Source organism: Zingiber officinale, chromosome 2B, assembly GCF_018446385.1.
Source record: "Zingiber officinale cultivar Zhangliang chromosome 2B, Zo_v1.1, whole genome shotgun sequence".
Lineage (NCBI taxonomy): Eukaryota > Viridiplantae > Streptophyta > Magnoliopsida > Zingiberales > Zingiberaceae > Zingiber > Zingiber officinale.
In genome coordinates, this window is record NC_055989.1 from 15956742 (window position 1) to 16028830 (window position 72089).

The 72089-nt window shown below is 38.5% G+C and overlaps 4 protein-coding genes across 9 annotated transcripts; 2 read left to right on the forward strand and 2 right to left on the reverse strand.

Annotated features, from left to right (window-relative positions):
• Positions 1 to 13948: 13948 nt before the first annotated feature.
• On the reverse strand, positions 13949 to 15483 carry LOC122049007 (NAC domain-containing protein 2-like). The gene is made up of 3 exons (XM_042610509.1): positions 15004 to 15483; positions 14620 to 14930; positions 13949 to 14524 (listed from the first exon to the last, which is right to left on the reverse strand). Exons 1-3 carry the CDS (start codon positions 15182 to 15184, stop codon positions 14093 to 14095), a joined length of 924 nt encoding a protein of 307 aa, XP_042466443.1. The 5' UTR covers positions 15185 to 15483; the 3' UTR covers positions 13949 to 14092.
• A 1933-nt stretch (positions 15484 to 17416) lies between these two features.
• LOC122045402 (INO80 complex subunit C-like) lies at positions 17417 to 22094 on the forward strand. Of its 4 annotated transcripts, none has more exons than XM_042605614.1 (4): positions 17417 to 17652; positions 17754 to 17955; positions 19099 to 19166; positions 21726 to 22094. In XM_042605614.1, the coding sequence occupies exons 2-4, from the start codon at positions 17781 to 17783 to the stop codon at positions 21855 to 21857; spliced, it is 375 nt and encodes a 124-aa protein (XP_042461548.1). In that variant the 5' UTR covers positions 17417 to 17652; positions 17754 to 17780; the 3' UTR covers positions 21858 to 22094. The 4 variants fall into 4 exon arrangements, with proteins under 4 accessions (XP_042461548.1, XP_042461547.1, XP_042461549.1 ...); XM_042605613.1 differs by having other exon boundaries at positions 17418 to 17652; positions 17749 to 17955; XM_042605615.1 differs by having other exon boundaries at positions 17418 to 17576; positions 17749 to 17955.
• Positions 22095 to 23397: 1303 nt separating this feature from the next.
• Positions 23398 to 35668, forward strand: LOC122045403. 3 transcript variants are annotated; one of them, XM_042605619.1, is made up of 4 exons: positions 23398 to 24019; positions 24092 to 24167; positions 33188 to 33544; positions 33627 to 35668. In XM_042605619.1, exons 3-4 carry the CDS (start codon positions 33228 to 33230, stop codon positions 35455 to 35457), a joined length of 2148 nt encoding a protein of 715 aa, XP_042461553.1. In that variant the 5' UTR covers positions 23398 to 24019; positions 24092 to 24167; positions 33188 to 33227; the 3' UTR covers positions 35458 to 35668. The 3 variants fall into 3 exon arrangements, with proteins under 3 accessions (XP_042461553.1, XP_042461551.1, XP_042461554.1); XM_042605617.1 differs by lacking the exons at positions 23398 to 24019; positions 24092 to 24167 and adding an exon at positions 30678 to 30805 and having other exon boundaries at positions 33185 to 33544; XM_042605620.1 differs by lacking the exons at positions 23398 to 24019; positions 24092 to 24167 and adding an exon at positions 30678 to 30805.
• Positions 35669 to 55257: 19589 nt separating this feature from the next.
• Positions 55258 to 56273, reverse strand: LOC122049008 (protein LURP-one-related 8-like). The gene is made up of 2 exons (XM_042610511.1): positions 55951 to 56273; positions 55258 to 55817 (listed from the first exon to the last, which is right to left on the reverse strand). The coding sequence occupies exons 1-2, from the start codon at positions 56224 to 56226 to the stop codon at positions 55440 to 55442; spliced, it is 654 nt and encodes a 217-aa protein (XP_042466445.1). The 5' UTR covers positions 56227 to 56273; the 3' UTR covers positions 55258 to 55439.
• Positions 56274 to 72089: the final 15816 nt, after the last annotated feature.

The following is a 72089-nucleotide window of genomic DNA, read 5'->3' on the forward strand; positions in this document are numbered from 1 at the left end:
GACACTTGGTGGGAAGTCCTAGTAAGTCAAAGGAGTGACCAGATGCTAGGCATGATGTACCAACAGGTCAAGGTTGATCGGATGTTGGATTGAGAGGCTTGGGACTTGGTTTTGGGCAAAAACCAAGTGCTGGATCGATCAGTGGATCGATCCAGGAGATGGATCGATCCAGGCCTTTCCTAAGCGAACAGAGAGCCTCTGGATCGATCCGTGGATCGATCCAGATGTCCCAATCGATCAGTGGATCGATTGGGACGCGGCTGCTTCGCGCGATAAGCGCTGGATCGATCCAGGCGTTTTTCCAGAGCACTGAGGCACTCTGGATCGATCCGTGGATCGATCCAAAGCCTCCCCGATCGATTGGGAACATTCAAATCGATCGGGATCTGACCGTTGCGTCGGGTTTATAGCCGCAAGCGAACGTTGTCTTCGGTATCTCTTCGCAGATTCACTTCAAATCTCTCGCCATCTCCTCCACAGCGCTCTCAAAGATCAGATCGCCAGTTCTTGAAGGATCTTGGAAGCTTTCCAAGTCAAGAGGCGGATCAAAGGCAAGAAGAGAAGCTAGGGTTAGGGTTTTCTGTACTCATTGTAAGCTTTGCGCTTGTATTTTGTTACCCTTTCCTTTCTTCTTGTACTGAGAGTCTTGTAGGGCTTCTCCGCCCTCGGTAGTTACCGAAAAGGAGTGTTTTCATAGTGGAGGGTGCGTGCGTGGTGTGGATCCTTGGACTAGTCACCTCTTGTGAGGTGGATACCAAGTAAACCAACCGTGTTAGCGTTGTGTGATTGTTTCTTTGTATTTCCGCTGCACATCTTTGAAGAAACAAGCACCGCCGAGCACCGAGTGAACGCGACGAGCTATTCACCCCCCCCCCCTCTAGCTACTTTTTGTCCTAACAAGTGGTATCAGAGCAAGACCGCTCTTCACCGGAATCATCGCCGGAAGGGTCAAGCATAACAAGAAAAGCTAGAGGGTGAAGAAGTTGGAGCAAATTCTTCAAGTTCAAGACTTTATCAAGCTCAACTTCAAGATGCAATTCCAAGATGGACTTGGATTTGACACAAGGGTGGCTCCACTTTACACATCCACAAGCTTCGATTCTTGGAAATCAAGAATCGAAAATTTTCTTATGATGGAGATAGAGCAATGGTTTGCTCTAATGGAAGGCTTCAAGGCTCCAAGAAATTCAAAGGGCAAAGTTCTCAAGAGGAGCAAGTGGAGCCAAGAGCAAGTCCAAAGGTGCGAGGCCAATGACAAAGTGACCAAGCTTTTGGTCAATTTATTGCCAAGCACCATCCTTTGCAAAATTGGAGAATTTGAAGATGCAAAGGAATTATGGAGCAAATTGGACAAGCTTCATGAAGAGATCCCCTCCACTGTACAAGATCATGAAGAATCCGAGAGGGTGACTCTTTGGAGCAAGACCAAGAGGAGGACTCCGAGGTTGAGAGATGCTCAACCTTCGAAGAAGAGGAAATCCTAGAAGCTTCATCCTCAAGGGAATGCAACGAAGGGAACAAGGAGGGAGCATACTCCTTGTTTCATATTCAAGATGATGAAGCCTCCACCTCTAGGATTGAGGGGGAGCAATCCTTGGTGACGCCGGATCAAGAAGAAGGAGAAGCTTCTACATCCGGGTCAAGAGACGAAGAGGAGGAAGAAGATTCTACCTCCACAAGTCAAGAAAAATCAAATGGAGGAGAATCAAGGTCCGATCAAGAGGAAGCTTCTACCTCCGGATCCAAAGGAAAAGATGCCACCCCTACAAGCAAAGGTATAAATATTTCAATTAATAATAAAAATCATATTATATGCTTTGAGTGTAGGGAACATGGGCACTACAAGAGCAAGTGCCCTAAATTGGCCAAGAAGAAGGGCCAAGTGGCACAAAAAGGTAAGGTGAAGCCCAAGGAGACCATCCCCGGAACAAAGAAGAGCAAGGAGCACATTGTGTGTTTCTCTTGCAATCAAAAGGGGCATTATCGGAGTCAATGCCCTAAGGGGAAGAAGATGGTCAAGGCTCAAGGAGGAAGCTCAAGTCAAGGGGGAGCCTCTAAGGTAAAAAGGAAGGTAACTTTTATTGAGCCTACCCCGTTAAATTATGGTAAAAAGCATGATAGTTCTAACTTATATCATTTTAATGCTATTTACCATGAAAATAGAAAGCATGATAGTGTTAAGGAAAAACATATATCTTTTCATGCTAAAACCACCACACATAGGGCTAGGAATGTAGGTAAAAGTCTAGGCAAAAACTCTAAGGATTTTATCTACGAGCCTAAAAATAAAAATGCTCATAAATTTAATGGAAAACACATAACTATGGACTTAATGATAGAAAATCAAGTCTTGAGGTCAAGGCTTGATAAAATGGAAAAGACCCTAAAAAGAATGAAAAATATCCTATTAGGGCAAAATGAGCATAACTTAGGGTTAGGAAAATCAAAGTCATCCAATAGCAATAGAGGTTTGGGATACAAACCAAAGGCTAAGAAGGATGTGCCTAGTTATCATAGGGTTCCATATAGTTATGGAACAAACCCTAGGTCTAGTGGGCAAGTCAAAAATACTAAGGAGGTCATCCCTAAGAGTGTTTTTGCAATAAATGTGACTAAGGCTTCTAAGAAGTCTAAGAAAGTCACAAACAAGGTCACAAGGGAGGCTATCCCTAGAGTTGACCTAGAAAATGTGACCAAGGCTTCTAAGAAGCCCAACAAGGTCACTAGGAAGGTATCTAGGGAAGTTATCCCTAGTGAGTACCTAGAGCATCCAAGGAGCACCAATAGGTGTTGGGTTCCTAGGAGCATTTTCTCTACCCCATAAATGGGTTAGAGAGTGTCAACTCCAATTAGAAGGGTAGTTAACCCAACTTTGAGGAAATTGACACTCAAGGAGCATTTTCAAGGTTTTGTTAATCTTTGAAAATGAAATGGAATTATTATTTACTCCTTGAAAGAGTAAAATGTGCCTAATGGTGGAAGAATTGATTTTAATCTTAAATGGCACATATTGGGAAATTCATAAGAACTACCAAGTTGGGATTTTGGTATGTTTTTAGGAAATTTAAGGCAATCCGGGCCTTAATTTAAAAGTGCTACTCTTGTGGAAAAATGAAATATGCCAACATTTGAGGATATGCTTACTTTCAATTGGCATACATTAATCAAGGGAATTAGAAATGCCAATTTAGGCTTTAGCATTTTCTTGAAGCACTTTAGGGCAATCTAGGTTTAAGTTGTAAGTTTAGCTAAGATTTTAAGGATACTTAGATAGTTAATCTAGGTATACTTTATTTATGCTAAATCTTGCCATGATTGTTTGCCCATCATATGCCATGACATCATGTTTATTTTTGCATTCAGGTTTTATTATGCAAAATCCAAAAATATCATGTCATGACATTCATACATCATGTAGTTATATGAATCTTTCTTTTGAAAGTTATTTTATTTTGATGTATGCCATAACATTATCATGCATTAGTTTATTTCCTTGTAATTAAGGACAAATGACATTTAACAACACTTATTAACAAGTGACATCCTAGGTGGATGTCTAATATCTTTAAAATGCCTAGATAGACATGCATGATCCCCAGATTAGGGCAAAACCAAAATCTACATCTCACAAAGACTATAAGGTGACTTGTATGTGCTTTAGTGCACATTAGATACAAGTGAGATGTTAGGAAGATGAACAAAACTCAAGATGTTGATTTAGTGCATTCTTTTGAGTTTTAGGTTCATCAAAACACATAGTTATGTGTTTTCCCATCATTGGGAAAGCTAATGTACAAGTCATGTGCATTATGCCCAAGGAATATGATGGGATATTGGTTTTAAAAATGTTTTTAAAATGCTTTTGGAAAACCATGGTGAAGGCTATCTTTTGATAGTAATCACCATTGAATAGTTAGACACAAACTTGAAGAAAACGCTAAAGTTTTAGCAAGTTTTCAAGTTTGTGTCAATTTTTGAAAATATGATGTATTTTCATAGAAAACTATTTTTCCATGATTAAGTATGCCCTAAATAATGTCTACACGAAATTTTATGATTTTTGGATTGTTGTAGAATTTTCTAGGGGTTTCTGAAGTTGATTGAAATGGAATTTCAGCAACTATCAGAACTTCGATCGATCCATGGATCGATTGGAGTGCCCGAATCGATCCGTGGATCGATTCAGAAGGCAATTCTCCCGCGAGCAGAAGCTCGCTGGATCGATCAGCCGATCGATCCAGGTAGTCTGAATCGATCAGTGGATCGATTCAGAAAGGTTCAATCGATTGGAACCCAACTCCAATCGATCCAAGTTGCTGATTTGGCTGGGAAGGCCTGATTTCAGCATCTTTGAACCTCTGTGAGTCTAGGTAACCATTCCAAACCCCTAAAATATATTTGTATACATACAAAGGGTGTTTTCATGTGAAAACAAGAATGGATTGGTTAAGGAAGGCTTCATTGAAGTTTAGGTTGAGGTTTGCTTCAAATTTTGAGTATTTGAACCTCAAAACTTCTAAATTTGAGTTTCCTAAAGGTTTAGGGATTCCAAGTCATTGTTGGTGCAATAACAGAAGTTACCACCATGTCTTTAGGGGGAGGGACTCTTTAAAGACATGAAAAATTATTTTTCATGAACCTTGGAAGGTGGTTAATCTTCTTTAAAGAAAATGCTCATGTATGAGCTTTTGAACTTGAAATGGGGAGTGGATATCCTCATTATTTCAAGTGGGAACTCACGTGGTTAGAAAATGCTCAAGGTTGAGTATTTGTCTACAATGAGGGAGAAGTTAAGGATAAATGAAGGGTATGGGACCTTCTTTATCGTGTTGATCACAACGAGTGATGTTGTGAACAACGATGAGCAACTCTTCAGGGGGAGAGTCGTCAACAAATGGATTTGTTGATGTGTATCCAAAATTGGGGTATGAGTTAATGTATGCCCAAAGATGGGTTGATGTGTGCCAATAGGGGGAGAATGTAAGGACCTGTGAATGGGTGTAAGTTAGGCTTTCATTACCTAGAGGGAGTGTGCCCTCTTAGGGGGAGAATGAAGAGCTTAATTTATGTGTTCATTACCTAGTGGCATGAAGATTGAGGCTATAGGATTAGCCTAACTTACATGTGGTATTGTAAGTGTTATTGTGGTATTGTCAAACATCAAAAAGGGGGAGATTGTTGGTGCAACATCCCTCAGGTTAAGGTTGACCTGGTTGACCAAGCTGAGTCTTGGTTTGAGTTTAGATGTTTGACAATAAGAAATTGATTGAAGATGAGTCAAGTAGGTCAAGGTTGACCGGATACTTGACTGGGAAGTCCTAACTGAGATGTTAGGTAGAATGGAAGTCCTGGTGAGTGAAGCCAGGCAGAAGGAAAGCCCTAGTGAGTGAAGCTAGGCAGATGGAAAACCCTAGTGAGTGAAGCTAGGTGAAAGTCCTGGTGAGTGAAGCCAGGTGAAAGCCCTAGTGAGTGAAGCTAGGCAGATGGAAAACCCTAGTGAGTGAAGCTAGGTGAAAGTCCTGGTGAGTGAAGCCAGGCAAGGGAAAATCCAGATGGATCAAGGATGATCGGACATCTGGTGTTGGGAAGTCCAAGTAGGTCAAAGGATTGACTGGATACTTGGCACGAGGAAATACAGATAGGTCAAAGGGATTGACCAGACATCTGATGGAAGTCCAAGTAGGTCAAGGGAGTGACCAGATACTTGGCATGAATAGAAAAGTCCAAGTAGGTCAAGGGAGTGACCAGATACTTGGCATGAATAGAAAAGTCCAAGTGGGTCAAAGGGATTGACCAGACACTTGGTGGGAACTCCTAGTAAGTCAAAGGAGTGACCAGATGCTAGGCATGATGTACCAACAGGTCAAGGTTGACCGGATGTTGGTTTGAGAGGCTTGGGACTTGGTTTTGGGCAAAAACCAAGTGCTGGATCGATCAGTGGATCGATCCAGGAGATGGATCGATCAGTGGATCGATCCAGGCCTTTCCTAAGCGAACAGAGAGCCTCTGGATCGATCCGTGGATCGATCCAGATGTCCCAATCGATCAGTGGATCGATTGGGACGCGGCTGCTTCGCGCGATAAGCGCTGGATCGATCCATGGATCGATCCAGGCGTTTTTCCATAGCACAGAGGCGCTCTGGATCGATCCGTGGATCGATCCAAAGCCTCCCCGATCGATTGGGAACATTCGAATCAATCGGGATCCCACCGTTGCGTCGGGTTTATAGCCGCAGGCGAACGTTGTCTTCGGTATCTCTTCACAGATTCACTTCAGATCTCTCGCCAACTCCTCCACAACGCTCTCAAAGATCAGATCGCCAGTTCTTGAAGGATCTTGGAAGCTTTCCAAGTCAAGAGGCGGATCAAAGGCAAGAAGAGAAGCTAGGGTTAGGGTTTTCTGTACTCATTGTAAGCTTTGCGCTTGTATTTTGTTACCCTTTCCTTTCTTCTTGTACTGAGAGTCTTGTAGGACTTCTCCGCCCTCGGTAGTTACCGAAAAGGAGTGTTTTCATAGTGGAGGGTGCGTGCGTGGTGTGGATCCTTAGACTAGTCACCTCTTGTGAGGTGGATACCAAGTAAACCAACCGTATTAGCGTTGTGTGATTATTTCTTTGTATTTCCGCTGCACATCTTTGAAGAAACAAGCACCGCCGAGCACCGAGCGAACGCGACGAGCTATTCACCCCCCCCCCCTAGCTACTTTTGGTCCTAACAGTATCGAATACCATTTATAATACAAGCATCACACAGTTGAACTTCAACATTATATCCCATTGTTAAATAGTACAACTCTTGTGTGATCTATGAATTGGATAAATTCTTTAATTTTATCATTCTAACCCTGAACCCAGTGGAAAATCTTTCTCATGATATTACAAAAGTTGATTTGCATCAACTTTATGTGACATAATTTGTAGATGTTCAATACATAAATAAATATTTAATTTACTATTTTATATTGAAACATAAATAATAAAATTAATTAATGTAAAAACTTACTTTCAATATTGGTCAACTTCTTTACAATTGTTGAGAATATACCAATGTGCTTTCATAGGCAAAGTAGGAGAAAATTTCAGATTATGTTGATTGTCAAACACTCTTGTTTATTGTGAGAAAACACTTAAATTTAATGTTATTGGTTGAACATCTTTATTTCATTGTGGTCTACATAATCTTATCTCAATTTGACTCATATATAAAGAATTAAATGTCAATGCCTCATTTACAATATACCCCTCTGCAATAGATCCTTTAGGTATTGCTTTATTACGAACATATTTTTTTAGTTTGCCAAATATCATTCAAAGGGATACATCCATCATGACGAAACATGTCCAACTAATATGGCTTGAGGGGGTAAATGAACTGTCAAATGAATCATACTGTCAAAAAATGCCAAAGGAAATATGTGTTCCATCTTATACAATATCAAGACTATTTCCTTCTCCATTATACATAAGTCCGCTATATGTAAAGATCTTGTAATTATCTTTTAAAAAATTACATAACTCAATCAGTGCACTGCACATGTCATTTGGGAAAAATTTACGTACAACCACTGGAAATCATCTTTGCAATAAAGACATGACAGTCATGTGATTTTAGTCCATATAACTTTCCATCCTTTACATTCACATTTCTAAATATATTAAAAGTATATCCATAAAGAAACTTAACAGATTTTAATAATTGACAAAATTCACGTCTTTCTTCCAATGTCAACGTGTAACTTGCATATAGTTTAATAAATTTGTCTCCAACTTTCTTTAAATGCAATTCCCTTCTGATCCCTATAACCTTCAAGCCTAATCTTGCTTTAAATGTATCTTTTGACTTTCCATCTATATTAAATAATGTGCCAGCCAAAGCGTCATAAATTTTTTTTTTCAATGTGCATTACATCTAAATTGTGTCTCAACTTTAAATCTGGTCAATACTTTAACTCAAAAAATATAGACTTCTTTACCTAATTTGTATCATCCAAAGATCGTTGACACTTTTTACTTAATGTAGGATGCTTACTGAATATCACTTGGGATAATGCATCAACTGTACTAAAATCTCATAACCACTAAATCTTCATGGAGATCCCTCTTGTTCAACCTTTCCATTGAAATTGTTATTTCTATGCCATGGGTGCTGCACATTCAAGAATCGACGATGGCATGTATAGCATATTTTACTCCATAATATTTGAGATTTAGTTTCATCTACACATACTGAACATGCTTTATAATCCTTTGTGCTCCATCTAGATACTGTACCATATGCTGAAAAATCATAAATGATCCATATCACAACAACATGTAATTACATACTTGTTCAATTGATGCATCATATGCTTCCGCCCCATCATCCCATAGCTCCTTCAGTTCTTTGATTAAAGGTCATAAATATACATCTATCTCTTTCCCAGATGATTTAGGCCTAAGAATTAAAAGAGACATAGTCAAGTATAATGGCTTCATCATTTTCCATGGTGGTAAATTATAATTCACAAGTATAACAGGTCACATACTATAAGTATTTGATATGTTTCTAAACGGATTAAAACTGTTAGAAGTCAACCCTAAGCGAATATTTCATGGATCACCAGCAAATATTTCATGTGACATGTCAAATTCTTTCCATGATTCACTATCTACTGGGTGTCTTAATACACTATCTGTTTCAACCCATTTTTTCTTGTGTCATCTCGTATCTTTTGTTGTATGTTTCACTATAAATAACCATTTAAGTCTGAACTTCAAAAGAAAGTATCAAAGAATTTTTTGAGCATTTTTTTTCTTTTTCATCCTATCATACTTGTATCTGGACTCCTTGCACACTTGGCATTCATCTTTATTCTCGTGCTCGTCCCAAAATAATACACAAGCATTTTTACATACATGTATCTTCTCATATTTTAATCCTAACTCTTTTAACAATTTGTTTGCTTCACAATGAGAGTTTGGAATCACATTCGGTTTGGGAAATGCCTCTTGCAATAATTGGAGTAACATATCAAAAGATTTATTACTCCAACCATTCAATACCTTCACATACATTAACTTGACCAAAAAACTAAATGTAGAAAAAATACTACAATTGTGATACAACTCTTTTTGAGCTTCTTCAAACATTAAGGTATAACTTCCTCTGATATCATCTTATGTTTGCATTAATATCATCTAATTGAGGTCCACTGGTGTTGATATTTTCTGCATTTCTTAAATCAGTAAACATGTCTTAAAAATTATCTTCTTAAAAATCACAATCATTTTCCTCTTCGTTAACAATATTTATATTAATAGATGATGTAGAAGCTTCTTCATAGAAGTTTCAGGTTTTGTATAATTTGTCAAATCCCTATCCATAAAGATGTCCTCGAACATAATCCAACTCATATTTAAAAAAATTGCCGCACCTTCGATAAGAACAACGAATTTTGGTTAAATTAAAACTTATCATATAATTCTTTGCTACCTCTAAAAACTGATTCAACCCATTAATATATTCAGGACTAATCTTATTCTCAATCATTATTCAACTTTTATCCATATCTACAAAACCTGGTTAAACATTAATAATGGAGAAAATTTTATTTACAATGTAGAAGGAAGATTCTAAACACTTTAATTTTAAATAATTAATAATTGAGATATGGAGATAAAAACAAAAAACAAGATAAACAACATGATCAATCAAACACTTCTCTAGTTCAAGAATCACAAGATCGTAATGAGTTTATAAAATGTTTAACCATACGAACACCTAATGGAAAGTTATTATCAAGAGACTCATGCAATGCTATCAAGAAGTTACCCTATATATAAACCAAAAATGTTTTCAATGAATTTAAACTTAGGTAGCAATGTTGCTACTACTATAGAAAAAAAAAAATCAGTTCATTTGTGTTACTTGCATTGGCAAACCATCTAAAGTATGGAGTAGAATTGCAAAATAAACAACACTTATTAAGTAATCATCTAACTTACTAGCGTCGGGTCAGAGAAGTAGTCACCGGAGTCAGAGCAGGAGGGAAGAAGAGCACGGTCGTTGGCTCAGAGCGGGAGTCACAAGAGCTAGAGCAGGAGGAACCGGAGCCGGAGAAGAAGGGAAGAAAAGCACGGAAGCTACTGTTGTCAGGTCAGTGCTAGAGTCACTGGAGTGAATCAAGGCATAACGGAGGAGAAGAGTCACCGAAGTGAAGGTGTGACAGAGCAAGAGTCATCGGAGTGGAGGCACGGCAGAGCAAATTTCACTGAAGCGGAGGTGCGGCTGAGTGAAGAAGCAAAGAAGAAAGCAGAGAGGGTTGCGGGATGGGGAAAGGGATAAAATTGCGCATATTAGCAGCGAATTTCAAATATTCGCCACTAATGTTAATGTTTTACGATGAATAAGTGATATTCACCGCTAATACCTTAAGTGGCCCTAGCCCTTAAAATGACATTAGCACCGAAATTTGATTTTTAGGTGCTAACGCCTTTGTTTTTTGAGGCGACATTTTGTATCACTGTCAATCAAGAAACTTAACTAAAAAAATTAATTTCATCACTAATATTTCGTCGCTATTTTACTTATTTCTTGTAATAATGCATCGGTATCAGGTGATCGAGATTCATGTTGATGAGTCAAGGGATTCCCCACATGGACTCTATATTGACCGAGTCAAGGGTCTGTCACGTGAACCCTTACTTACATTTGCATCACAAGTATCCCTTTCAAGTCTAGTCGAAGGAGAAAAAAATAGAGAACAATATTAAAAATAATAATTTTATAGTCAAATTGAACATACTAGTCCCTCACCTCCCCTCTTGTCTATATCGCCACCTTATATAGAGAAGAAGAAAAAGAAGAAGCATTTTCATTGTATCGATGGAGTCCCTTTCTTCTTGCGGCGTCTTTATTCCAAGTGGCTATGTAATTCTAGCGTTTGTAACTATTGTAACCGATGTCTCCTTTTCATCATTTGTAATCGACATCTCCTTTCGTTCATATGTAATTATCATCCACTGATGTCGCCAACTATTGATGTTTGCTTCGTAACTAACGTCCTCATGCTGATTCACCGATAAAATAGTGTAGTTACAGTGTTCGAGACATTATAGTGTTTGAAACCATAACCCACTTGGGCTTGGGAATGCTTGGGCCCTATACTTCTTGGGTGTTATGATGCTCGAGATCATCTTCACTCTAGCTCGATCACTCTGGAACACCAAATGCTCGAGCTCGAGCGTCACCCACTCGAGCTCAGGAATGTTACAATACTCGAGGTGCTACATTAGCTTCACCCACACGGGCTTAATTCCATTGGTATTAGGTGATCTGGATTTAAGTTGACTGAGTGAAGAGATTTTCTACATACATTCTATATTGACCGAGTCAAAGACCCGTCACGTGGACCCTTACTTATATCCATATCAATTAGTAATATATATCTATCATTCCGCGTGTTATGGTTTGACTTAGACACAGATTGAGCACAAAGTCTGATTAAAGTTTGAATGGATAAAGTCAATATTTAAGTTTTTGGTCAAACTAGATGTCTTTTGTCCGTATGGTAATATTGAGACTAAACATTGACAATTATGAATATAATCGAAATACAAGATGAGTGTCCTATTCCATCTCTAAGCTCGATGAGTACTAAGAATTATTGAAGGTACAAACTCTTAATTTAAAGAGTGATGTTGCGGTCCATAGAGGGTGCCACGTGGTGTAAAGAAGGCAGTATAATGGGTGAAATGGAAGCCACCATCGGTCATATAGAGTACTGGTCAGGCGTTGGGTCCTCACTCGGGAATACGAGGTATCAGTCAGGGTAGCGACAACACCGGGCAAGATATCTGAGACACCGCTCGGGCATATAAAAAATCCAAAACCTTACCTAGCCAAGGAAAATAGACCGCTGCCGCCTACATTAAATACCTAGCACCGCCTACATTAAAAGCTCATCGTTGGCCTTAAATGCGTGAGAAGAGGAATAGCTGAAAGAAGCAAAATGATAGTCTTTCTCATTTATCATTGTTTTATTAATAGCTTCATTAAAAGCTCAGAAGAAGACAAAACGAAGATCCCTTGTGATAAACGTAGTATTATTAAATGAAAAGAAGATGAAAGGTCTGAGAGGAAATGTATAAAAGGATGGTAATAGAAAAAAGAAAGGGGCTCTTTGAATTCAAGACATTTATTCTATTTTCTTCTTTCAAAACTCTACCATCTACGCATCTCTAAGTGTAGTCGCTATAGTAGTAGTCTATTCCCTTGCTAGCGTACCGACGAGTCAACCTCAAGGATCTTAGAGCCTTATGAGAGAGTATTGCTAACCACAAAAAGGAGATGATTAAACCTAATTGCAAGGGAAAAACTAATATTCTGACAACTCAAGCAAAGCTCGATTGAACAATTAGTCATAGATCATAGTTGTAACTTAATCATGAGCAAATTTATTGATGTTGCATTCGCAAAGTATGAAAAGTGTAATATGTTGGTGACTATATAAGGAGGATTTAGGAGCAAGAATAGGGAGACACGAGAAGCACTTAAATGAGAAAGTTGCAACATATGTTGAGGAAGTTTTTGTTGATTTTGTATTGATACGGCGAGTAAGGTGCGGAGATGGGTTCGATCTCAAGAAAGTCAGTTGATATGGCGGTTAAAGTCAAGAAGGGGTCAACTCTCGGGTCGTATCGATATCATGCCAAAATAAGTCCAATGTCTCCACCAAGTGCTCTAGCCGATCACACCAAAAGGTTGATCGGACATGCTTGGCTGAACCGAACTCTATATTCAAATATAGCGGCTGAATGCAAAATGAACCCCTCGACATAAAGTTTGACCATACATATTGTCCGAGCAGATTCCAAATCCCCAATATAAACTTGGTCGGCTCAAAGGCCAGTCGGACCTTAGGGGCTCAACTCTCCACTTCTTCAAATGCAAGACTCTCAATTTACATCCGTTCGACCCTAACGGCAATCGAACTTATGAGGATCAGCTACCCACTCATGGGCATAACCCTCAGCTTACATCCGCTTGACCCCAGCGTTGGTCGAACATCCGGGGCCCAGTTCCCCACATGAGCATGACTCCGAGTCTACAGCTGGTCGGCCCAGAGCCGATCGGACTCTCTCTAGGAGACAACATTGTCAGAGCATCGTGAAAAACCTGTTAGAGAATGAATATGCCATTACTATGACATATGCATGCAATGGAGTCTTCCTCGGCCTATAGGAAGACTGTCATACATAATCCACCACCTGACATACTCTGACACCAGACATTCTCTACCGCTTTATTAATGTAGAGGTTATATGAGACATTATAAAAAGGGGTCCTCTTCATTGGCCAGGTATGCACATGAATGCATACGCATCTGCACACTCGCGCATTTACACTGTTGTTTTACTATTCATCGTCTTCTCCATTTCGCTCGGCTATTGTTCTGACTTGAACATGAAAGTGTCTGTGCCAGGGGCCTCCTTCTTGACTCTTACTCTAATGTTTCTATTGACTCTGTCTATAATGTGCATAGGTCCGTATCTCTTAGCTCCAGAATCGTTTAGCATCATTTTCTTTCCGTTCAAAGTCTTCTTTCAATTAACATATAAATTATCTCGTTGTCACCCCTAGCCATGCATCATCTCCTTTATTTTCAGTCAAGATCATGTATGATTGAACAAAATCCTTAGCCAGTGTAAATCGACTCTTTTGGAAATTAGTAACATGGGAAATTGAGTTTCCTCTTTTGTTGCTGATGGTTTAATGAATAAGTTGGTGATTAATTTCTTCCAAAATAAAATCAAGTAATCTCCAATAATTCTTTTATTTTATTTTATTTTATTTTATCTCCACACATTTGAATATGGCAACTCCTCGATCTCTTGTTGAGTTGTTTCTGTTTTTATTTTAATAATTTTTTTTTTTTTTGTGAAACATCTACGCATAAGACAAGGAGATGCATACAGAACCACCCAAAATATTGTAACAACAGCTTTATATCCCATAAATTATCTATTATTTATTTCAGTTTTTAATTTGATTCAAATTAAATCGCTATTAATTCCTCTGCTCTAGCGGAGCAGCCGCAAAACTTCTCTACTGCTTAGTGGAAGCCCAAATGCGATCGGTCGATAAACGGCTGCTCCAAGAAGCTCGAGCTGTTGCATTCCAATAACCGTTCCACGAAGTTAGCGCCGTACGCAGATTCACAGTTTTGTGATCTCTCCGACGGCTGAAAGATCCTTCCGCCGCCGTCCCAATAACCTCCTATCGTCGTCCTCTGCCGCTTCGTCGAGCTCTCGGTGTAATCGCCGGCGACCAGCACAGATGGATTCGTCGGCGGCGCTTGCCTCGGAGCAGCAAAGTCGGCGATCCCATTGATTTTCTCGGGCGAGTAGTCTTTGAAGCTCCACGAGCTGACGAATTCGTCCAAATAGGTGTTCAGTGCGTCTTCCTGGCCCGTCGTCGCCGGCGTAGCCGCCGCCTGGAGGCGATCGGTCTTCTTGTAAATCCGGCACAGCACCCAATCGTCCAGCTGCATGCGTTTCCAATTCAATTATGCGATATAATCGAGGAAATTAATGGAAATTTATTACGAAGATGTGTAGATTGTATTAATTAATCGTGTACCCTCATGGAGGAGTCTCTGAGTGGTCTCGTGGGCTTGTAGCTGTTGCGGCCGTGTGCGTCGGCGAGGCGGTACTCGTGCATGATCCAATCGGTCTTGACTCCCTTGGGCGGCCTCCCCATGTAGAACACCAGCGCCTTCTTCACCGCGAGAGGCTTCTCATTCCCTTTGCCCGATCTACAGATCGGCTTGTCGGTCCCGGTCGCCTTCCAGTACCCGGACACCGCCGCTCTGTTCGGCCGGAACCCGTTCGGGTATTTGCGTTCGCGCGGGCTGAAGAAGTACCACTCCCGCTCGCCGTACGTCGCCTTGGCTGCAAAGGAAGGAGAGTTCAACGTGAGGCCTACCGGAATATCGTCGAACACGCTGCGCGCCGAATTACTAACCGGGAAGCTCCCAGGGGTCGTACTTGTAGATGTCGACCTCGGCGATGATGGAGAGGGGAGACGGGGTAGCCGCGGCGGAGGCGACCCGGGCGCGGAGGTAGTGGAGGACCAGCTCCTCGTCGGTGGGGTGGAAGCGGAACCCCGGCGGCAGCACTACCGAGTTCGACGGCGGCGGCGGCATAGCAATTGCTGCGCTCAGAGAGGAAGGAGGAGGGGTGGGTTTGAAATTTCTCAAGAATCGAGGGGGAGGAAGCTTTTATCGCTGCTTGTTTTTGTCGTTTAGTGGAGAATAATCCTATAACACTTGTCGACCGACGGAGCTACTTACGATCGACCCGACTCCGGTTCGGTTCAACACTGGAATAATAAGTCGATTAGTCATCAAAGCATTCCTCCTTTTGTATACAAAATCCATCATCCATGTACGTAGAATGTTAGCTCTCAAGTCTCATTGGCTGCACGTGTAGGCCAGATGCATGCATGCATGTATCAAATATAGTGATCTCATGCCACCTTTTGCTTGATTATAGATTGATCAGTGTGTTCTTATCCGAATCTTTGGAGGAAAAAAAAGGAATGTGGACTGTTGTGATAAGGTTATTTAGTGCATGTCATTGGCTATAGTTTGGATGGTTTGACAAGTTAGTGACCAGATGATTTGCTATGGATGGTTTAAAGAATGGAGTGGTGCTCGTGTAAGTGTAAGTGAATAATGGATTGGTGAGAGGTGTCGTTCCGGAGCTCCACAAATCTTCTAACTACTTCGAAACAAAGTTTGTCACGCATGCATGTGTGGTGGATGGACTGTCTATGATCCATTTAGCAGTCGTCTCCGTAGGAGTTGGATAAGGATGTCGGTCACACGCGTGTATATGGTAAAAGATGATTTATTCATCCCAAATACTTTTCATCGTCGGCCCACAGCGATATAAAGGACAGGCAGTCAAACACGTACATGATGCTTGTAATGTTGTGATTGCTAAGTAAAGTTCTGATCAGAATTAGTTAACCAAATTGGATGGATAGCTTTTTTGTTGATCGTTTGAAAATAAGATAAATAAAATATAATGAGAGAAATAAACAAATAATATATATATATATTTTTTGATGTGGTTCGAAAATTTCGATTCCTACTCCACAACTCAGGACGTTTCAAACTTTCAATGGGTTAATCCTGATAGCATTATTATCATTCTCCTTTTCAGATTCTTTTTAAAAGTGAGAAAACCTTTAATTTATTTATACTTCTTCCTATAGCAACACCACAATCCAAAAATACAAATAAATACCCCAAAATAATAACTCAAACCAAACTTGAATTTGATTTATTTCAAATTATAATTTGATTTTACTCAAATCAAGGTCCGATCGACGGGAATAAGCTCGAATTTCATTTCAAATCGTACTTTGAATTGAATTTGAATATATATGGCACCAATTTTTAAGTATGATGTCAAATATTAATATTTTTATATTATTTGATTCGATTAGGTTTGTTTACCCTCTAGACTCATGTCACACTTCACTTGCCCAAATATCAATTGCTTAGAATCAACCTTTATTTTTGTTAGGAATTCCAAACTTACATAATATTCCGTCACTCTTAACTTATTAGGATTTTTTCTCATATCAAACATCTAGTTCTTCATTTTCCATGACCACTACAAACAATTTGCGTGGACTATCCATCGACTACATGACTTCTAATTTTTCATGACATGTTACTATTACTTCCTTGCTAACAACTAATAGTTGCATTCAATTTGTTAGCCTTGAAATGGATTAATAGGGGTGTTGGGGACAAGCATAGTTGTCTTTTATTATCACAATATTGACACTCAATTGCTAAATGTCCAACTAACCTTCTTGCCTCATTTGATTTTTTTCTCATACCAACTCCCTATTAAATTTTCAATGGCCAAGTATATAATAAACTTTGACTTGACAAGTCACTCAACCAATAACTATATTAATTAAACATCAAAATGAACTTGATCAACCTTTCATTAAGGATGATTGATTGCACCAGCATTATTAACTTACACATCTCTTAATGATAAAGAATTATGAAATAAACCCCAACCCTTTTATTTGGTATTCACCTAATGAGATATTTGATATTCCTCACCTTAAGTGAAGGTTTTGTATTCGTCAGCCACATGATAAAATACTATTCTCACCGTAAATGAACTATAATGTGATCATTAAAAAAAATTCATTACCTTAGTGATAGTTCTTAAAAATTAATTCCTGATCATTACATCAAAAATACTATGTATTCATTGTTTGCGCTATGGCTTGTGGACTATAATGTCATCATCAAAACTAATTATATAATTATTGATATATTTATGAAATTACTGAAATATCGGGGTGTGGTCCGAGAAAAAAATATATTCTGGAATGCCCAGTTTGGCGAGGCAAGTTTCAGGCGCATCATTTCTTGTGGTGCGGTTAGAGAAATTTGGCTAGAGGAGACAACTTCGGAAGTACGCTCTTGCCCCTTCGTCTTCAATCCCTAATCTGTTTTTTTCGTCGCCTGAAGCAGCCGACGCCGGCGAAACTTCGCCAAGGTCACTTCCGCTTCCATATCTTTGTCCAGTGGAAAGCCACCGTGCTCTTTGCGGTTTCTACCTTCAAAGATACGCGGTCCTCAATTTCTTCTTTCTTCGCTTTGTGTTTGATCCTCTATCTTTGTCGAGTCGGTTGGTGATTTTGTGTTTTAATCCTTTTTTTGTTTCTTAGATTAGGACCTGCATTGTAAGGAGGAGGAGAAGATGGAGCCAGAGGTTGCGAGCTCAGAGATGGTGCTGCCAGTGGTTCTGCCCTTCAAGCGGGTGCAGATGTCTGACAAATATCCAAAAGGGCAGTCGAGAGGCCGCCAATGGAAGCATCTCAAGCAGATCCTCCAAGCAGAGAACTATGCATCCCTCCCTGCCGACGAACCCAACTGTCCGACCTTCGTCCTACAACCTTGCTTTCTTCACCTATTTTTTTTTTTTTAATAATATTTCGTTTCCCTTGTTTGAAAGCATCTATATTGATTTTTTTTAACATCTAATTCACCAATCTGAAGACACAAAACAAGGCTGGGGTTAGAAGATTCTTAATGTTGTTTAGTCAAAATTTTAGTTTATGTTGTGCTTGTCAGAGCTGTTTTCTCTCACCAACGCCCTAAATTTGGAGTATAGATTCTTTATATTGGGTAGGAAAATGAGTATTGATGTGCAAGACATAGGGAAAATGGATAGGAGTGCTTGTAGAAGGGGGAAGGAAGTTGATATACATCTGTGAGACTTTTTTAGTAATTTCTTTTGGGAATTTCATGTCATCTTTGCTAGATTGACATGTTACAAGAGATGATACCTTTGAGAAAGTAAGGCTAGGGAGCTACGAGAACATCAAAGGACACGTGCAATGACTCTAGTTAGATCATTTGAAGAGAACTGGAAGTTATATTGTTGCTTTGATTGTTTTGATTGGAATAATGTGTAAAATAGTTAGGATATAGATTCCTTGTGAATAGAAATGGTGTTGACTTGGAGTATTGCAGTTTTAGCTTAAAATTGTCTAGCTACTTCAATAAAGGGGAAAGCTTACATTGTCTGCATCAGATGGAATAAAAACTCTGCCTAGAAGGTTATTGATTGAATGCTGATCAATGCTTGTCAAACACAGCATGAAAGATGATGGTGGTGTTTACAATAATAAAATTATTGGCACAATATTTTACACCAATTAATGCTATTTTCATGAATCATGTTGAGGAATCAGATATAATGGTTGTAGTAGATTCAATTAGAGTGAATATTAGATTCTTGTAAATAGGATCTCAGTTACTATGGCAAGATAAAATTATAAATTTATCTAGCCCTTGATAGAAAATATGGATGATCTAGATTGGTTAAGTTGACCACAAATATGCAAGCCTACCCCACCTAGTGGGATAAGGCTTGGTTGTTGTTGTATTTATTGTTGTATTATTTTATTTCAGCAGTCAAAATTCATTGTATGAAACCAAAACTTAAGCATATTAAAATCATTTATCTTTCTATTCAGTTGTTTTTTATGACATTTATATTTTTTTTTTTTCAGATTTAAGCATTGAGTCACCTCCTTCTATGTACCCATCAAAGAAATATTGTGATATAACAGGATTCGAGGTAAATACTCTTATCTAGTTGCTGATCTAGGCACTTTCTATGCAGTTAATTATTCCAAGCATTTATTAATAAACCTCACAATGTGTTAATTAGGATATTGCAAAATTTATCATCCGCAAAAAACTTGTTCTTTAACTGACTTGCTATGTCACTCATTGAAACTCTAAAAAAATGTTACCAACACAAATGGGGTTAGCCCCACAATTGAGTAAGGTTTCCCTGAGTCAAGATCAAAGCATGGTTATTGTATAAATGTCATGTAAAATTGAAGCTATTAATAATAAGCATGAAGGATAAAGAGTAAAGCAATAGTGGTGCAGTAGATACAACAACAACCAAGCCTTATTTCAGTAGGTGGGGAATAGTGGTGCAGTAGATACAACACAAGTGACTCATTAAGAATGACCTACACTCCTTACCTCCCAAAGGGGGGTGCCATGAATTCACCATTGTCCTTGTTGGACAGTGAGCAGTGTGCCACGAATTCACTATTGTCCTCGTTGGATGGTGAGTTTTGTTGTTGTCTTGTTGGACAACTCAGATTCCACTAAAGAATTACCACACAACACATGCTACCAGTTTTGTCTCTCACATCTTGAGAGCTAAACAAGTTTTCAGCTATTCCAGAATAAGAGTACAATAATGATCTTCAAGAACAAGATGATATAACAAATAAAGGAGATAATTTCATTTTTTTTATGCTAATTAAATTGCTAAAGTTATGGGACAATGGATGGATGGTCAATTTTCCAACCTATTTTTGGGTTCGATTGTCTCTAATGTTATTTCTGTTTATATATAGTTATATACACAATACTTGACAATAGCATAGGTGATTAAATTATTTGTTCAGGTAATTAACCATAATTAATTGACAGTCTTATAATTATCAGAACCATTTTACTAATCAACTAATTAGTTAATGAGGGTTAACACATTAACTAGTTCAATTTAATTCAGAAGACTAATTTTACAATCTAATTGAATAAATTTTCATCAGTTCAACTTAATCCATCGAGTTAATTTTACAAGCAAATGTAATAAATTAATAAATTTGCTAGTCAATTCTAATTCTGTTAATAAACAACAGATTTATCCAATAAATAACTTACAATAATTCATGGAGGACATTAGTCAAAATAAACTGATCAAGCATATTAGTTAATGAAATACAAGTATTTTGTTTAATTAAATCCAAAGCTAAGTATTTTAGATTAATTAGTCAGAATTTATGTTCTTAACCACAAACCTTATGTGCATTTAAAAAGAAATATATATTTTTTAATGTTTTTAGTTGGCCAAAAAAAAAATCTTATAGTTAATTAATTGAGACCTTAACAGTTTAGATAATTGGTCAGAGACTTTATACAAACTCAGTCTATCAGATATTTATCAGAAATCTTATGTTTTATGAAACAATTTTTTTTAATCAATTCAAAACTAGCGTTGTCCAAATTAGTTGATTAAGCTAATTGAATAAGTTAGTTAACAATGACCAAGGAAAATATTAGAATTGATTTGACGAGACACCTGTGACCAAAGTTCTAACTAACCAATCAAAATATGAAAATTGATTTGATGAGACACCTGTACAATCTACTTGCGTAAAGGGAATAACATTTGAGTGGATTCAACCCATGACATATAATTGGAAATCTAACAAACAAACCACTGTACCATAATTAAATATTTTACTTAGCATAACTAAAACTGAATATCTCTCTTTATTTTATTTTTATATCCTATTCTTGAGGATTCTTGTTGTTCCAAACTCCTTTTGCTTCATGATATAGGAGACTAGTACAGGTAGTATGTGTTATGTGGTCAATTTTTAGAATGTGAATTGCAGACATCTAGTGAGGAATGGTGAATTTGTAGCACATTGTGGCATATGTGCATAGCGCTCTGTGGAAGTGCAGGAGTTTCATCATGAGCCACTTGCTTCTTGGAGTAAATATTTTGCTCTGAAGACTTATTTTTAGACTCTGTTAAGATTTTCTAAGTTTTGCATTTTAAATAATTCTCTTCTCATTGATTATGCTCTCTAAGTATGCATATTTTATGTGGATGATAATTATTGTAATATTCTAATGATACACATTCTGAGGAGTATTGGGTTGTGAGAATATATTCACAAAATTGATTATTGATCTCATCTAATTAACTAGGGATTAATTGTTCTTATTATTCGTGAATGATGTAATTTTCTTTGGCACCTCTGCAAAATTTCATGTGTCAATGGTATGTGAGATGAGGGGATTTTGGTGTACACACAATCAATGGTTCAGTCTTGATGCCTAATTTTTATCCAGCAATTCTGCTGAAGTCGGTGTTAATTTAATAAGGTTATGAAGGTTATATTACTTTTCCTTGGTCAAAAGGTGATGATCAATACAATAGATGCTCGATATTCTTGCTACAGCACTGTTTCGAGCATAGCCTCTTCATGTAAAACTTTCTTTGCTCTTTTTTTTTGGCTTGAGCTTCTATTACCTTCCAATGCCGTAGAATTTATCTTACGAATTTAGTTTTAACTAGACGGTGAGACTGTCCATGCAGGCACACTACGTTGACCCAAGGACGACCCTACGCTATGCAAATCCTGGTGTCTTCAAGCGCATTCGAGGGCTCACTGATGACCAGATACAAAGATACCTGGCTTTGAGGAATGCAGTCATCGTTTTGAGATAACTATCAAGAGGCATATCCCGATCTTACACTGGTATTCAAAAGCCTTAGTTGTCTATTATGTCCACCGCTGCTTTGCTTTCTTGTAGTTGCACAACTAATGCAGATCAATGCTTGGGAACCCAAATTATCATAAGATTTTGAAGCTTTCTCAGTTGACCTTGCTGGAATTTGCTGTATCGGATGCTGTTGTAACCTTTTAATTTAATTAGTGGATATGGGGAAACGCCTCCAAGTAAACAGCATCCTTAAATATGCTTAATATTCGTCTTTCAACAATTATCTTAACAACTGTTGATTAAGATTTAAGTTTATATATATATATATATATATATATATATATATATATAGAAATCTTCTGTTGCGGTGCCTTATGTGCGATTTTGCTGCGGTACTTGCCACGTCAACGAGAAAACACAAAAAAAAATCAGCATCTGATTTATATCTGCACCTGCGAAGAAGAAGACAAAGAACAATACAGACCGATCAGGCTCCAACCTGATCGGTCTGGGAGTCTCCTGATCGGTCTGTGGACCAATCAGGCCCTAGGCTGATCGGTCCACAGACCGATCAACCAACTCTATGTGAGAGTTGGCTTCGAAGCCTGATCGGTCTGTGGACCGATCAGACTATAGGTGGATCGGTCCACATCCCCCTACTTTTTTTTTTTGCCTCCTGATCGTTTCCTGATCGGTCTGGTGACCGATCAGATACCTTTTTTTTTGTGTTTTCTCGCTGACGTGGCAAGTACCGCCGTAAAATCGCACATAAGGTACCGCAGCAGAAGATTTCTGTGTATATATATATATATATACACCGTCATCTGGGTGTTCAATTTGGACACCCCGGAAAGGCATTTACGGTGATTTTATTTATTTAAAGTATTTTTTATTATGTCAATAAGTTTTTATTTTTAGTGCTTAGGGTTTGATTTTATGAAAATATTTTATTCATGTCAGAGTAAATCCGGAAGTGTTTAGAAATGAACGATTTATTAGTTTAGTATTTTTAGATATTCATCTATTATAAAAAATTATGAAAAATTTATGACTTTTCTTATATCAACATTGAGACTTAATTTTTATATGTTTAGAAAATTTGTTTAGAAAATTGAGAAGAGTTGTTGTGCACTCGGAGACACACCTTTTTATTGGACTTTACTAGATTAAAGTGTCTTAGAAACTATTCAAAACTTAATTCAATTAATTTAACATATTATAAATATATTTGAATGCAAATTTGAAGAAACACTGTTATTGACCACATGTACATGTCTGTAATTTATGTGACAATCATATTATATTTTTCTAGTACAAATAAGTCCTGAGCAAAAGAATTCATGGATAAATTTTTTTCTGATTCATTCCCAATTAAAATTTGATCGAGAACAAATCTCAAAAAAAAAAAACAAAAAACATTTGATCGAGAACAAGATTTGAGGTTCAATCTAAGGCGCGCGAAATGGAAACCTGTCGGATGAACCGCTCTGAACCATGAGCTCAACTGAACCAGGCCCGGTTTATTTGAAATTCTAGGGCTAGGGTTGCTGGTTATGCTTGGCTGTGGATTCCAGGAAACGGCAGCCACCCGTGCGCTGCTCTGCCTCTCGTCCTTGCGAGTTGCTCGCCGGCGGGTGACAACTCCGGCCTTCAATCGGCGATAGAAAACAAAGGAGAGTTTTACGACGGCCTTGATTAAGCTGCAGGGTGACATCTGAACCCCACGCTTAATTTTCTCATGACTCTGCGCAGTTACTTCCGATCCCCTCCTCCCTTCCTCCCGTCGAGTTCGGTTGTTGGTAGCCTCCTTCAACTATAACTTCGATATCTTGCGTGGGGACGAAGAGACTTGCGAGCATTTTAGGTCGAAGTTCCATCCCCTGGGCTTGGGCATCAGCGGCCGCAACTTCTCCCTTTTCCTGACGACTCGTAACAGCGGTGACGGAATCATTTTTATCTGTATATAGAAAAGAAAGCTTTGATTCTCCTCTGTCTGTGAGCTTCAGCGAGGGATTATGGGCGAGGATCTGTGATATTCAGCAATAGCGTAACCTCCTCGTCGTCAATCCGCAGCGAGTGTCCCCTTCGGCGATCTGAGTAGTGCTCGACTTCCCTGGTCGGTTTTAGGGACTGCAGCAACTGTAGAGCCAAAATCTTATACCTGAGGTAGGATCGCTTCTATCTTGTTGTGCGTGGATTATGTGGCTGTTGTTAGTTCTTATTGGAGTTTTGTGTTAGGACTGTTTGGAGCCAATAGAGTTCCAACAACAGTGAAGCTTCATATTTGATAGCCCTACATCGTACTTCAACGCAGGCATTGATCCTTTCCTCCTTTGATTGAATTGTGCTTTGTTCATTACTAAATAATATGATCAATTTGATTTTCCAGTGATATGTTGATGAATATAGTTAATTCTTTAGTGATCTTCAACTTTTACTAGAGATTGTTATTGGTAGTTCTCCTTGTACTCTTTTTAGAGTATATTATTGGTGTTTCTTACAAATGACCAAATTCTAACTATGAGAAAGTTAATGGATGGTTGTCCTTTCATTCATTCCAAATTAAGGGGGTACGCCATTAATACTTGAATGAACCATATGAGTGAATTTCATTCTGAAGATAAAAGGGCAGTGGCTTCTAGCCTAGTAGTCATGTATTGGTATCTGGTTCATCTTAAGAGTTGCTGGACCTTATGTTTGGCTCGAGTAATACGATGAGGTTTACTAGTTGGCGAGTGAAGTTGGTGTTGAGGATAACTGGTGTGTACTTTACCCTTTGTGTATATGGATTTGAGTGGTAGTATGTTTAGAGAAGTGTCTATTGGCCTGATTGTTGCTTAAAAACTCTAATCTGATAAATAAACTCTCTTTATTTTTTTTTGTGGTATGTGTGTGCATTTTCAAATTTGTTGGTTTCAATGTTTATATTCCTTTGTGACTAGTTTTATAGGGCTAATGATATTGACATATAGTTTAAATCATGAGATTATGCCTTTTGAGTTGATAGATGCTTGTTATTCTAGATAACACATACCATTAGTTTGCTTATGCTAAACTTTTATATGCTCATTAAGCTAGTCGATCCACATCATACTATATGGCATTTGTCATGTTTGTCATACATTGGTTAAGTTGTTCATTCATCTTGTTTTTTTTAATCATATTATGCCATCATTGGAGTAACTTACAAAATATCATGATAGTCAAAATTGTGATTTGAACCTTAGGATCCTCCAATCCAAACGAAATCAAAAGATTAAGATTCCAAGTATGATGTCAATTGGTCTAGGATTTTAGGATCCTACGATTTGATCCTATATCTTCGTATCATTCCTAGATTGGATCTTGGGACCAACAACTTGACTAAAATATATTTATAATATTTTATTATTTGACATTTACTAATATCTTCGCAAATAACTTTTTTTGTGTCATATCATTTGTGAAAAAATTCAATAATATAAGATTCTTGTTGAGTCTTAAGTGGATGAACTCTTTTTAATCATTATTATCTTCCATCATATAATTATGATCTGCCTTAGAGAAGTTGCATATTTCAATATAAGATGAAATATTAATAATTATATTGTATTTTTCATATATTTACTATATGAAAATTGTATTGAAATATTTAAAATATTCGTATTAATACTATATATTGTAAACCAATAGATATAATACATTATAAACATCAAATATATTTTTGAATATTCTTACTAAATTATAGCATTTTATGGTCTTACGCTTTAGATCTATGAACCTCTTCCCATTCCTAAGTAGGATCTTAATGTTAGACAACCTTGCAAATATTGTATAATGAAAAGTTTTAAAAAATATTTGAAATTAATAAAAATAAAATATTAGAATGAAGGGTAACCTGGTGCACGAAGCTTTCACCAATGCGGGTCCTAGGGAAGGGTCGGATCATAGTGGGTCAATTGTACACCTGTCTTACCCTACATTTTTGTAAGAGGTTGTTTCTGATGTTGACAACCTTGCATTCTTGAGTAGGATCTTGATGTTGACAACCTTGCAAAATATTATATAATGAAAAGTTTTCAAAAATATTTGAAATTAAAAAAAATAAAATGTTTATTGACTTTAGTAAAATGTTGTAAATGAATAGAAGTTAGTATAATATAAAATATTTATTATAATAAAATATTTGAGAAAATTAATAATCATTGTAAATTAATAAAAAAATAAAAAATTACGAGATGGACCATTTATATTTTCTTTTCTCTATTAAATTCTTTCCTTGTATTTTCAATAAAAGTACTCCCACCATATCAAAGACGTTAAATTAATCTTGTATTCACTAAAATATTATGCAATCTATATAGAAATCACAACAAGTTGACTCATTGAATCACACTGAGGAAATGATTGGGCTGATTTTCAATCTTTCACCTATTCAGTGTAAAAAAAAAATCATACCATTGGCTATCCTAAGCATTACATATGAAAAAATTACCTCTATTAGAGGTATATGAAGTAGATGACCATAACATACCAATGAGGCTTACCTACATGAGTTATGGCCTCTATGATGAAGGCTAAGTGGGAGACTAGATTTTAAGGTTTGAGAGGAAGAAGTTGTGGAGGAGAAAGTTGCAATCTCAGTATATTGGAGTCAGTGATCTTCTACCTATGGGCAGACAGAATTTTTTGTCTCTGCTCTTGACTTGTCAATTGTAGAGTTTGTGTGTAGGCGAGTTTTGTGGTATTGCTTCGTAAGAAATGAAAATTTAGTCACATGATTTCATGATGGAGATAATTTCACATTTTAGGCATACTGATTTCCATCTTTATAGAGCGGTTTGTAATGGTGTATTGCAACATCTATTTTAGTAGGATTGATTGTACTGGTGATGTCTTAGTTAATGTTGTTTTCAATAAATATTACTAGAGCTGTCTAGACCTTGACAATTTTACCACCTAAAATTAGGGTCTAAAGTTCATAAATAATGCGTTGCATTCAATTATTCCTATATCAGGTTGGAAGCACAATTAGGTTTGTTTGAGAATATGTAGAACATAATATGAATAAGAAAGAGAGATTGATGAAAAAAAATCGAAGTCGTCAATTTCATATTCAAGCTTCATTAGATGAGTCATGTCAAGGTTCATATCATGGATCACTTTGGTGATTTTGCGAATCATGAACATAAATAATTAAATGTTATTATTTTACAAAATTTTTTGTAAAAATGTCTTATTTAACACCATAGTATGATTGCCACAAACATATGAATTCTTAAAGAATTAAAGACTTTTTTAGATTAATGTCACCAAAATCCACTTTTGAAATATAAAAAAGTAACTAATATAAGAAATACATGAATCACAATTGCCCTATTTCCTCTCCAATTGATATTTCATTATCCTCCTCATCATCTATCAAAATCATTTCTTCTTATTGTGTTTTCCTCTTTGGTTTCTTAATTGTTTCTTTCTCAACAACTTTAACCTTTTCCTTTGTTATCATTGTTTACATTTAAATTTTAAAGATGATTATAAAAATAAACATTTTTATAAGTTCTAAATACTTAAAATATGTTCAGCATTATCTATACACCTCTCATTCTAAACTTTGAATCTATTGAAGCATCTTTTGGAAGACAAGATTCTTCAACTTTATTATTCTCCTCATCATCTGTTTCTATACTTGACAAACTAATTAGATCATATGGATCTCCTTTCTCTTTCTCTTGAACTATTTTTGTCTCAAGTTCAATTGAAGATTATATTTCATGAACACAAATGCATTAAATGCTCAATTAATTTCTTTCTAGAATGGGTATGCTCAAAAAGTACTCTGTTTTTTTTCCACCTGGTAGCACTACATGATAGAGTACCACTGAAAGTAGTTGAAGTATATGATATTCTTCACCATAACTCTTATATGACGTTTTCACCATCACTCTTGTATGACATTCTTCACCATAACTCTTATATGTCATTTTACCATCACTCTTGTATGAGATTCTTCACCATAACTCTTATATGACATTTTTCACCATAACTTTTCCACCAAAAAATTGTAGAAAAGCTAAATCATAAAAAATTATTCTAAACGATGAAAAATAATTTTACATACCTGATTGTTTTCTATCATTTGTTGGTATTTCCATGCTCATGCCAACTATCCCTTCTCCTCTTATTCCGGTCTCTACATCTAGGTATGTTCTCTCTATCTTGTACAAATCAATATTAATATTTGTAAGGATTAATGTTTGGCTTATAATGAAACCTATAAGTTAAAATTTTAGAGTATGTTTGATATTATGAATAAAATATCATAGTAGATGGAAAAAAAGAAAGTAGCATTGAATTAAAAATGGATACTGAGGATTATGTAGTAGGCTACTGCATGTTCAAAAATTGATATACAAATTCAATGTCATCAAAGTTCTTTACAATTTGTTTGTATGCTCTACCCAAACTAAATGCATCTCATAGTCATTCTGGCCTCACCATTCACAAGTTGAAACACTTTCACAAGTGGAGTCACACATTCCAAACAAAACTTCATTGCTTTTCTAGAATCTTTAATCCCATGGTATTACATCTTACTTTTTCACTTTATATTGGCTTGCAAAGGAAGTTTAACTCATAATTCAGAAGCAAACATAGATCTAATTACAATTTTCTTTTCCATCTTTGTTTTTATATACTGCAGTATGCCATGGTAATTCTGGTTTCTACATGTCTTGCCATATCACCTCCCTTATCAAATTCTTATGCTAATTGAGAACCAAGGTGTGACATAAATAAACATTGTGATTTGCTTTGCTTTTGTAATAGTATAAAATGTTGGAATTTTACTAACTTCAGCACAATCAAATTTAAATAGTGCAGCACAAGGAGACAAAAACAATTTTGTTTTTTTCCTTCTAACGATCTTCCAAGTGCTATTCCAATTAGATGCATTGTCTGTTACAACTTGAGCAACATTTTTTTTACTTATATCTTCCAGTATGTATGGAGTAACTGAATATCTTGTTTGCACCTTTAACTGCATTTGATGTATCAATGGATCTAAAAAAAAACCTACACTTGGATTACTATGTAGAAAATTTGTTAAGCGACTTACAAGTCCATTTGTGAGACTGACATATAGTGCACCTTGTCTTCTACTGGATCCAAGTTTAGGATTTTCAAGATTTTCATTGATCAAATATTCTTTCTTTAGATTATGCTAATAGTAATGTTTATAGGTGCTGAAGAAAAATTATATGATGATGATGACAAGAGTTACATGTTAAAGGATTGTGATAACAATCATTTACTGAAAATGAGTCTATCCAACTGCCACTTTCATCACTTCTATCATGTTGTCCGATAGAATGAACAACATTTAAATAAAGAAAAGGTGCCTGCAGATGCATAAGCTAGGGAAGCACACACTATACATATGCCAAAACCTTGGAGAGGGATGGTAGTTGTATCCAAAGTTGCTATGATTGGATGACATTACAGGAATCTTCAAGAATAGATTAAAAAAAAAACTGGCTTTCTAAAACTTTTTGCTTTGATTCTTTGGAATTTTGAGATTAGTTAAGGGTATAATGCTCATCCCGCTTACTTTAGAGAGTGAAAAAGTATTATCTAAACAAATGACCATCCTATTTTAAATAAAAATATAGGCTTGATAATTGCAAATGAAATTTTTCTTATGAGGACGTATATAATAGAAAATCTAGTATCTTGATATGATGGAGGAAAATCATGGAAGTGACTATGGTCAATTCTCATGGCTGAGAAACCGTTTAGACACAATGATATTTGCATTATGCCTTGTTGAATAAGTTGTATCATTCTCATTTGGATGTGGAGATGTGAGTTGACTATCCTCCCTGTGAGAGAGAAGAATCTTGAATGCCAAGGATATAATGAGAATCATTGTGTTGGACAATGGTTCCACTAACACTGTTGGTTGAACACATTTATGGAGGACTATGCAGTGAGTGATGAAAATGTGACGAGAACAAATAAACAAGAGGAGGCAGGGGCATGACAATACTGGGCTATGACTTGTGTATCTGATGTCTCTAACCAAGAGAGCTTAGCTCAAGACCCAAGTCAATTCTCATAGTGATCATTGTATATTTGTAATTGTGATTATGCCCAAGCATGCAATCTAAGAGATAAATGTGGCACTAAGCCCTATTACGTCTATGCACTGTGGCACCCTAAACATAGTATGTCGACTCTATTTTTTCATTGAACACCATCTATTCACTTTTTTTTTGTGTCTACGATTTCAATTGATCCCTTTCTTGGACATGAAGTCTTATTTATATCACTTGATGAATTTTTTTTACTACTAATAAATGAATTTCTAAGAAATAAATTGTGTATCGTTATTATCACCATCACCAATCTTTGTTGCTGCTAACTATTTAGGATTGAGTATACATGGACTTTCCCTATTGATTGCATGGTTTTCAATATAGCTACTGATGTTGACTGTTATGAAATTTTAGGTATTGACCATATTGAACTAGTGGGATCAGAATGGGCAGAAAAATTAAACATTTTTTCAAAATAATGAAAAAATAATAAAACAACAAAGAATATGTATCTTATATTTGATGAATGAATATCCAAATACATTGTCAAAAAAACCAGAGAATAATGTATCTTATTTTTCATTAAATACCAGTATTGTAGATGTAAAATTTCTTAAATTTTCATTCTTTATAAATCAATACAATCATTTCTTTACATCAAGCTAAATGCTCCTTCTGTATGATACTCCAGAATGATACTTTGGTATGCAGTTTTTGCATCATTTGCATTTAATTGTTTTATGTATTAGATTTCCACTCCGCCGGTCCTAAGCTCACAACAGTCACCTTGCGTAATTTTGTTGGTGGAAGTAGAGGCTCAATTCTCTTGGAATCAGGTGTCTTTCAACAGAAAATATTCCCAGGTTGGATCGTTCAGGTAGGCGACAAATAAATCGATTTTGAAAAATCATTGACTCCTTGCTACCTTGATATGATGCCATAGATTTTCTGTCACAAATCTAAGCAATTTTTGCTATTCCCACAATTGAAAGGTCCCTCTCAGGTGGCTGAAAATCAACCTTGATTGAACTGGCTACTATCGATCTTGATCCAACTCTGCTGATCCCAATTCAATCTCCGCTATTTGTGTTTTTCCTTATAATTTGATGATCCTTCAAGACATGGCTGATGAATTAACCTTGATATAATAGGCTATAACCAAGCTTGATCTAACTTGGTCAATCTCTTTTGGGATTGAGTTTGAAACCATGCTCCATTGAACTTGTAAAATTGTATTACTGATAATATTCAAGATCAATGAAATGTTTTTTATTATATTAATTAGAATTTTCCTTAGTCTCACACAACAAATTACTCCTTTGACATTGATTTAATTACTTTAGCTATAAAACTTATTAGTTATCTTTGAACATGTTTATACTACCGCAATCTCTTTCCTAATTTTATCATATATACGAGCGACACCCAATTGCTCTTGGATAATTTTTGACTTTATCCTTTCTACCAACTCTTTCCATTTCTATTGCATTAATTATTTGTGTTATGCACTAATGGATCAATGCTCTTAATTCATGAAGTCACTTGCTTAGGTTTCGAGGTGTTAGGCATCAACTCGCTGTATAGTGCATAGGAAGGTATCAACTACAACAGTGCGTAGGAGGTAGAGGGATATGTAGTCAATACTTTAAAAATGAAAAAAAATCTAAGAATATTAATATTAGTAAAAAAAACTGATGTATGTCCAACAAAGCATACTAGTCGATTCATCTGATTCATAATTCTATTAGGAAAAAAAATACTACAACCATCATCTAATGCGCAACACATAATATAATAATGTAGGATATTTATATTTATTAGTAATGCATATAATTAACCTCTATAGTGTTTATCACTTGCAAAACAAATGCTTAAGTTAACATTGACAAGCTAAGTACTAGCACATTAACAAATTGGTTTAGTATTTCATAATCATAAAAATTGATCCTTCTTTTTTTTTTTTTTTTTGAGAAAATTGTCAAAAATTTCTTCATTAGTTTCTGGATCATCAATTGAACTAAATCATTTTCTTCTCCTTTAAGTTGGATTAATAGCTCGCCCATCTTGCATATGCATCCAACTGGCCTATATAAGGCTCGAACCGCCTAAACAGATTGCATATCACATATTTCATGCAGTTTTTTGGCTTTGAAATTCCTCGGCAACCACATATGAGTTCACTTGGACCATTTTTACCTATATTCTGTCCTATTAATGTCATTCATCAATATCGCCTTTAAATCGACATTAGATTAAGAGATCTATCCTTCTCATTGATAGAAATTTCTTATTCATCTATCTTAATTGTTTCTTTAATTCTTTCTTATCATTGAAACGATATTTTATTTATTTAGTTACTGATCTAATTTTTAAGTTTGTAATGTTTTTCATTTTTCGAATTTAATTTATTTTCACTCATATATTATTATAATATTGTCTGTAAATAATATATATAAAGGGCAAATAATATGCAACATGGAGCTTGATCTTGAATTCAATCGTGTAGCTTGTCTAGTATTATCACAATAACATATGCAAATCATCCTGCCCCTTTTTTGTTAATTGTTTATTATCTATGGTTGATCTTTCAGATGCAAAACCAAATTGATTCAAATTGATTTACAAAATAGTTGTTGTCTCTTAATATCCTCCCATTAAGCTTTTCTGCAAATTTCATGGTATGACTTATCAACTTTACTCCAATGTAATTATGACATTGTGTACAACTTAATTCTTATAAATAAATGCAAAAATATTTCCTGTTATTTTTCATATATCTTCATAATTTCTAATTTTTTTAGAACATTATTAAAAAATTTTTATCTTGGCACCATTGGATCTTCTGAAATTCAACAGTAATGTTATCACCTACACTTTTATTCCATTTTCCTTGAAAACATCTTTATCCTCATTCAATTTAAGAATACTTGCAAATATATGATTTCTAAACTATTATATTTGGCGTCCTTAAAACCAAGTTTTATGTAGACGGTTTATTATATTGTTTATAAAAGAATGTTACCTTTCCTTCACCAACAAGAACTTTTTGTGTTTCCTCTTTTATGGATCTAAAAAATTACCTAAATCTCTACAATTTCTCGATCTTTTGCAAAATAATAAATGACGGCCTCTCATTTTTTTTTTTGGATTGTCATTGAATTTTTAATAATATTCTTTTTATATGGATACTGATTTTTTCTCTTTATGCTAATTAAATTCAACCATGGTCTGATTCACTTTATGCTACTTTTTCCAGCAGTTACTCAGATTTCTGAAGTAACAGTAGAATTATCCACATAATGGCAAGCGAGAAAATTTTAACTGTTTGCCAATCTGGAGGTGAATTTGTAAGAAATACTGATGGATCCATGTCTTATTCCGGTGGTGAAGCACATGCAATTGATATTGACAGTGAAATGTCTCTGGAAGATTTGAAGTCAGAAATAGCGTCTATGTTTAACTTCAATGATGAACCTTTCTCAATTAAGTACTTCCTGCCAAGAAACAAACGGACTCCCATAACAATATCCAATGATAAAGACTTGAAGCGCATGATTGCTTATCATGCAAATTCAGATACAACTGACATTTATGTCACAAAGATCAGCGAAAGCAGGTATTTTATTTTATTTTTCAATGTGTACTGGGTTTTATTGCAAACGTTTTAACCATGTCATGTGATTCAAAACTCTTTGTAGGATAATTAGGAGCGATGTAGCTGATTCAGGTACCTTGATTAATGCTGACATTACACCACTAGCCAACTTTAATGAAGCGAAGCGGATAAAGGTATGCAGCGATTGGGACAATTTAATCACTGGTGTGGGGCAGGTATTCTCTACTTCAAAGGATTTCCGTGACGCATTGCACAAGTATGCCATTGCTCATAGTTTCATGTATAAACTTGTTAAAAATGACCAATCTCGTGTGACTGCTGAGTGCACTGTTGAGGATTGCCCATGGAGAATACATGCATCTAGGTCATCAGCCAAACAAAAATTCATGATTAAGAAAATAAATCCTACTCACACATGTGGAAAGGAACTTACTAAAGAAAGTCATAAGCTTGCATCTCAAAGATGGGTGGCTAGTGTTATAAAAGACAAGCTGCGAGAGATACCTAACTATAAGCCGAAGGACATAGCAAATGATCTTGAACGAGAATATGGACTCAGTTTGAATTACTCACAAGCTTGGCGTGGGAAATCTATTGCCAAGAAAGAGCTTTACAACCCATTTGAGGAGGCTTGCAATCAACTTTCGTGGTTCTGCGAGAGAATAATAGAGACCAACCCAGGTAGTGTTGCAACACTGCACAAATCAGATGATTTAAGATTTCGTTTTTTTGTTGCCTTTCATGCCTCACTATATGGTTTTGAGCATGGTTGCCGCCCTCTTCTTTTTCTTGACACTTTCTCACTGAAAGCAAATAGACATTTGAAGTTTTTAGCTGCAACTGCTGTTGATGGCGAGAACGATATATATCCAGTTGCTTTCTCAGTTGTAGATATTGAGAATAATGAGACGTGGCATTGGTTTTTGGAACAGCTCAAGTCTTCTTTTACTCTATCCCGCGCTATAACCTTCATATCAAATGATCAAAATGGCATGGAAGAGGAGTTGTCCAAGGTGTTTGAGGACAGCTTTCATTGTTACAGTGAGCAATACCTCATTGAAAATTTTCAGAAAGCGATGGAGAGCTCCTGGTCACAAGAAGTGAAGGATAAAATGATTGATCATCTTAAAAGTTCTATTTATGCTTATACAGCGGACGAGTTCAATGATTGCATAGAAAACATCAGGAGTGAGTCAAAAGAACTTGCTGAATGGGTACTGGGCACCAAACCTGAGACGTGGTCTGATGCTTTCTTCAAGGGATTGAGATATGGGCAATACTCATCTGTTGCTGTGGAGAAATACAATGACTGGTTGTCAGTAAGATCTGAACCATCAGTGCTCCAGATAGTTGATACTCTGAGGTGTAGCTTGATGGAGATGATGTATAGTCGCCGTGTCTCCTGTAATACTTGGACTGAGGCTCTTGTACCCTCTGCCAATCAGAAGGTGCAGGAGGACATGATCAGAGCCCATTCTTTTGCATTAGTGCGTCCAACTGGGACTGTATTTGAGGTAAGTGACGAATCAACTAATGTCGTCAACACTGAAACCAAGGAATGCACATGCAGAAGGTGGCAGGTGAGCGGCTTGCCTTGTATCCATGCTCTTGCTGTAATGGAGCACACTAATGGATGCATAGATGAGTACTGTTCCAAATACTTTTCAAGTGAGTGCTATCGCATAGCTTACTCATTGTCCATCAACCCCATACCTGATGTTGGTATGCCGGTTTGCTCTGACCCTTTTCATATTCCGGGTGCATGTTCCCTCCGTGCCCGCCGGCTTGCTGGCCGACCAAAAGAAAAGCCAGAAGAACCAAGGATTGCAATTAAAAGACCTCTTCGTTGCAGCAAGTGCCAAGCCATTGGCCACAACAAGAGGACATGTGAAACAGAAACACAGTCTGTGTAACCATGTAGCTTTGCAGTTGATGTACATTTTCTATGTTTCATTTGGAAAAATGGAGTTCACTTATTGTAAATGTACTAATGGAATTTGTGATGCTTAGACACGGTAGGAATTGATATTTTGGTCTCTTCCGGTTCTTTCTTTACCAGCCCGAAGGCTTGTAGCTTCCAAAAATATTTAGCTTTTGCTAATATCAAGTGTAGTTGATTGACAAGTGACGACGTGTTTCTCATTTGAAGGATGCATATTGTTGTTATGTAGAACTTGGATTACTTTTAATAGTAGTCTATTGTCGTTATCTTCTGGAAATAGATGCATCATGCTTATAAGATCAATTACTTAGCATAAGGAATTTAACTTCTTAGTTGTGAAGGTCCTTTTCTTCCTAGTATTGTCTTATTTGAATGTCTAGTCGTCTGATAACTATCAATGCTAAAAATATTCTCTTCATGATGAGGTGAAATCTTACGGCTGTGTCCTCTGTGGTCAAAAGTCGTGTTGAGTTATTAGTCAAAGTTACAGTTGATTAAACTTGACCTAAAGGGAATTATACTGTCTAGATGAGATAAAGGGTTTGATCGAATTGATCAAACCTACTCAACCCATTCCTGATCGGAGATAAGATAAGTACTTAGATTTGGCTTCAGTCGTCCACCTCATTCCTGACTAGGCTTTGAACATGACAATATCCTCTCGGACATCATCCATATCTCAACCTCCAAATCCTGACATCCCCCATATCTCGGCTTTAATCGTTGACATCATCTATGTCTCAGCCTCAGATCCCGACATCATCTAGGGCTCGGACTCAGTCGTTGACATTGCCACTATCTTGCCCTCGGATCCTAACATCATGTATGTCTCAATCTCATATTCCAAACACCATCTGTGTCTTAGTCTCAAATCTTGACATCCTCCCACCACTTTAGTCGCCCACGCCCCCCATGCTTCGGCCTTAGATTCCAATATCATGTCTCGGCGACGACATCATACCTAGCTTGACCTCAATGGTCGACATCATCCCGGTTTCAACCTCATCTACTGACGCCATCTCGAACTCGATCTCAGATGCCAATGCCATCTTGAACTCAGCCTCAGAGATGTCGACACCGTCCCGACCTTGGTCCTAGCCACCGACTCTGTCTAGGACTTGGTCTCAGATCCCAACGTTCCCTTGTCTCAGCCTAAATTGTTGATTTCGTCTATTCTCAAGGCCACTCAATATTGATCTCAGGGAGATAATAGCTGTGGAGAATACTAATAGAGAAATTACCACAAAGCCCGAGGAGATGGTACAAGAATTCACGAGACATTTTCAGTCTCATTTTGGGGTGCAGGTGGACCATGCTCTATTCCAAGCAGACTGTATCCAATTTGGGAGGGTACTTTTAGAAGATTAGCAAGTACAGCTTACGAGAATTCCTATTAAAGAAGAAAATAAGGAGCTCTTTTTGACATTGGAGACTTTAAGACACTTGGGCCAAACAGATACGATTCCAAATTCTATAAACAAACCTGGAATATAGTCAAGCAGATTTCATCACAATCGTACTGGAATTCTTCTCAAATGGTCAGTTACTCAAATCATGGAACCATACATGATTTCTCTAGTACCCAAAACAACACATGCAAGCAAAGTACAAGACTATAGACCTATCTCCTATTACACAGTATTTTATAAGGTCATATCCAAGCTTTTTACTAATAGATTAGTTGATGTTATAGAGCACTTTCTATACCCTGCTCAGATAACTTTTGTCAAAGGACACATCATTTCAGATAATATCCACTTGGTAGAAGTAGATCTATAGAAGGTCTTTGACTTAATACACTGTGATTTTCTTCAGGAGCACTACAGTTCCTTGTCATATTCATCATATGGATCAGATAATGCATCACCACCACCTCCTTCTCTATAATGATAAATAACATTATGCATGATTTCTTCAGAGGTGGTAGAGAACTTAGGTATGGAAATCCGCTCTTCCATACTTATTTGGCCTATGCATGGAAGATCTCTCTTGATTCTTGCAAAGCAGTTTTCACTTCAAACCTAAATGTGAGAATTTTAGGATAATACATTTGGTGTATGCATATGACGTTTTACTCTTGTCATGTGGAGATGTGTCTTTAGTTGACTACCTATCACAATTTACTCAAATGATTGGCTTTATAGCCAACCTAGATAAATCCAATATTTAAATGGAAGGGATAGATATTCCAACTCAAGAATAGCTGCTTACTATCACGAGGTTCCAAGTAGGGGATATGCCTTTCAAATATCTAGAGATCCCTATAGATTCTTAGAAGTTGAAGATCTTAGACTATAAACACCGATGAACTCTCACCCAGTGGATCAATTCATGGCCAAAGAACACCCTATCTTTTGGGAAGACCTAGTTCATATTGTCAATCCTTCAGGGTGCAGAATGCTATTAGATGTCTATATTGCCCCTACAATGTGGAGTTATAGAGCGTATATACAGTATATGTATATCCTTCACGTGGACTACCAAAACCCCTCCTATAGCGTGGATAAAATTATGTTGGTCTAAGAAAGAAGGTGGTCTTGGCTTGAAGGACTTAAAAGACTGGAACATAGCTCTTTTTGGCTAAAGTTCTCTGATGTACACAAGACAAGTAAGACATACTATAGATACAATGGGTACACATACCATTCATACTTACAACATGTGGGGGGGTATGAGAGTGACAAGTCAGAGGACTCTCTACTCATCAAGAAGGTATTGCACATTAGAGATAGTATCTTGCCCACTGTAGATAACCTAGAAGCTACAAGGCATACCCTAGCTGTATGGTTCAGTTAAAGGAAAGGGGGTGTCTAGAGAGCTTATGATCATTTCAGAGGCATTAGGTCCAAGAAGCCATGAGTGAAGACGGTTTTGTAGAAGTATCTTCAACCAAGCTATGCATTTACTTTATGGATGTTAGCACATGAGATACTTCCTACACGAGCTAGATGGGAATACCTTGAGGATAGACGATACACTTTCTCACGATAGAAGGAGGAGATACTAGATCATGTGTTTTTCAGATGTGGTTCTATCCCAACTTTGGGGGAGAGTTAAAGCATGACTATAGATGCATCCTAAGATGACTACATATCGGTGTATGCTATGGATTTTTAAACTCCAATACTGGAGAACCTTTGCCCTGATTAGGGCACGTCATATTGTCATGTTAGCTTTAGTACGTCATATTTGGAGGGCAAGGAACCATAGCATGCTTGAGGGGATGCGATTTGAGACAGAGTTGATCTTTAAAAAGATCCAGATTTATGTCTACATGACCCTTGATGTCTACTCGGATTAGGTACTTAAGCAAGGATGATGTATTTTAGGGGTCTGAAGTTTTTTAGTTATTTCCCTATTACACATATACATTCATAGATCCCCCTAGGAGCATGCATTGTACTACACATATATTAGTTAGGATTGTGAGGGCATGCATTTTGGTTGTCCCATGTATGGGATTGTATATTTGGCAGTAGAATAGATAGAAAAAAAAAGGTAGATCCGCTACCTTAGCGGCCCCCCTAATGTCGGCCCCACGGATATGGAGGGAGGTTCATACAGGTACACAGGCCATAGGCGCATGGCGGGGTAAACCCCAGGTCGTCAGTTCCTGAGAATCGACCCCTGACCATTACGCCAGAGATACCATGCGTCCACCGTCTGCGCTACGCCCTGCGGGCAGTAGAATAGATAGAAAGCATTCATTTTGAGTTGATATAAAGCATGTATATAGATATACCTTGACAGAACCATTGACAATTTTGGGAGCTTTCATTTTGCATATGGATCGAGTTTTGTAGTGTCTCAGTGATCTACTGGGTCTCGATAACTATTCGGCTGAATCATTTGGATTAGCATGAGTAGTTGACCTAGGTTGTAGTAGTAGTCGAGTCCTCATAAGGTATTTTGGTACATCAATCATACAGAGGTTTGTCAGACATACATTTTCCTTCTATAGATTATATAGAACTAGGGGACTACTTTGAACTGACACATCATCAATCTTAAGTAAATGCCCCGGTAAAAAAAATGATCATTTTGTGCTTAGTACCTGATTCAGAGGCATTAGCAGCATGGGATGCCACATGGAGGGATTCATACAGAGGCAAGTGGATATGAGGCACCCTACTACACTTTGCAAAGGTGGATTACAAAATGTGGTCGACGAGCTATACCTCCTCTTCAAACACATTCAGACTCAGACACTTTAGATACATAGAGACCACTCCAGAGATAGCGGAGATGCACACTGAGGCTGGAATAGATATACAGATGGATATCTAGAATAGAGAACTGTCTTGGATGGAGCACTCTTCAGGGAGCATCTCGTCGGCATGGATAGAGCTTCACTAGACATCTATTATGTGAGAGTGTATACTGTGGGCGATGAGGCTTGAGAACACATGAGAGGGACTACATTATGTGGTGTGGGAGGTGAAGGCGCTGGAATTCCGTTCTGTCTAAATTTTCCTGAACAAAAAATTATACAAGTACAAAACTTTTCCTAGCAACCCGTATGTTCGATCAGACATGTGTTTGATCAATCAAGCAAGTTCTTGATGGATCAAAACACACCTTGATCGAAGTACAAGATCGCTGACCTCTTGTGTTGGTATTCAAAATCGATACAAAGAAAACTGAACTAATTACGCAGTGGAATTAAAGAACTAGTTGTATCTTTTTTTTGTAACTAAAGACCTCTTGATCTTCTGTCATATTCCTCTTCTCTTCTTGGACGTCGTGTGGGCGACGATCTACCAAGACAACACCACCCTCCTGTTGGGGATCGGACGATCGGCTTGAAGGGGGGTTGGATAGATGACACCCCAAATACTCGCTTTCTACAAGGTTAGCTTGCGCAGTGGAATACAAACAAAACAAACAAGCTAAAGACTAAAACCAAGAAAGGAAAGGCAAACCGCTAACACGTTCGTTTAACGTAGTTCGGAGATTAGGGCTCCTACTCCACGGCGTGTCCTTGAGGTGGACGATCCCGATCCGTCGGTGGATTAGTCCCCGACAAACTCCAGCTATCTCAAGTAGCTCCTTGTGGGTGGAGAAACCTCACCACAACACTCACAAACACTTGAGAACAAGTAGACTACTAATTAGAGTTTACCACCACTAATTTCGTCAGGGATAACCAAGCTTCCAAGCCTTGGTTATATAGGACGTGGGTTGAAAATCCCGCCTACCAGTCGATTGCCAAAACATGCAGTCGACTGCCCTCTGTGGAAATTTGACCGTTACATCCCAACGGTTCGATACAAGTCTACTGCCAAAACTTGCACTCGACTGCTAAAACATGCAGTCGACTGATCCACACTTACCGAACGAACAGAACCATTCTGTTTGCACCTAGTCGACTGCTAAAACATGCAGTCGACTGCTACAGTACTGTTACAGTAACACTACAATACTGCTACAGTAACGCTGCAATAAAACCCTAAAACTAGGATTTTACTCTGAGTACAATTTCTCATGCACTCGTATCTTCACCCTTACGACTCATTTGACGCTTCCTTTGCAGCTTTGACTTCTTGCCTTCAAGCCTATTTCCTTTGGCTCTCGTCCCTCGGATGCATTCAAGCCCGCGGCTCGTCCTAATGCCATCCTTCGCGTATGCCTCGAAGTCGCTTCCCTCGGCCCTTGTCCTCGCTGCTCTGTCCACGGTCCCTCGGATGCTCCATCCTTCACCGGACCCGAAGCCATCAACCTGAGTTACATGTGTATCCTGTAAACCTGCACAACTCAAATACACATATCAAATACAAGGGTGAACCTAACTTAAACCCTTTGCCTAAACACCAAAACACATTGTCGCACGGACCATTGGGATTGCTCCAACAATCTCCCCCTTTTTGATGTTTGGCAATACGTTTAAGTTAGGGAAAACAATAGTAAATAAATATGCTAAAACAAATGGACTTACGTTGCCAAGGCTACACACTTGGACTTACACCTCCGAAACAAAATGCAACATGCATTAGAACCTATCCCAAGGCTCCCCCTACAGCTATGCTCCCCAATGAGCTAGGATTTTTCCACAAGGATATTTAAGAACCTATCACAAGGTTCCCCCTACACCTAAGCTCCCCATTGAGCTAGGAGTTTTACCAGAGGGCTTTTTAAGAACCTATCACAAGGCTCCCCCGACACCAAGGCATTTTCAGGTTTTCCCAACTAAACCTTACTTCTCCCCCTTTGCCTAACATCCAAAAAGCTTTCGAACAATATCCCAATTATTGAAAACTTATCATCCAACTGATCCTAAACTCATGTATTAATTCCCCATGGATCCCATACATCTATACGAGCTGACCCGGTCAAAATCAGTGCTGAAAACACTTTCAGACTGGTATCAGTTGTTGGTTGCTACTCGGAAAACCTAGAGGTTCCACTGTACAAAAATATTGTACAAAGGTTTAAACCTTTTTCTAGCTACCATGTGTTCTTTTAAATTAAATTTTGGATCGCCTGCGGAACTTAACACGTTTGATCCAAAACTTAATCTATTCGTTCTTTTAGGTTTTGACTTGGGTCTCCTGCGGAACTTAACACGTTCGACCCAAATCACCTTAAGTTATTAATTCCATTAAATATTAATTTCCATAATTGGTTCCCAGTACTGACGTGGCGAGGCACATGACCTTCTTGGATATGGGAGCAACCACCACCGACTAGACAAAACCTTTTATGGAAAGCTAATATTTAATTTCCTAAAATAACTTTAGGTTAACCGAAAAGAACAATCAAATCACAAAGGGAAAAAAAACAAAAGAACACTATATCGAAAACAAATTTGAAACTCTAGAATCGTATGCCTCTTGTATTTAGTATTATTTCCAAAAATAACTAGTATGATGCGGAAACAAAAATTACTAGTTATACCTTTTAGAAAGACCTCTTGATCTTCTACCGTATTCCTCTTCTAACCTCGGACATTGTGTGGGCAACGATCTTCCGAGATGAGAACCACCAAGCACCTTCTTCTTCCTTACAAGTTTCGGCCATCAAAACTTCTCCTAGGATGAAGAGGTTCGGCCACCACCACCATGCTCCAAGGGATGCTAGAAAAGAGGCTTCTTTTCTCTCCTTCTTCTCCTTCTTAGATCCGGCCACCAAAGCTATCTCCACCATGAGAAGGTTTCGGCCACATAAAGGAGAGGAGAGGAAAGAAAGGGCCGGCCACACCCAAGGAGAAAAGAGAGGAAAAATAGAATAGAGTCGTTAGTTTTGAAGCCTCCTCTACCCCCTCTTTTATAATCCTTGATCCTGGCGAATAAGGAAAATTTAATAAAAATTTCCTTAATTCTTTTTTCCATTGAAAAGGAAAAATTATTTAATTAAAAACAATTTTCTTTCTCAATTTTATTTGGCCGGCCACACCAAAGCTACAAACAAGGAGAGTTTTAATTAATTAAAACTTCCTAATTTGTCTCCAGAAATTTATAAAATTTCTCCAATAATTTAATCCCTTCATGATTGATTTATAAAAAGGAAATTTAATAAATTAAAATCTTTCTTTTAAACATGTGGATAAAAAGAAAGTTATCTCTAAAAATTAAAATCTCTTTTAATCTACAAATAAGGAAAGATATCAAATCTTTTCTCAATCTTTTGTAGAAACTAATAAAAGAGAATATTTAATTTTTAAACTTTCTTTTAAATCATGAACATGGTTAAAAAGGAAAATTTTCTTAAAATTTAAAATCCTCATTTAATCAACAAATAAGGAAAGATTTCAAATTTTAAACTCTCTTTTAAACATGTAGATGATTTACAAATAAGGAAAGTTTTTACCAAAAATTAAAACCATCCTTTTAAACTACAAATAAGGAAAGAGATTAATCTCTTCTCTTAATCTTTTGTAGAAAGCTATAAAAGGAAATTTTTAATTTTTAAACTCTCTTTTAAAATCATGATATCCACATAAGAAATAATTTTAATAAAAATCCTTTTAAATATTCTAGTGGTCGGCCACCTAAGCTTGGGACCCAAGCTTTGGCCGGCCACCTACATGGCTCATCCACTTGGTCTTTGCCGGCCCTAGCTTGGGTTCCAAGCTAGCTTGGCCGGCCCCATTGGATGGGTAAGAAGGTGGGTATGCGATGGGTATAAATCTCTATATACTAGAGGCTACGATAGGGACCGAGAGGAGGAATTGGTTTTGGTCTCCCGATGAAATTAAGCATCTCGTGTTCGCCCCGAACACACAACTTAATTTCATCAATAATAATTCATTCCACTAAAGAACTATTATTGAACTACCGCACCAATCCCAAATTACATTTTGGGCTCCTTATTATGAGTGTGTTAGTCTCCCTGTGTTTAAGATAACAAATGTCCACTAATTAAGTAAGTTACTGACAACTCACTTAATTAATATCTAGCTCCAAGAGTAGTATCACTCAACTTCATCGTCATGTCGGACTAAGTCCACCTGCAGGGTTTAACATGACAATCCTTATGAGCTCCTCTTGGGGACATTCTCAACCTAGTATCTCTAGGACACAGTTTCCTTCTATAATCAACAACACACACTATAAGTGATATCATTTCCCAACTTATCGGGCTTATTGATTTATCGAACTAAATCTCACCCATTGATAAATTAAAGAAATAAATATCAAATATATGTGCTTGTTATTATATTAGGATTAAGAGCACACACTTCCATAATAACTGAGGTCTTTGTTCCTTCATAAAGTCAGTACAAAAGGAACGACCTCAAATGGTCCTACTCAATACACTCTAAGTGTACTAGTGTAATTATATAGTTAAGATAAACTAATACCTAATTACACTACGACCTTCCAATGGTTTGTTCCTTTCCATTATGGTCGTGAGCTACTGTTTATAATTTATAAGGTACTGATAACATGATCCTCTGTGTGTGACACCACACACCATGTTATCTACAATATAAATTAATTGAACAACTACATTTATCATAAATGTAGACATTTGAACAATGTGATTCTTATTTCTACATAAATGTTTATACCAAAAGCTAGGCTTTTAGTATACACTCTAACATCAGTTGACTGCCAGAAGTACCAGTCGATTGCCCCCATGAAAATGAGCTTACAGAGACATTCTGTGCTCAAATCTACTGTTACCAGTCGACTGGTAACTGTACTAGTCGACTGGTACATTATTCATGAAAAAATCAACCTTTTCTGGCCAACTTCAGAAATGCGCCAGAAATTCCACAGACCTCCAAAAATCCCCAAATTTTGTGGAGAGGTCTATTTTATCAATATCTACTTGGGAAATATATATATAAAAATATATTTATCACAAATCCTAAGATTGATACAAAACACAACACTAGCTAAAAAGTTTAATTGAACCTTGACATAAAGTCCTAGTTTTGGCTTCCTCTTGATGTATTTGCCCATACTAAACCACAATGCATCCCTAGCATTGGTTTATATGACATCTATACATCCAAAACTAATTATCATGCTATATGACCCCAATGTCATATTTTCAAGCATGAAACACAACTCAATTGTGCCAAACCCCTAAATTTGAGACTCAAGTCCGTCTCCAAACCACTTTTCACATTTCATGACCCAATCTAGACTCCCAAGTAGTACCCACTTGAGATCCATTTTCCATGGGTCTCAACTTGACTCTTAGAGCTTCCCCTAGAGCTCTTAACCTTAGTCACCTCCCTAGGTGACTCATCCACAATGGCTAGGCCACATTGGTGCACCTCCGGTGACACTTGGCCTACAAACCTAACTTTCTTAAACTTGGACACTTTGTCCTTGGTTAATTTTTCCTTACCTTTAAATGGATTTCCCTTGTCATTTATTGGCTTCTCCTTGCTATAGTCATATGCAACCCTAGCATAAGATTTTCCCTTAGCCTTGGAGATATTAGATCGGTATCCCAAACCCGATCTATCATTGTTGGGTCTTTGGCTACCCAACACCATACCTAAACCCTTAGATCCAACATTGAATCTTTCTAGGGTTTTCTCCAACTTATCAAGCTTTGCCTTCAAAGCTTGATTTTCCCTTTCTAGGTTCCTAAACCTAGACTCAACATGTCCACCTTGGACATTCTTAGACCTACCCATTTTTCTAGGCATATGTCTCTCCTTCTTGGGATTAATGCCTTGGGTCTCCTTAGGTCTACCATTTCTAGAGTTATCATGAATGAGTTTCCTAGGGTTATGATCCATATTTACCCTACTCCTATCATGATATTTGAAACCAAAATTTTGCATGGGCATATAATGATTAACATTATTTTTCCTAACATGCATGGAGGAATTTAAATTTGACTTCAAATTTAAATTAGGGTTTACCTTACCCTTTACCTTTGGAGCTCCCCCTTGACGCGAGCCTCCATTCTTCCTCAACTTCTTTTCCCACATCCTTAAATGCTCCAACTTTTTGAGCTCTCTCTTCCTTGGGCATTTGGTGTGGTAGTGCCCTATTTCACCACAAGTGAAGCATCTAATGCGCTTCTTCTCCTTCTTCTTCTTGGCACCATCATTCCTACAACCCAAATTAGTATCTAAAATAATTTGAGTGGGTTTAGGAGTTACCTTCTTATCCATTGGACACCTACTCTTGTAGTGTCCCTTCTCATTGCATCCGAAGCACACAATGTGGTCCTTTGACTTTGCTTCGGTGGAGGTGTTTGCTAGATTGACCACTTCCAAGACCTCTTCTTCTTCTTCACTTGCCTCGAAATTTTCTTCAATTCTTAAGGATTAGATGATGCCTCATCTTCCTTCTCCTCCTCGGATGTTGAGCATGGCTCAACTTCCGTTTGCTCCTCCTCAACTTGAGCAATTAAACCCATCTCCTTGGATTCTTCTTCTTCTTGTGTAGGTTTAGGTTCTTCCCGTAGAACCATCTTCACCTTGCTCCACAAATCGTGGGCGTTCTCATATTTTCTTACACGGCTCATCATGTCATTAGACAAAATATCAATCAAAATATATATTACCTTATCATTTGCCTTTGATCGTGAGATTTGCTCCTCCGTCCAATGACGCGGCCGGAGTTTCTTCCCTTTCTTGTCCTTCGGGACTTCAAACGGCTCTTCGACCACCATCATGGTGTTCCAATCCGTGTTGAAGAAGACCTCCATCTTCATCATCCAATATGCGATGTCCCCAAGGCTTCCTCCTTCAAACTTTGGAGGTTCAATCAAGCCGGTCATCATGTGCTTCCTTGGCAGTTAGTCGAATGGAGAGCGGCCTCTCTCTGATACCACTTGTTTGGGGATCGGACGACCGGCTTGAAGGGGGGTTGGATAGACGACACCCCAAATACTCGCTTTCTACAAGGTTATCTTGCGCAGTGGAATACAAACAAAACAAACAAGCTAAAGACTAAAACCAAGAAAGGAAAGGCAAACCGCTAACACGTTCGTTTAACGTAGTTCGGAGATTAGGGCTCCTACTCCACGGCGTGTCCTTGAGGTGGACGATCCCGATCCGTCGGTGGATTAGTCCCCGACAAACTCCAGCTATCTCAAGTAGCTCCTTGTGGGTGGAGAAACCTCACCACAACACTCACAAACACTTGAGAACAAGTAGACTACTAATTAGGGTTTACCACCACTAATTTCGTCAGGGATAACCAAGCTTCCAAGCCTTGGTTATATAGGACGTGGGTTGAAAATCCCGCCTACCAGTCGATTGCCAAAACATGCAGTCGACTGCCCTCTGTGGAAATTTGACCGTTACATCCCAACGGTTCGATACAAGTCTACTGCCAAAACTTGCAGTCGACTGGTGCAATCGACTGATCCACACTTACCGAACTAACAGAACCATTCTGTTCGCACTTAGTCGATTACGCGGTCGACTGCACCAGTCGACTGCTACAGTAATGCTACAGTACTGTTACAGTAACTCTGCAGTAAAATCCTAAATTAGAATTTTACTCCGAGTATAATTTCTCATGCACTCGTACCCTCACCCTTACGACTCATTTGACGCTTCCTTTGCAGCTTTGACTTCTTGCCTTCAAGCCTACTTCTTTTGGCTCTCGTCCCTCGGATGCATTCAAGCCCGCGGCTCGTCCCAATGCCATCCTTCGTGTATGCCTCGAAGTCGCTTCCCTCGGCCCTTGTCCTTCCTGCCCTGTCCACGGTCCCTCGGATGCTCCATCCTTCACCGGACCCGAAGCCATCAACCTGAGTCATATGTGTATCCTGTAAACCTGCACAACTCAAATACATATATCAAATACAAGGGTGAACCTAACTTAAACCCTTTTCCTAAACACCAAAACACATGGTCGCACGGACCATTGGGATTGCTCCAACACCTCCTTCTCTTCTCAGTTTCCAAACCGCCGACTACAAAAAGAGGCTCTAGGATGGGGCACCTTCTAATCTTCTTCCTCTTTTTCAAGTCGCCGACCACCAATGTATTGCTAGGAAGGGGTGTCGACCCTAGCTAGGAGGAGGGGGGGTGTCGACCCTAAGCAAAGAGGAGGGGGTCGACCCTAAGTGGAGAAGGTGGGGCGCTGGCCACCAAGGAGGGAGGAGATGAGGGGTGCCGACACTATGCAAGGGGAAAGGGCTGCCGGCCACAAAGAGGAAAAGATGTGAGGGAAAATTAGAAAATTATGTTTTATGAGTCACCACATATTCTTTTTTATAAGCTTGTCGTCGGTTACAAAGAAAGAAAAATAATAGAATTCTGTTTAGAAAAAATCTCTCTTTCTATAATCGAATTCTGTTTAGAAAAAATCTCTCTTTTTATAACGAAGTTAAACCAAGCTAAGCTAAACCAAAACAAGTTAAGTTAAACCAAACCAAGTTAAGTTAAACTAAATCAAGTTAAACCAAATCCAGTTAAACCAAACCAAATTATGGATGGATGGATGCGAGGCTTTATATAGAGGCTACAACAGGGACCTAAAGGAGGAATTGGTTTAGGCCTCCTGATGGGTCTGGACTTCCTGTGTTCGGCCCGAACACCCAACCCAAGTCCATCAATAATAACTCATACCACTAAAGAGTTATTATTGAACTATCGCATCAATCCCATATTATAATATGGGCTCCTTCTTATTATGAGTGTGTTAAACTCCCTGTGTTTAAGATATCGTATGCTCATTAATTAATTAATTTACTTACAACCCAATTAATTAACATCTGATTTCAAGAGTAGTACCACTCAACTTTATTATCATATCGGAGTAAGTCTACCTACAGAGTTTATATGATAATCCTTACAAGCTCCTAAGGGGGCATCATCAACCTAAATAATTATGACACAGATTCCTTCTATAATCAACAACACACCATATAAATAATACTATCTCCCAACTCATCGGGCCTATTAATTTAACGAATAAATCTCACCCATTGATAAGTTAAAGAAATAAATACTAAGTATACATGCTTGTTATTATATCGGGATTAAGATGACACGCATCTATAATAACAGAGGTTCTATTTTTTTATGTAGTCAGTATAAATCGAACAACCTCAAATGATCCTACTCAATACACACATAGTGTACTAGTGTAATTTCATAGTCAAGACAGACTAATACCAAATTACACTACAATCGTTCCAATGGTTTGTATCAATCCATCTTGGTTGCGAGCTACTATTTATAATTTATAAGGAATCGATAACATGATCTTCTGTGTGACGCCACACACCATGTTATCTACAATATAAATTAAATAGACAATACATTGACATATATAGAAATATAAAATGCAGACATTTGACCAAGGTGATTCTCATTTCAAAATATTTTAAAACAGATGTTTATATAAAAGCTAGGCTTATAGTATACATCCCTACAGGAGGTATGTATGAGAGTGAGAGAGAGAGAGAGAATGCTGATGATGAGAATGCATAGGTGAATATATCCACTTTGGAATAATCTAACTAGTTCGCAATAAACGACTCACAGTAAAGATATTCTAAATTCATTTATGGTTGAGGTTTTACCAAAAAACTTAAGACGATGAATAGATCCACCAGAAAAGTCTATCTAATCTGTAATAAATGACTCATAGAAAAGACACATCAAATCTGTTGATAGATGATCACTTGCTAAAAGTGACTAGGGGATGATGGGTCAGGTACAGTTAGAGATGTCATATGCTGATAGAGGCTAAGGATCGTGGATCCATGGTGCAAGCATACCCATACATATCTTTAGCTTGCCAGAGGATACCAAAGGACCCAAATCCCTGGAGGATGGAGGATAAACATAGAAGATGCTTGGTTACATGTGGCATTGAGGCACCTTCAGGAGGTGGCTATTTTGTTATTGACGACAAATACCGATCGATGCTTGATCCCTCGTGGAAATATAGAGGATGGATAATTGACCGTAGTATTTCTGATATGGGATACACAGAGAGTGAGAGTGATGGTACACATGTGAGTACTTGTACATCATACCTTGGACACCTTTTTAGATATGACACTTCGTAAGATATGACATAAGCAAGGATCTTGGGATTTTTTTTATACAGTTTTGTTTTTTCTTTGATAATATAAATTTACCTTTTCATAAAAAAACATCGACCTCATTTCCTCATATTTGGATTAGGCCCACACCCTACGTTGGTCCATTGAAAATGCGTAGGGTGCAAATGTGTAGCATAACCACCTCAATGATGAGACTGTTTCTCTCAGGAGATGTGAACAACAACTATGAATATTTCAAAACACGTGACATAGGGTAAATGGAGAAATAGTTATGCAGTTGTCAGATCTAGTCTTCTGGTTGTCCTAATTCGGACACGTGACATTTAGTGAATGGAGAGGCAACTAATAGTTGTAGGGTCTGATCCCTTCACTAATTTATACAAGGATGATGAAGGATAATGCAATTTCTAATTTGGAGATACTCTTCTGATAGCAATATAAACCCTAGGGAAGTTAAGTGCAAAAATGGGTTGGACTCTCTCTCATACTCTCTTTGGCTACATCATACTCTTGCACTTTCTTCTTTTTCCTCCCCTAGCATCATACCTCAAGAAAACTCTAACTTGAGCATCGAAGTAGCCTGCTAGAATCCCTCCCCGGTGACATTCTAACCCTTTGTTGTGTAAGTACCTCGGGGTAGTTTTAATGTAATCAACTAAGTTAGGTCAGGTCATGTTTATGTTTGATGCCTTGTATTTAAGTGTCCAGGAACTTAGAAGCACAATAAGTTGAGCGGAAGATGCAACGGATGAGAAGGATGGCACGAGAAAGGAGCCAACGGGCTCAGTGCATCCGAAGGATGAAAAGCTGCAGAAGAGTACACCGGTGGACGAGAAGGACAAGCTCGATACTTCAGAGGGATGAGAAGCCGGAGCGAAAATTTACTCAAGGAGAAGGCCGAAAGATAGGTTTGGGTGAGCCCAATTTCATATGGCCAAAATTACCCACATGAAGCTGTTGGAGTTTGCCAGCAACTACTGGAGGAAGGTGCCTTTAAGCTCATGGAAGGCGCCTTCGAGACCTTATGGAAGGCGCCTTCGTGCATGTTGAAGGCGCCTTCAATGACTGTTAGCCGAAGATAATGTTTATCTTCGGTGATAAAACTTGTCTCAATGAAGGTGTCTTAGACCATCTTGGAGACGCATTCAAGCCACAGATAAGATTTTCCAAGAGCTATAAAAATTCCCTTAGATCTAGGAATTAAACAACAACTGAGCTACAAATCCTATACTCATTTTTCTAGTCTTTTATAAGCTTAAAAGTGTGTAAGAGGCTACTCCACCTTTAACGAAGGAGTTTTCTAGTGGAACTTTCTTCAACGTATTGGCTAACCAGATCAAATCAAAGTTTTACTAAAATCGAATCAACCGAATCAAATTAAAAATCGATTATTTTGGTTAATACTGAATCAACTGAATTTGTTTAAAACAATAAAAAGAAATTATATAAAATAATGCTAAATTAACCGAATGCTCACCTCTAGGCTTAGACTCAGTCACCGACTTCATCTATCCTCAAGATCATTCAACATTGACCTCATTTCCTCATACTCGAATCAGACCCACACCCTGCGTTGACCCACTAAAATGTGTAGGGTGCATGTGGATAAGGAAGAAGCATAACCACCTCAATAATGAGACCTTTTCTCTTGGGAGATGCAGACAACAACTACAAATATTTCAAAACACGTGGCACCATGTGAATGGAGAACTAGTTATGTGATTGTCAGATCTGGTCTCTTGGTTGTCCTACTTCAAACACATAGCATTTGGTGAATGGTGAGGCAACTAACGGTTGTTAGATCTGGTCCCCTTACACATGAAGATGATGAAGGAGAATGCAATGTCTGACGTGGAGATACTCTTCCGATAGTTATATAAACCCTAGAGAAGGTAAGTGCAAAAAGGGTTGGACTTATGGAAGATTGTTGGTGTAATCATTACCCAGGTCAAGGTTGACCAGTTTGACTAAGCTCTGTTGGTGCTAGAAGCATCCAATGATTGAACCTATGTTTTGATCATGTCAAAGGGTTCAAGTTAAGTTGTGTTGTTATCTAATGTACTTGAATGAGTTTGCAGGAAAATCCTAACTGTGGTTAGGCAGGTAGAAGATCCTAAGGGGCGGTAACCTTAGATCCTAGGGGGTGGTAACCCTAGGTAGAGAAAAAACCCTAAGGGGTGGTAACCCTAGGTCCTAGGGGATGGTAACCCTAGGTGGAGGAGAAATCCTAAGGGGGGTAACCTTAGGTCCTAGGGGGTGGTAACCCTAGGTGGAGAAAAACCCTAGCGGGCGATAACCCTAGGTCCTAGGGGGTGGTAACCCTTGGCAGAAAGTCCAGTCGGTTTGGAAGACTGGACTGACATCAGTTAATTTCTTTTGAGGGGAGTAGGTGAAGGCGCGTTCCTCGGAAGAGGGATCAGTAGGCGTCAGTTCGACCTAGGATTTTCGGTCGGAAATTCGAAGTCAAAACCAGACAGTCCAGAGACTGTTAATACTTTATTTATATATGTGTTGACATTGTCTTGCAAGACATGCTGTTGTTTTGGGACTAACATGTCTTGCAGGTACAAAAGGAACAAGGTAAGCCTCAGATGAACAGTGTCCAAGGCACCTGCATTATTTTAAAAAGCTTTTACTGTTATCGAAGACCGGACTGACATCATGTAATCTCTCCTGAGAGGAGTAGGTGAGGACGCGTTCCCCGGAAGAGGGAACAGTAGGCGTCGGTCCGACCTAAGATTTCTGGTCGGAAATCCGAAGTCAGAACCGGACAGTCCAAAGACTGTTAATACTTTATTTATATATGTGCTGACATTGTCTTGCAGGGCATGCTGTTGTTTTGGGACTAACATGTCTTGCAGGTACAAAAGGAACAAGTTAAGCCTCAGATGAACAGTGTCCGAGGCGCCTCCATGGAGCCTGTAGGCGCCTCGGGTGCAAAGCAGAAGTTGGCTGCGAAGGGGAGCTGGAGGCGCCTTGGACCAGGGATTGGAGGCGCCTTGGACTGGCCATGGAGGCGCCTCAAGCAGGATAAGCGACGAAAAATTCAGCACTCATCCACGTGGTTGACTCGGCAGGGTTGAGGCGCCTTGATTGGGGTTTGAGGTGCCTCAAGCAGGCTATTTAAGGAAGGGTTCAAGCAGCAATTGGGAATAACCTTCCAAGCAATTCTTAAGCAACCAGCTGCTAACGAGAAGTTCCGACGAAGCCACAACTTGACGCAGACGACCCGGAGCCCTGATTCTACTATTTCTTGTTTGTCGTCGATAAATTTTACTACTATTGATTGTACTTCATTTGTAAACATTTTAACGATATTATAGTTGTTGCCAACGTAAATGCTCAACGAGCGTGGGCCTCGGAGTAGGAGTCACCACAGGCTCCGAACCAAGTAAATAACTTGTGTTCGTGTTGTTTTTGTTTATTCCGCTACTTGTTACTCGTTGTTTTATGAATCCGAAATGTGTGAAAGTCACGAGTGCTATTCACCCCCCCTCTAACGCATCTCGATCCAACATGCTCGAGTAGATTCGAGCTTGATTTTGATGTTTGGATAATATGTTGTGGACAACATGTTTGGACAATATATTGTTGGACAATATGTGAGAAAGGTCAAGGAGGTCAAGGAGGACCGATACTTGACTGGTAAAGTCCTAACTGGTGTTAGGCAAGACAAGTCATAATTAGAGGTTAGGCAAGACAAGTCCTAACCCAAGGGTTAGACAACAGAAAAATCCAAGTGGGGCAGGGAGGACTGCATGTTAGCAAGGAAAGTCTAAGTGGGTCAAGGAGGATCGCACGTTGGCGAGGAAAGTTCTAACTGCGGTTAGGCAAAGGAAAGTCTAATTGGGTCAAAGAGGACCGCACGTTGGCAAAGGAAATTCTTTACTGTGGTTAGAAAAGTAAAGTTCAAGTGGATCAAGGAGGATCACACGTTGACAAAGGAAAACCCTAACTGCGGTTAGGCAAAGGGAAATCCAAGTGGGTCAAGGGGGACCGCATTTTGGGCAAGCTAAAGTCCTAACTACGGTTAAGCAAGAGGAAAATCTAAATAGGTCAAGGAGGGCCGCACTTGGTGATTAGAAGTCTAACGGGGGTTGACAAAATCCAAATAGGTCAAAAGGTTGATTGAATACTTGGGGAAGAAGTCCCAACAGGTTGCAGTTGACCAGAGATTGTGCAATGGAATCTTATATTTGGGTTAAGCAAGTTACGTTGGGTAATTGATCAGGTGATCAATTGAGACCTGTGCCAATCGATCAGAGCGCATCTCTTCGCGAAGTGCATAGTGCATAGTGAATTGATAAAGTGATCGATTCACTCTAAACCCAATCAATCAAGTGATCGATTGGAAGTTGGTTTTCACGAAGCACAGTGTATTGCATTATGCTGAATCAATTGGGAAGAATTCCAATCGATTGAGGATATTGTGAGAGGCTTAATCGATTAAGCTTGGTCGCAAACGAACAGAGAACTTCTGAATTGATCAGGTAATCGATTGAAGCTGCTTGATCGATTGAGTAATTGATTGGGAGAAACTCATGAGTGAATAGAGGGCTTCATAATCGATTGGATGATTGATTAAGTAGGTCCATAATTGATTGGCTAATAGATTAAGTGACTAAGAAAAGAGCCGTTGCGATGTTTGGATGGCTGGATGTCCTCGGATTGGGATAAGACCAACCGATTGGGAGTCCTAATCTATGGAATATAAAGGCGATGACGAAAATTCAAACGCAACAACTTCTTCTCCAATTCTTTCCACCAATTCTTGAGATTCTTGGAACAAAGTGTTGATGCATTTCCAAACATCAAGAAGCTATCCACAACAACAAGAGATCAAAAGCAAAGGCACCTCATTGTAGTATTCATTTCTTTATTCTTGTTTGATCTTTTGTTATATTTCTTGTAAATTTTTGTGTTGGAGTTTGTACAAAGTTTCTTCGTCACCTAGAAGGAGGGTTTCATAGTGTATTATGAGTAAGGAGAGTGAATTCTTGGATTAATCATCTCAAAAAAATAGATATCAAATAAAATAAAGGATGTTAACATTTGCTTCTAATTTTCCGCTATAACAAATCATTGACAAAGCCTATCAAAATTCCTCCTCAATGATATTCTAACCCTCTATTAAAGCATTCTTCAGACCCTCTCATCTTCTATACACCTATAATCTCCGGAGAGCATCCACGTCAAACCCATTCACTGACCGATAGCTCAACTATCTACGTCATTTAGCCGGAGCATAGACCCGGACTACCGCTACAAATTTTTTGGATTTGATGCCCAACAACATCACATCTAGATCACGCACAAAATTTGATCATCACGCACAAAATTTGATGTTTCATCTTTCTAATATATGAACAAGCACAACCGATACAAATGGCGAAAGAAAACACTGCCCCAACTCCTTTAGGTTGCAGGAACGACAACCTCATTCATTCATCTCCTGATACCATGGACGCCGAGAGTCGACATGCTTTAACATGGATATCAATCAAACGCCTAGCCAATTTTCAGCAACGGTGATCGAGACCCAAACATCTGTTCGAGGAGCATCACAATGGTCATCGCCACTGAGGCATCAAATCCTGGCTGCACGACCAGGTGGAAGACGTCGAGCCCGAAAGAAACGCCCTTGGCCGGCTCCTTCCTCTTGATCTCCGCCATTGGCCTTCGCTCACCGTCGAGGACGGCGCAGCGGCGCTGCGAGTAGGAGCCTTCGATCTTGTAGGCGCGGCGCGACTTGGCGCCGGAGGCACAGGGAGTGACCCGAGCCAGTGCTCTGGAATGGAGAGGGTTAACGTCCCTCTTCACCACGAACCGAGGATCGGCATCGTCCTCTCCTTCGTAGATCATCCACTGCTCTCCTAGGCTTAGATTCTGCACAGGAGGAGTCCCAAGCACCAGAGCAATTGAGGTTAGGGATCTGATTTCAGAAAAAAAAAAAAATCGTCGGGAATCAACGAGGAATTGGGGGAGAAAACCTAGCCCTTTTTGAGGGAATAGCGCATACCTTTCTTCGGATCGTGAGCAGCGGCTTGCCGGCGCCGTCCATCAGCACCACCTCCTTCTTGCTCCCGGAAGCGTAGTTATCGACTCTGAACGCCAAGTTCCCCTTGGCATCAAACACCGCGAACCCATTCCCGTTGAAGAGGAGCGACCGCCGCCACACGGTCAGCAGCACAGAGGCTGCCGCCCCGGCCTCCCCCGGCGCCGGTTCCGCGATCTCGATGCAGGATACCGCACCAGGCTCACCCAGATCGACGCCTTTAGGGTGCACCCTCGCCATCGCCGCCGGCACCGCTCGAGAAGACGAGGCAAAGTTAGCTGGTTCTGAATCTGGAAGAGGGCACCTCGTTTCGCCATTTATACCCCCAAACGGTCCCAGACGATCCGAATTGCGTCACCCCCGCAACATCCTCTAACTTACCCATTTTCGTACCCGCGTCGCCGCTCAGATTGGACCCACAAAGATTCATTTCTAGGCCAATCACAAGCATCTGCCGGAAGTGTGTACCGAGTAGTTCACCGATTGGATTTTACTCGATGAAGAAAGTGACTTCGATAATAACGAAGATATTTAAAACGAATAAACATCATTTTCTAAAATACATAAACCGAATTTTTAAAATTTATTATTATTATTATTATTTTAAAAATAAAAAATAGGTGGACGGCGGTATGCTACTAGCCGAAGTGTAGAGGAATTGGTGGCTCAGCATTAGCCGCGTGGCGGAAGGAGAACGGCGGTTGGTTGGTACGATTTAAATCAAGGATCCTATTGGCGAACAGAGCGGATTAAGATGTATTTGTTGGTTGATTATTATGTTTACACTATAATAACTGGAATTATTGGCTTAATTAGGTGCAGAAGAGGAAGAGTCAAGTCAGCATTTAGTACGAGCAAAAATAAATACATAAAAATAATTTTAAAAAGTTTAAAATAATTTTATATTCATATAGTCCAATTATTTCTTGGTCTTGTGATGGGACTTGTTTTCGCTGCGTTCTTGTTTGTTTCATAAAGACAATAAAGAAAAAAAAATCGCATTGCTGTGATTTTCCGATAAGGAAGAGGGAGATGAAATCAGTTTTCTGGATAGTTCCGGAGAAGCTGGCAGGTCATCCTTATCCAGAATTAGAGCCCTTTATTTTATAAATTTTAAAATTTATCTCACTGTGAGATGGCAATGGATCAAATCAGGAGGTTAAATATGTTAAATAGAGTTAAATTTTATGATATTTAAGTTTGATTGATAATTTAATCCATTTAAATTAAGTTGAATTTAAAATGAATTAAATTGTTAAAATGATTATTTAAATTTAATTTGATTATTTTTTTTATGAGTTTGAAGTTAGTTGGTTTAAATTTGATTTGAGTTTGATTTATTTAAATATTATCGAGCTCTCAATTAAAGTTTGTTTGATTGTTTGAAATTTTTATATTTTAAATTTGTTTGGTTGATTATTGAACTTAATAATATAAATTTATTTATTCATTATAAAATTTTATTTGTTTATTTAGCATGTTGATAAGAGTTTATTAATAACATGGTTCACAAATATTGTTCACTAATATTGTTTATAAATATTATTCATTAATATTTTATACGAACATTAATGAACTGAACATATATGTGATTAAATTTATTTATTTAATTTAACAAGATATTTAAACTTATTTATTTAATTGATCGTATATGTATTGAATGAACATAAATTAATTTTTTATTAAATTGAATATTAAATTTATTCATGAATATTAAATTTATTCATGAATATTTAGTTCATTTATTATCCTAGACAAAGTGTGTCAGGTATAAGATTATAATAACAGTAACTTTCTTAGGGCACTAATATATTTTTTTCACCCTAGTTCTCATTTCAATATTTGTAATCAAATTCTCTATTTTAAAAAAATTAATAAAATTAGAATAATATTTATTTTCTCTTGAATGTATATAAATTATGCAAGGTGGCAAGTGAAATTTATCGGTACTCTTTATGTTTTTATCTTTTATCTTTTATTTTTTATCTTTTATCTTTTATCTTTTTTTTCTTTTACTTTTGAACATAAACACAACTTTATTGAATCATGAGATTGCTAGATGACATTCAAATAATGGTATGAGGTAGTTTGGCATATGATTAGAAGAAATCATATGCATTGAGAAACACATTTATAAATGTTTATGATGCATGATGCAATCTTTTAGGATTAGGAATTGATATATAGATAGGAGTTAGCATGATTCAATTATGTAATTTATATCTTGTAATTAGCACATGTTTATCCCATTTTATGACTTGTATGTTTTTAAATTATGTCATGATTATTTGCAAGTTATATGTATCAGGTTAAGCAATTGGTATTAAGGATGATGATAACAATTGATATCTTTGTCAATTGGGAATGTCATAGTATAGATTTGCATGAATACTTTAGATAAGGATGAATTTCAAAATCATCTTGTTACAGTTCAAGGTTGACTTGTTTTGCCTATTTAGATATATAGAAATAAGTGAATGGTTAGAATATTTAGATTTAAGATGCTTGATGTGCTTCATCTAATTGAACCAAGTATCATTTACACAAATGAATTATGGAATGATCAATCATGGGGAAAACTTATATAGAAGTCATATACATATACCTTAAAAAATCATGATAGAAAATTACTTTTAAAAATAATTTAAGGAATAATTCTTGAAATTTTGGTACCTATATGATCCTGTACGAAAATGGGAGGGTGGAAAGCTAAGGATATGGCTACTACATTAACTGGATATAGACCGCGCCCTACTCTGTAAAATCAACGTCAGTGCCAAGCCAAGGAAGGTGTCATCTGCGTTGGCCCTCTGATGCTCAAATTAGTCACCGGAAGTGTAGAAGGAAGCGGAGCAACAATAACACAAACACAAACAGTAATAATGCGTAGCTCCGCCGATGATGGACCCTCCTTTATATAAAGCCCTGGTGGGTGATATTGTAAAATACCGGAAAAAATAGGAAATATGAATAAGGGAAATTTTTGGAATTTTTGGACATTTTTCGGGAATTTTTCGGAGCTCGTACGGACGAGTTGACGGGGACAAAAACGGGGCTCGGAAAAGCCTGTTTAGGATACCCTGTTTTAATGAGGAAAAGTTTTAATTTTCCTTTTCCTTTTCTTTTTCTTTTATTTTTCTTTTCCTCTGGTTTTTTTTCCCCGACGCCGAACTCGTGCCATTTCCCTTTCCTCTCCCACGCGTGCCGAAGCCGACGCCGAGCCCTAACCGCCGGAGCTCTAACCGGCGACCCCGGCGGTTTTCCTCTCTCCCTCGTGCCTAATCCGTGACCAAGGGAAGAAGTCGACGCCACTCCACCCAGCGCCGCCGGTCCAAAAAGCCCTAGCGCCCAGCAGTGCTCGGCATCTCCTGGCACAACCTGACCTCTCCCTCTCGGTGTGTTGCTGTCGCGTCGCCGCCGGCCGAGCTATTCTCCTCAGTCCTACTTCTCCGGCCAACTTCTCCTCTCGGACTTGCGATCCCCTCATTTCTTTCCTCACCGGCGCACATCTTCGACCAGGGGCAGAGCCGAGCCCTAGCCTCGCCTTCTTCTGGTTTTCTTGCGTTGTGCCCTAGGTTTTCTCTTGCTGTTGGATCCGAACAAAACAGTAGTGAGGTGAGCAGCTTACCCTTGTTGGATGCTTGGTTTTGAATTTCTGTTTTTGATCAGGATAGTGTATCTGGTTTTGGGTCTCTTGCCGGTGCGTATCTGTTTGGGTTTAGTATCAGACAGGAGCAAGCAGTGACGAGTTCTTCTTGTGTCTCTGCTTGATAGTGCCGAAGACAATACCAAGCTGTGTTTTAGCCGGATCTTGGAGGTAAGTATGGTTGGTATTGGGATTATAGTGATTTAATTCTGTACTGTGGTTGAATCTTGAATCTCTTTTGTGATCTCCCCTATTTACCTCATTTTTTTTTTGGTCCGAACAGGGTACTAGAATTCCAGAAGAGGATAAATTGCTGTGGGGTTTTTTTCTTAGATCTGGCAGTCATTGCTTCCAGCAAAATTCTTTGATTTCCAACCAAGAACGGTTGTGGAAATTGAGGTAAGATGTAGTGCAGTGGTTTCTTTTGATGTAGCATGCATTGAATTGAAGGAAAGGTTAAGAAATGGAATTTAATTCGAATTTATTTTGTTAGGCCGGATGTATATATATATATATATATATATATATAGACCTTGATCAAATTGTATAGTGGAACGAATTAGGGTTTAGGAAGCTAACCCTAGTTGGTTAAGGTTTATGGATTAAGGTTTTGCCCTAATTTAGTGTAAAGGATTTTTATTTAGCTATTTATATGGTTGTAGCTAAATAAAATATATTTCTATTCGTGACACAGGATTTTGACGCGAGACGAGTATCTCGGAGTCAGATTGGACCTTTCTATTTTCGGAGGCGGGTACTTTTGACTTTTTTTGTCTTTGATATGCTTAGTAATGAAATTAACATATTGCATTAATTATGTCCTTTGTTTGTTTCGGTTAGTCACTACCCAATATCTGATACATGATTGATTGATTGCTTGATTTGCATCCCATGTATACTTTATTTGCTTATACATGCTTATAGTGGGTAGTGATATACCATGCTTCACCATGTTCAGGACCTAGGTTTTTATACCTTCTGTGTACCTTGATTTGATATGATTCTTTGACCTAGGGTGCACATTTCTATATATATGGATTAGGTCAGGATGTTTATATGGTTATTGCCATGCATCATTTGCATGATTGCATGCTGTGCGATAGTTCGCTCCATTATTGCTGAGCACATCGCCAGTTACATGGATCTGCACACACCACCACTCATGGGTTAGTGGTCGATTCAGGCTGAGTGTGTTGCAGCAGGGACTCTGTTAGGCACCGTTGGTCCGCTCATGGGTAGTGTGACACAACGTGTTATCCGACAGGGATTCCTCCCCGTCATCGTGTACCGGGAGTTGAGAGCATTGTGCTCCCCCATCTATGATTTGGGGTAGGAGGATAGGTGTACTCCGACAGCATCCCGTCCACTCGGTCACTCATCAGGAGTAGTGACGTCAGAGTGCACGGTTGTCACAGCCCTACCCACTCGGCCTCACTTTTGTATGAGATGATCGGTGGCGTCGGTGACCGGACGCATCATTGGCATCATATGCATGATGCATTTATTGCTGTGTTTGTGCTTTTGCATTTATATGCTGCATATTGTTTGGATACCTATGTTTGACATGCATACAGGATTCCTATACCACTCGGACTGTTTGACCTTATACTCAGGACCTGGTTAGTACAGCATTCTCCTGTTTACTTCAGATGCATATTTATATCTTTCTTATATCAGGAGACTGTACGCATGATTAGTGTTAGGTGTTATTTCTTTACTTTGCATATCAATTGTACCTGCTGAGTGTTGGACTCACCCCGCCTCCATTGTTGTTATTTCAGGTTGATGCTGTCAGGAGGGAGTTCCAGTCGCTAGTCCCCACTGCACGTAGTGCTACTCCTCTGCTGTTTTTTTTTTTTGAGTTGTTGTTTTATTTTAGCTTTTCGCTATCAGACTTTGTTTTAGTTTTGTTTTGGACTTACATATGGATATTGTATGGAATCTTTCCGTTGGATGAATTTTTAGTATGATTTTGATTTACTCTACTACATGCCTGCCTGGACGGCAGAAGAGGTAAGAAAAAAATCGGATTTGGGCTTTACGAGTGTAGTTGAGTAGGGTTGATTTCGAGTCAGAGTATTACTATGTTGTTTATTTTATTAACTGCGTGGTTGTGACAGCCAGAGGCTGAATACATATATAAATTGCGTGGTGATTGATTTTATTTACTGTTATTATTCCAGCCGCCTGTGGCTGAGGTATTTGTGAGATGTAGAAAAGTTTCAGATTGTCCACCGTACAGGGGAGATGCTGCCGAAATTTTCTCGGACAGGGACTCCTCTGGGGCGTGACAGATATGCACGCTCCTTAAGACATGAGCACGTTCTCCAATATGTCCTATTAAGGGACCTGTCAAGAAAGTACCTTAACAAGGCATTCATATCCCTGATAAGACAGTAAAAATTTTCGTCGTACGATCCGCCTGTCAACCATGTCTCGTGTTAGCGGCACTATATTCTAGAAAGATATCGAGAGATACGACAATGGTCATGCTGCTTGGTCAAGCGGGGTAACTGCTCGGCTAGGACTCCTCTTCTCTGTTGATGGCCAAACTCCGCTACTTAGCCAAGCGGGGTAGCCGCTCGACCCTGATTGCCCCGACCGGCCGCTGTAGCCGTCCTTCTCTCGACCATCATAGGAAAGCCTTTTGACACCTCGGCGTTGACCACCTTGACTTTGACCTCCACTTCGGTAGTTGACCCATGCCAGGTGAGCCCCCCTCTATCGCCGCATTACAAGCCTCCCCCTCAAGTCTAGTCAAAGGAGGTTGTAAGTCTGACTGACTGGACCAGTAGAATCTTCGGTGGCTTCCTCGTCCGATCAGACCAGATACACTCCCAAGTTTCTATTCGGAACAAGAGTTTATGTCGTTCGACTTTATTTCGCCATCTTGATTTGTGGCTGCCGCTCAGATCATACCTACTAAGGCAGATAGTGAATCGGCCGCTCGACAATGTGATAACCCACTCTTTGTACCAATCAGGATGATAGGCGACCGCACTTGGCCAAATTTTTCTTTTCCCTGCGCTTCCTTAGATGAGCACCCTTTCATAGTAATTGACGTCATCCAAATTTCTTGAAGACCGTGAAAATCTATGATCATTATGGTCGAGTATGCGCTCATACCTTTTAATTAAGCCTCATTAATATCTTCTACTAGCTGAATATCACGTGTCCTACTTTCTGTCGCCACACATTTAACGTGACAGGCGGATATCCGCTGGTGATATGACAGGCACCGTTTCAAATTCTACGGCCAGATCTTCTCTTGGTTTTTTGAACCCTGGATCGGACGTCTCAGGGTGATTGGCCGCAAGGTTTATAAACCTCGCTTGCATCACCATCTTCTTCACTCTGCATGCCTTCGTCTTCGAGCCTTCTGCGATGCTTCACCTTTTCTTCTTCTCCAACGATCTTTTCTGTAGGCTCCTTCACCTTTTCCTTATCTGAATCCGTTCTCTTCTCCTTCCAGCATCTTTTATTTTCGATTGTTAGTTCTTCGCAACCCCCTGCCCTTGTCCCTGTGCTCTGGTATACTTCCATCGAGTCTAGGTTCGACGGGGACAATATTGAAAGTCTAAAATCTGCCTACCAATTTCCATCCGACTACCAAGTTGTTATTCCTTCTGCGTATGACCGGCCACAAAAACTACCCGCGAGTTTTTTGTATTTTTTTAAGGACCAGTTTACCGCTGGCCTGCGGTTCCCCGTTCATCCATTCTTCTCCGCTGTTTGCAAATATTTTCATATTTCCCTTAACCAGTTAGTAACGAACTCCTTTAGATTGTTGTACGGGGTCATTGTCTTGTTCTGTTTTCACGACATTCCTTTGACTCCTCGGCTCTTCCATTAATTTTATTACCCTAAATTCTCTGAGCCGAGGACCTTCTTGTTCCAAGCCCGAGTGGGCTTGGTCCTTTTTGATAAGATGTTGTCCTCCAATAAGCATTGGAGGGACCACTACTTTTTTTTTCCATTTTCCCGAGCGGCCAGACTTCTCGATCGGTTGGCAGATAGAGATAACGAATCCTCCATCACTCGGGAAGTACAAAAGATTTTCGAACTTTCTCTAAGCAGCTTCCAGTTTGGCCGGTAAGAAATATCATATTCACCGGTTGTTGTTGGAGGGCGTCCTTAAGAAGTCAAACTGCGACTAGTGGGGCAGCTGCTATAGCGGACCTTCCTCCCTAACGACCCTCGATGCTGTCGATCACGGTAGTTTCTGAGTCAGCCACTTCCAGCGAACCCCTGCGACAGCGCAAGAGGCGTCACACAAAAGTGTCCTCCCACTCTGCCACTTCCGCTTTGCAGACTCCGGCCCAAGCCGGTTCATGACCATCTTCCGAGCGGGATGAGACATCCATCCCTGCTCTTCATGAGCAAAGAGCAGCAGCACTCCACACCTCCTTGTCATCCGACTAAACACCGTCATTGTCTGAGCTATCGCTAGGGGTAATTCGTGCACCGCCAGTCGCCTTCATGTCTCCCCAATCCTTGTCGGCGGCCCAAGTGTCTCGCATTCGACCGATCACAATGCCCCAGTTGACGGGCAGAGCTAGCTCGAAACCCTCTAGTCCAAGCTGCCAGAGACAAATAACGACAATTATCCATTTGCCAACCGATGAGTGGTGCAGTCCGGATGACATCGTGTCCCGTACTCCTGAGCACCAGATACAAATCCAAGGGTCACTCGCACAAATATGGATCGATGCCTAGGCCCGTGCGGTAGTCATCTCTCCAGGGGAGCTCGCGAACAGCTATACCCAGATATCCACTGGGGTATGTACGTTGTCTCTGTACTTACTTCTTTTCATTCGCTCGGTCCTTACCATTTTTCTATTGCTACAGTATTAGGTCGAGAGTCTGGCCATGTGTTAAAGGCTTGCATCTTTGTAACATGAAGTCCAACAGCCGCTCGCTCCGAGCAACCAGTCAGCGGCTTCTAAGGCATGCTTGGAGCAACTCAGTGCCAAGGCTGCTCAACTGAAGGCCGATCTGCAAAGAGCGCCGAGCTACTAGAGGTAGAGAAGGGCAAGAGTGTTAAACAGGCTTCGCAATTGGTGAGGCTTAATAAGAAGGCCAGCTCCTTCGAGGTGAAGATCCTTTCGACCAATGCTAGGAAGCTTCGAGTCATTGAGAACCTAGAGATTAAAAACAAAGAGGTTTGGATCCTGGCTCAAAACCAGAAGGAGGCGGTCGCATCTCTGAATGTCAAGCGGGAAAGATGATCAGCTGAGCAAGCAGCGGCACAAGTGGTCACTAAGGAGGCCTCCCGAATGGAGTTGGAAGTTTATCAAGGCACCGAGTCAAGCTGTTTGAAATTCTGAAGCGAGACTACCTCCCCTTTAATCCTTTCAACGACCGGCTCACCAACTAGGCGCTCCGCCTCTTCAACCTCTTCATTGATGGGACGCTCGACCAACTAAAGTGTGGCGGCTACATCCCAACCTCCTTGACCAACAAGGTTATCAGTCAGGACAAGCTGACTGAGTCGCTGTTCGATGATGTGTTGGACTACCTGGAGTGAACTCGTCCCATGCAAAGCTCTCCTCTCTTTGTACTACCCCTCGCAAGCTTGTAAAAATTTTCTATGTCTTAATGCATGATCGCCCGTTCGACATATCCTTGTTTATTTGATTCTGTATTTCATCATGCATCGCTGTTCGACATTCTTTGCTTTGTTGGTTGTCACATCTGTTCATGCATCATCGCTCAACTCGAGTAGGACTATGAACCACTTACGTTTTGCGAAAAATTTCTAATTGTGGTTCCATGTCCGCCCGATCGTCAATGTAACCATTTGCTAGGATGTCCGAGTGATCAGTCCAAAGCTACCGAACGACTTTATTTTAGTGAAAACTGCTTCTTAGAGCAGCACGTGTCCTGGTCAGCCTTATTCTCAGCTTATATATTCGTTGATCCTCTTCATTTGTCGTAGACTAGGTTTTCTAGTAGTCGATCAGTCATTATTCATTGTAGACTTGGGTTTAAAGTCTCCGCTCGACTATCGACAAAGATAGGGGTTTAAGGTCGCCACTCGACTGTTGACGAAGATAGGGGTTTAAGGTCGTCGCTCGACCGTTGACGAAGACAGGGGTCTAACGGCGCTGCACGACCGCTGACGTAGATAGGGGTTTAAGGTCGACGCTCGACCGTTACCATAGACAGAAGTTTAAGGTCGCCGCTCGATTATTGACGTAGACGATGCTAAAATGATCCTGTCCAAAAATGGGAGGATGGAAAGCTGGGGATGTGGCTACTGCGTTGATTGGATGTAGACCTCGTCCCGCTCTGCAAAACAGGCAATGTCAGTGCTGAGCCAGGGAAGGGGTCCCCGGCATTAGCCCTCTGACACTCAAGTCAATCACCGGAAGTATAGAAGGAAGCGGAGAAACAGTAACGCAAGCACAAACAGTAATAACACGTACCTCCGGCGGTGATGGACGCCCTTTATATAGAGTTCTGGTGGGCAACGTGCACACTCCTCGAGGCATGGGCACGTTCTCCGATATATCCTATGAAGGGACATGTCAGGAAAGTACATCTGACACCATACCTTAACAGGATATGCATATCCCTGACAAGACAGTAGAAACTTCCACCGCACGATCCGCATGTTGACCATGTCTCATGTCAGCGACACTGTCTCCCAGAAGGATATCGAGAGATATGACAATGGTCCAGTTGCTTGGCCGAGCTGGGTAGCCGCTCAGCCGGGACTCCTCCGCTCCGTTGATGGTCAGGTCTTGCTGCTTAGCCGAGCGGGATAGCTGCTCGGCCGGGATTCCTCTACTCTGTCGGCCTCAGAGAGATGACAATGGTCCGGCTGCTTGGCCGAGCAGGATAGCCGCTCGGTCGGGACTCCTCCGTTTTGTTGATGGTCAAGTCTCGCCACTTGTCCAAGCGAGGTAGCCGCTTGACCGGGATTCCTCCGCTCTGTCAACCTCAGCTGCTCTTCCCTACAGTGACTGAGTGTAGTAGCATGCACCTCCCGTTCGGACAAGCTCTCTGGTCTCCTTAGTGTCCTGCTGCTTCACACTGAGCATCTGGCTGTCTTACCGTATTATCCGAGCTAGACGGTTGGCTTTCTCGGACACTTATTGTCCGACCGGCCTTTGTAGCCTCTTGTCGATCGGACCCTGACTGCCCTGACCGGCCACTATAGCCATCCTCAGCTCGACCACCGTAGACAAGCTTTTTGACACCTTGGCATTGACCATCTTCACTTTGACCTCCACCTCGACAGTTGACCCATGCCGGATGGGCCCCCTCTATCACCACCTCACTATCTATTGATAGAAGTTACTAGAAATGATATCCATACAAAGTGTGGATTGAAATATTAGATATTTCAAAAGTTTTCAATCTTATGTCAATTTTTAAAATATAAAATATTTTCATAGGAAACTATTTTGATATAATTTTTTATGATTTTTTATCAAGTGTAGAATTATTTTTGATTTTTCAAATCTACATAGATTAGTCTAGTGAGTTATCAATTGGAAGGGTACTTTAGTATATTACAATCTGTTTGAAACATTGTATAATTTTAAATTCATCTAAAGCTTGCTTTTTAGGTTATATTTATCCTCCCATCAGTAATTACTCTCTATCTAAACCTTTGTGTTTTAGATTATTTATCCTCCCATGAATCTGGGTTATAAATTCTAAGGGGTATTGTTAATCAAAATCAAATTTCCCAAAGGGGAAAGGGGTTGAATAAGGTAGAGAATTTTGAAATAAGGCAAAAGTTTATATAGATTTAACTTTAAATCTTTGTCAACCACATTAAAATAATATAATCAGACACCTGATGTCTAATTGCACCAACAAGGATTTCAGTTGTCAAACGAAGGTGGTTTAAGAATGAATCATAATAATCATTGCATATGGTAAACCCTTTAAATTCTAAACCCTAAACATCTACCATGATAACCTAACCTAGCTCATTTCAGATTCATTATAGATGTCGAACCCATCCCTACAACTTGAAAATTTGCATCAAAACCCTTATACATGATTGTCTATGTATGTGGGAAAAAAAAAGGCGATTCGCTCGCCTCTAGCACCCCTGTCAACCCATTCCTAGGCTAATACAGAAAAGGTAAATCACAAGTGGCTACTAGACATTAGTGCAAGTGGCAAGGTATGCTCAAACGCATCGAATTTCGACTCCAAGATCTTATGTGATAACACTCAATGCCTCAAGTCAACCACTGCATCACCCCGAAGGGACAAGATTTTCTATGTAGATGCTTAATGTAGTGGGATGGTAAAATATTTAAGAGGATAAATAAGATGATCAAAATTTGAATTTCACCAGAGATAAATATTTTAGAGGTCAACTTTTAATTGTGCATAAACTTATCCGGATTTATTCAGTAGGCGAACTAAAGGAAAGATTGGGATTAATCAACGATACTTAATCATCCGAATTATAAAAAAACCCAATCAATTATCATTTAATATTTTTGTTATATTAAATGATTCTATCTGAAAGCGGTGGAGATGACATGTTGGGCAAATGACTTTGATATTGATTAGGAGGAGACTATAAGACGAAGAAGAGGTAACGCCTGACACTCCTTTATGCACACACTAGATAGAGAAAATAGAATGTTAGATCGAGACCCAGGGTAGGAGTGCAAACAAATCGAATTGAGTCGAATATTATAAAAATATTAATATTTAGATTCAAGCTCAAAATATATATATACTATTCGAATTCGATTCGAAGTACGAAAATACTAATTACCATGACTCGAGCTCGATTCGAAATGAATTCGAATTCGAATTCGATTCGAATTATTTGAACTTTGATTCGAACTAAATCGAACTTTAGCTCAAAATGTCTTGAATTCGAGCTATTCCAATGATTCGAAATAGATTCATTTACCCTAAAATTATATGCAATAGAATATAAATAAATAAAATGATAAATACATCAAAAAATATAAAAATTTAATACAACACCATTTTTCATTCCAATAATTTGGAAAGAAATAAAATAAATCTAGACAAATAAAAACTAAGGACAATAAACATAAAACTATGACCAATAAACAAAATGATAGTTCAATAATCTATAACAAAATAAAAGATGTTCTTATGTTTTGAAACATATAACACCCAACATCCAAATTTAGCCGATTAAAAGTTTAGTTAACATTCCATTTCAAAGTTTTGAAAAACAAACAAAAAACTGAAGATAATAAGTTCATATAGTCAATATCCCAGCTTTAATCTGCATTCTGCATCTTCATTCTGCCCTTACATTTCCCAGTTTAAAAAACATACAAAACTAATGAAAATAAAAAAGTTCATGCTGGCTGCTACCCCTGCTTCCATCTACCATCTTCAACTTGTCATTATAAAAACAAGTTTCGTCATTATAAAAATAAACAAAAACTGATACTTCTACCAAAGGTTTGAAGCAGATCGAATCTGCTTATGCTCGGTGGCTGTAAATATAACAATTTGCATTGTCTGCATATTATGATTATATGTTAAGCTGGTGTTAGCTGGAGACTACATATTCCATTAAAGAATGAGCAAACAATGCATGTAACGTTAAAAAAAAATCTTATGCAAACTTTACACCACTTTTGTGAGAACTACCCAGGAAACTAAATAACATATATACCTTTGGTAAATGTTTAAATATCTGCTTCATGTCTTCCACAAAGTTAGCCTCCAATAATATTCTATTTGCTTCATCAATTATAAGAAACTACATTTGAGAATTGAGACACTAACACTCACAGTTCGTACTTCTATCCCTTCCCAGTTCAGCTGCCAACAATTTAAGTTCAGCAAAATATACAAAAGCTTCACAAAATAAAAAAGTTTGATACTTCCACCTCTTCAATCTTGCAAAACATCACAAGATAAAATATAACACATGTTAATAAACTCAAATATAAAAGGCTAAAAATTAAACTGAACTTGTACCTTAGTGGCATAACTAATTTTTCTAATTTCAACCTAAAATGATTCATTTAATCTATGGGCAAATCAATTGGCAAAAGTTATTTTTCAACCTACAACAATAAGAATAAAATGTATCATTTATTTTTTAAAATAAACTTTCTGATTGGAAGCTAAAAACAGAAGCAAAATCTCTCAGTGGCATACCTTAGCCTTTTTAGCCACTCCATGTCGTTTTCGACACCAATCTCCACCACACATCAGCATTTCTACTATTGTAGGAGCTAAAGAAGCACGATACTTGTCAATAACACGACCTCCAGCACTAAAGGTTGCCTCTGAAGCTATTGTGGTAATGGGTATTGCTAATATATCTCTAGCCAAAGTTGACAAACACTGGAAATTTGTATGTATTAAGCTTCCACCAACCAAGAGCATCAAATGCATCATTTGGATTATGCCTATGACACCCTTCCTCTAAATACACATCTAGCTCAGATTTTTCAGGTTGTACCATTTCAATTTCTTTTAAATAAGATGAGAATTCAAACCATCCAGAAGAAAAGGTAGCTTGCTCTCTAATATTTTGAGTTGAGTTGTTGCTAGATTGAGATTCAGAATTGGATTTCGATCCTTGAAGATTTTCAATTGCTGCATCTACATATTCTTTATAAATTGCGTACAAAAGCTTTTGGACCTCTCTAATATTACTCTCTGATTCAAATGTGTTATAAAGTTTAGGAAAAGTGAATTCAAGTAATCGCATTTTGCATCTAGGATCCTAAACTGAACCAACAACCATTAATAAATTGCATTCATCCCAATATTTATCAAACTTTTTCTTCATTTTTTGCACCATTTTTCTAATAAACTCTTCTTCATCACAAGATTTCTCATCCAAGATTAATTTTACTCGATAAACTTCATTTAGAAAAAGGTTGGTAGTAGGATACTCACTTCCAGAAATAATTTTGGTTGCTTGATAAAAAACTTTCAAAACTGAAAATACTTTAAGCAATTTCTCCCAATCAGATTCTGTTGGACAATGAACGTAGTTAGGTTCCCGATCTTTAAATCTTGGAAAAACTTCTTTGAAAGCAATTGTTGTTCTCAACATCTCGTGAGTTGAATTCCATCTTGTTTTACAATCATCAACCAATTTTCTTTCTTGTAACTTCAATTGCTTCACAATTTCAGCAAATTGAATGAGTCTAGCATCTGTTCTTCTAATGAAATCCACACTCTGACGAATAACATGAATAATATCCTTAATTTCATTGAGACCATCCTGAGCTATAAGATTTAAAATATGTGCACTACACCAAACATGGAATAATTTTCCCCCACAAATCAGATTGTTATTCATTTTCAAGAAATCTTCCTTCATATATTTAATTACAGCATCATTAGCACTCGCATTATCAACATAAACAATATATATTTTATTTTCAATCTCCCATGTCCTTGCACACTTAAGAAGGGTATCTGAAATTTGAGGACCACCATAAGGAGGTATATTAAAAAAATTTAGAACGTGTTTATTCAATTTCCAAGAAGAGTCAATCCAATGACCAGTGATAACCATGTACTCTATTTTTTTGATTTTTTGACTTCCACAAATCTATTGTGAGACTGATCTTTGCTACATTTTTCAACAAACTATGTAATTTTTTCTTCTCAACTTCATATATTGCAAAACAATTCTTTTTTCCTGTTGTTCGTGATATACGAGTCCACTCAGGCATTCCATGTCTACAAAACATATTAAAACCTTCTTCTTCTAATAATGTAAATGGATGTTCATGCATTAAAATCCATGAGGCAGCTGCTTCTTTCATGTGTTTCATACAAAATTTTCCATCATGTAACAAAGGTGGCATAGTTGTATCAACACTTTCAAATCCTAACAATAGTTATTGTTGTTTGAGTTTATCTTCAAGTTTCTTTTTAGACTCTAAGTGTTTAGCATAATGATCCAAGTGTCGTTTTAAGTGTGTTGTAGTACATGTCTTCATTTTTGCAAGGAATAGTTGATAATGTTTGCACTTATACTTATCACCTTTTGGATCCTCAACCTCAATCATTTCTGACCATACATGAGATCTCTTTTGTTTCTTTAACTTATGACTTAAATTATCATCCCCAGCCGCATTATTATTCACACTATCCCCTTTATCCCTTATCTGTTCTGGGATTTCATTTGAATCTAACGAAACTTGAATAGCTGAATTTGCTGCTGGAGCAAAATATGCCATATTCTTTGAAGATTGAAAAATAAATTATCCTATGAAATTAACATATCTTCAAGATCAAGGAATAAATTTTGTCAAATAAATTTCATGGAAACGAACATTACTCTACTTAAATGTGCTAAATTATAAACTCGAAAAGTTATCAAAATCAATACTATTCCACTAAAAACAATATCTAATAACTTCTGTTTCTTCGAGAAATAAAATGAACAGGCAGATTAAAACAACAAGAAGTAATTTCTTCTAAAAGAAAAATTAAAAAAAAACTAAGAATGATA

Excerpts from the sequence above, each read along its gene's own strand:
- LOC122049007 (XM_042610509.1), bottom strand. The coding sequence starts at position 15,184 with ATGCCGCCGCCGCCGTCGAACTCGGTAGTGCTGCCGCCGGGGTTCCGC. Across the intron at positions 14,931-15,003 it reads CGACCCCTGGGAGCTTCCCG|CCAAGGCGACGTACGGCGAG; the intron begins GTTAGTAATTCG and ends CTTCCTTTGCAG. Across the intron at positions 14,525-14,619 it reads TCAGAGACTCCTCCATGAGG|CTGGACGATTGGGTGCTGTG; the intron begins GTACACGATTAA and ends AAACGCATGCAG.
- LOC122045402 (XM_042605614.1), top strand. The coding sequence starts at position 17,781 with ATGGAGCCAGAGGTTGCGAGCTCAGAGATGGTGCTGCCAGTGGTTCTG. Across the intron at positions 17,956-19,098 it reads CCCTGCCGACGAACCCAACT|ATTTAAGCATTGAGTCACCT; the intron begins GTCCGACCTTCG and ends TTTTTTTTTCAG. Across the intron at positions 19,167-21,725 it reads GTGATATAACAGGATTCGAG|GCACACTACGTTGACCCAAG; the intron begins GTAAATACTCTT and ends CTGTCCATGCAG.
- LOC122045403 (XM_042605619.1), top strand. The coding sequence starts at position 33,228 with ATGGCAAGCGAGAAAATTTTAACTGTTTGCCAATCTGGAGGTGAATTT. Across the intron at positions 33,545-33,626 it reads ACAAAGATCAGCGAAAGCAG|GATAATTAGGAGCGATGTAG; the intron begins GTATTTTATTTT and ends AACTCTTTGTAG.
- LOC122049008 (XM_042610511.1), bottom strand. The coding sequence starts at position 56,226 with ATGGCGAGGGTGCACCCTAAAGGCGTCGATCTGGGTGAGCCTGGTGCG. Across the intron at positions 55,818-55,950 it reads TGCTCACGATCCGAAGAAAG|AATCTAAGCCTAGGAGAGCA; the intron begins GTATGCGCTATT and ends CCTCCTGTGCAG.